The following is a 72,089-nucleotide window of genomic DNA, read 5'->3' on the forward strand; positions in this document are numbered from 1 at the left end:
CTGCCGGTAGATGTTGAGGAACATTTTTCTGACATATTCCTTCACAAGAACATGTTAGTTTCCATTAAAGAACTAGGAGAAGAAGGCACATAAATGTCAGTTAATAAGAAACGAAAAAGAGGTGCTTAGCCAAACAACTGAACAAGGATGCGGTTAAGAGTTCAATGAGGCCCCTGAGTGCATATATCATGTCAACAGGTAATTTTCGTTTTAGATTATACAAAGAAAACTTAAAAGATATGGCCGCTAATAGCTAAATCACAAATCATGGACGTCATGGTGTGTGGGCTGAGGTTGCAATAAATTCTACTTAGTCGGGCCGAGCCAGTATGCAAAATTAATCATGAACAAGGTTCTTTCACCTCATAATCATTATGAATCTCCTTTCGCCAGGGTATGCAAGATTGCATCAATCTGTTGAGTTCGATATACGTACAATAGCTACTAGCTAGCTATATATAGTTGGTCCGGGCGGATTAGTGATTATCGGTTGTAAAAAATACTGCGTGCCTGGCACGAGAGTGTCCATATCCCACTCCATATACATAAATGCGCACAAGAATATCTTTGTCATTGATGCTTCTAATAAGTTCCAAAAATGACCCAATATTAATGAAGTTCCGATCAAGAATAAGGATAGTTTCCGGCCTCAGTTACTTACCACTAGAAAAATATCTTGGCTGAGTAGAAGAATTAGAGTTGAATGAGTTTAATTATTCAGTTGGTGATGAAATGGGAGAACAAAAGACGCATTTAGAATATGTTAAGGGCACCATCCGGGTAGGCAAAGGTTGATGAAGTGGTTTTTGTCGCTTATCTGGAGGTTTTTCTGGTCGGCGAAGCAATATCTGGCTCGGCTATGGATGTCCCAAACATTCATGCCATAGGCATGTCGACGACAATAATTCAGCTGCCCAATGTTGTGCTTGTCATTCTTAAAAGTTAATCTGATCAGCACCACCAACCAGGTGGGCCATATAGGCCCAACACATCCCTAACCACCACCACCAACCAGTTGGACCACCACATATCCCCAACGGACACATACATTACGCTCACTGCACACTCTATTGAACATATTGAGTACGAGTCACACGCAATTCCAGTGATGTGACGCCGCGGTTCGTCAGTCAGAGCATGCGTTGTCTATTTATTGTTTAGTAGTAGTATGTCCTTGCGCGCCTGTTGCGCGTATGAAGTTTGGGACATTTTGATAGCGAAAGTGCGCATAGGCCAAAGGTAAAGATAAAAAGCTCCCTCCCCCTCTAGGCACATAAGCTAGGACTTTCATCCTTGGAATTTTGGAAATACAAGGAGATTCCCTTAACGTCGTCATCTAGGTTCATCGGAGGACTTTATGCGGAAAATTCAAAACTCTTGATCCTTTCAAAGATTTTCGTTGAATAATTGGTAATTCTTTGGAAATTTTGTAATAATAGCAAAACTTCATGAGAAAAACCAAAGCACTGACTACGAAATGCCAATCCATCAATAAGAGAAATTGGTGTATTTTTCGGATACTTTTAATAAGAAAAATTAATTTTTAGGCTATGAATATCATGGTATGTGTTTTGAGACAATCCAAAACCCTTTCACATTCAGCTCCGTCAAAAAACAAATAGATGTTTTGTCTTATATGTAAAGTGGTACTCCCCAAATATTTTACTACCCCTTATTAGCAATCTTGCCAAATACTAGCACCTCCGCAAATTTTAAAAGCCCATGTCCCACTTGATATGAATGCAGATTTTTTTTTTGTCCAAAACATTAAAGGAGCCCACATAAATTATGGAGCCCACAACGGATAAAAACCAACTTCCTATTTTTGAACTATGATTTTGGGCATACCAAAATCTTTCAAAGCATACTGAATGAAGACAAAAAAGGTTGTGAAATAACAAAATCAGATAACCCCTTAACCCAATTTTTTTAATGGCAAATCTGCCCTTTACGTATTAGTGTTAATAATCTTGATTAGTAAGACTAAAGTTTGCAAACTCAGAGAACTGTTCGGCTTATATGGATCAAGTATTATAAGCCGAACCAAGTAAGTAAAACTTCGGCTTAAAAGATTTTATGGTTATAAGCCGAACCATACTCTGAACTCCCAAAAGTTACCTGGAGCAAAGTGAAGTTCCCTCCGATGTTTGTACTTGTCAACCTAGACGCGGTGGCAAGTTGGTCCAGCAGGTAAGCGAGTGTAGCCGTTCCCCAAGCAAACTTGTTACAAGTTTCAAGATTCTTTACCAATTGGAGATAATTAGCATTTACCTTGTTTCCGGTAGTGTCGGGAAAGATGTCTCTACCAAGAGTATAAAGCAAGTAGGTAGTTCCGGTTTTCTTCACTTTGACGGGATCCATTATCAACAAACCTTGTGTGACTCTTTCCTTTGTGTTCTCAAACTCCCTTTTCAAGTTAGTCAACTTGATCTTCTTATTCTTCTTATTTCTGCCACCTGGTATGCAAACGGTATCGACATCTTTAACTGATCGACAAAACTCCAACTCAGTTTTCTATGAACCCCAACCAAGGAATTCCAGGTACAAATTGTATAGCTCATTCCAACTCATGTCATAAAAACCAGCATCCACACTTGCACCCCTTGCTTTAAGGCTTGTAATCTTACTAGCCTCATCAGGAGTGATTGCCATCTCTCCAAAAGGTAATTGAAATGTGTAAGTTTCTGGAAAAAACGCTCGGTAAATGCAGAGGCCGACACACTATCATATTCCTTATGTCTATAATTGATGATAGGCCATAAAACACCGCGTTGTACGTATGCAATCACCTCAGGAACCTCTTCATCAAGACTACATTCCGCTGCCCTCTGGTGTCTCAATACTCGGACTGCACGGTTGTGATCAGGAGTCTCATAAATTTTCTTCGCCCAAGAATCGGCATAACCAATCAACACATTTCCTCCATCTTCCGGAAGACCATGAGGAAAACCATCTGATCGAGGTGTAATTACGTCATCTTCATCAGGAATGTGTAAACCAGTGATCCATCGATCATCATCGTTCTTCTCTTTCTCGGGTTCTGCCACCTTCTTACCTTTCTTGTCTTTCTTGGGTTTTCCTTGGGGTTGTGTTTCTTGATGAACTTCTTGATTATCATCAACTTCTTCATCTTCAGCTATTCCTTCTTCTTGTCTTTCAATTCTTACTTGTTCATCTTCTTGTTCTAAAATTCCTCCTCTAGCTCCCGCTCCCAATTTTTTCTTACCTCCTCCTCTAGGATCGGGAGTTTTAGAAGTAGAAGGTGTTACCTCCATCTTCTTCCTCTTTGTAGCTGCATTGGTCCTGACACAAGTATGAAAGTTATAAGACTAATTCGAACAACAAAGAGATTTGCAAAGCCAAAAACTTGTAAGAAAATAAGAAGGCTCGGCTTACCCGAAATAACACATATGAGCCGAATCATGTCTTCAAATTTTTATTAGCTTACACAGAGAGTGGATCGGCTCATACCACAAAACAATTATAAGCCGATCCTATATATTCGGCTCACAACCGACACTGTCGAATAAGCCGAGTCTATGGTTATGAACTCAAACATGTATTCGGCGCAACATGATATCATATAAATAAGCCGATCCTATATACTTCTAAAATTTATGAAATTTTAACAATGATATTCGGCGCAACCCTAATACTACCGAATAAGCCGAATCTAGACTTATGAATTGAAACATTTATTCGGTGCAAAACTAATACAACCATACAAGCCGATCCTAAGCACATGCAAAAATGCCGATCCTAAGCACATGCAAAAAGTTTTTGATATGCCCAATTCTGAAATTCAAACAACAATTTTCTTTGGTCTATTATTTAATGAGTTTGACCAAAGAAAAACAGTCAAACAGATTTAGACCTTGATCATCCATGCCATGCCAGGCTGCCACTAACCAAAAATAGTGAATTGATAAAGGGACCAGGACAGTCTCATCATCTCGAACTTTTGCCGACATTGATATTGGGGACGTGGATCCCATCGTCATAAAAATTCATTAACTCGAAAAAATCAAACCAATAAATTTCCTCTTACATTACCCACCAAATTCCAGCACACGCAGAAAAACAACAACAAGAAGCTCAGCTTAACAAACAAAAAATCTGCTACCATTAATGGATTCCATTCGTCTTTGATCTCATCATCATCACTATTACCAGGTTAGTTTTATTTGATCGGTATGATTTTTGATTTTTTCCATTCAATTTGTAATTCGATCTGTAAATTTTTTTTAATTTGAGGTCTGATTCATTAATTGGGATTTCATCCACATTACAATTTGTTCAGTTAGGTATCTCAAAATCAAATGTGTTAAATCTAGGGTTGTTTCTCATGAAATTGTGTATAATTAATATCAGATCAGAGAAGTTATATAGCTTAACGAGTTCTGGATTCCCTAATAGAAGACTTGTGATTGATTAAAACCCTAGGTTTTATTTTATCAGGATTTTCAGACATTCGATCTGTAGATTTCCTGAAATCAGGAATTTAGTGTATTTCAGAATGAATTTTTTCTTATTCAGGGTTTGTTGAGAAATTTATATGATAAGGGATGACTGTTTTGGGGTCAATGTCGCATAAAAACTTTATTCTGTTATACATTATCAGGAATACAATTTGGATTTGTTTTTCATGTACTACTAATTCAAATTTGATTAGGGATTTATATTTGCTATGAAGCTTGAGAAGTTTTTTTTTTTTTTTTTTAGCTCTTAAGACTTTTGCTTCCTTAAAGAATTCTATTATGTTTAGGAATCCGCTTTAGAATTTTATTAGGATTTTTCTTTAACTAAGTCGATATACGTCTTATTCATCTACTTAGTTCGCAGGGAAAAGTTTTTGTAAGATTGTTAGTGTCTTCTTATTATCTATGGTTTACTACTTGCTGGCGTTAGGTAAGAACTATCAGTTCTTATCAATGTTAAAGTCTTTATGCGACATTGCCCCTGAAACAGTCATCCCTGATAACTATGTATGCCTTATTTTTCATCCCACTTTATATTTTCCTTGTGAATCCTTTGGGGATTTTTGTATAATTATCTGTGTGTGGTCGCTAAAGTAGCTAATTATGATAACACAGGTCCATACAGAGTGAGAGAGTGTGTTTTTGTGTGTACCTTGGTGGGGCTGGGGGCCTTAATTGTCGGGGTGAACGGAGAATTCTAATAGTTGGTGTACCATCTATGGTTGTTGGCTAGCTCAAGAACTAGTTTTTGATAGTATGTTTTCTAAAAGCTTAGCGGTAGTCAATGTTTTGATATCAGTAGATCTGTGCACTTTTTGTTGTTTCTTTACTGTTTACTGAGTGTAAACTCAAGATTCATAGCAGCTGATTATCATCAAAAGATTATAGCCGTGGTAGTTTTCTATTTGGAATGGATACAAGATACAGTTTTTCTTTTTTCTCTTAATGTGTCGTATGCATACTGCACTGTACAAGCATTGACTAATCTGCGTCAGCGATTTTTTCTTGTATACCATGGTGGGAGTTGTCAGTTTGTTTATTCACGTAGCTAACCAAAAATACCTTAATGCATATTACCAAAGGACCTGCTGTTATACTGAGTTTGGCTATACACCTGACCTGCACATAATATACAGATGCCTTTATACTGTGCATCATCAGTAATTTCAATAACTATGAAAAATGCAGGTCCACAGAGAGTGAAATAGAGAGAGAGAGGGGATGTCGTCGTCATCGTCAACAAAGAAGATGGTGAATAACGGTAGCAACGAAGGCTCTGATAGAGAAGGATCATCATCGCCGTCGTCGTCATCGTCATCCGAGCAAGAGAAGGCTGCAGAAAAGTTTGAGTATTCTGGCTGGGTATACCATCTTGGTGTTAACACAATCGGTCAAGACTACTGCCATCTTCGTTTTCTTTTCGTTAAGGGAAAATATGTGGAGATGTATAAGCGAGATCCTCATGAGAATCCCGGCATTAAACCCATTAGAAAAGGCGCCGTTGGATACACTCTTATGGTGGAGGAATTAGGTCGTAGGAAGGTCAATAATGGGGAGCTCTATGTTTTACGGCTTTCCAATCGATTAGACGAGAGCAGAAAAGGAGAAATTGCTTGTGCTACAGCTGGTGAAGCTACAAAATGGATGGAAGCATTTGATCATGCTAAGCAACGGGCTGAGTATGAGCTGGCAAAAGGAGGTAGTTGTATGCAGAGAAAGCTTAAAAACATGGAGAATAACGAGCTCAATTTTGAGGGACATCGACCAAGAATGAGAAGGTATGCGCATGGGTTAAGAAAACTTGTAAGAATCGGAAAAGGTCCTGAGGCACTTCTACGCCAGACCTCAAATCTAGGAGATGAGCATGTCAAGTCAGATGGGTTTTTTAAAGGGGATGTTGGTGATGCTGTTGAGGCCCATCAGTGGAAATGTGTTCACACGGTCAATGGTGTTAGAATTTTTGAGGATGTCGCTGATGGAAAGAAACGGAAAGAGGATGTTCTTGTTAAATCTGTTGGTGTTGTGGATGCAAACATGGATACAGTCTTTGAAATGGTTCTTAGCCTTGATCGAAGAAAGAGATATGAGTGGGATATGATGACCAGTGACCTAGAACTGGTTGATTCGTTGAATGGCCACAATGATGTTGTCTATGGGACATATGACCCGAAATACCTCACTCGGTGGCAATCCAAAAGGGATTTTGTTTTCTCAAGGCAGTGGTTCCGAGGGCAGGATGATGGAGCATATACCATTTTACAATTTCCTGCCATCCACAAAAAGAAACCTCCAAGATCTAGCTATCGGAGAACTAACATTACTCCATCAACGTGGGAAATTAAAGCGCTTGACCCTGCATCACCTTCCGATGCTCCAAGATGTCTCGTGACTCTAATGTTGGAGATAAGCTCTAGTGGTTGGCGGAAATGGAAAAAATATCAGCATTCAACATTTGAGAAGACCATTCCGTACGCATTACTGTGCCAAGTGGCAGGACTTAGAGAATACTTTGAAGCCAATCCATCTCCAACATATGCAAGTTCTACAACTACTGTCCAATCAGAATCATCTGCTTCTTCAGGTTCTTATTCTGAATTTCTAGACGGTGATGAAAGTGATCAGTTTTATGATGCCATTGCTGCTGATGAGACGTCCTCATCTGATGATGAGGATAGTGACGATGATGTAGAGGTCCTCAAGAAGAATGATGGAAAGGTAAAGCTGAAGAATGTTTCATGGGCGATTGCAAGGTTAGCTTTGAAGCGGAATACAGCTCCGAGTTCAGAGAAGGAACTTGATGCCAGCATTTCTCCTGTCAGTGTTAATGCAATTCAGGTTCATGGATCTCTGCGTGTAGGGAAAGACGATACAGATGCAGATTGTTGGACTTCTCCTGACGGCCAAGGATTTATGATAAGAGGGCAGACTTACTTGAAAGATTCTTCTAAGATAACGGGGGGGATTCCTCTTTTGAAGCTATTAGCGGTTGATTGGTTCAAGTCTGATGCTAAGATTGATAGGATTGCAGCGCATCCTAGATGTCTAGTTCAGTCAGAAGCTGCAAAGAAACTCCCGTTTATCCTTGTCATTAATCTCCAGGTTCCAGCTAAACCAAACTACAGCTTAGTCATGTACTATGCTGCTGACAGGCCGATAAAACAGGATTCTTTGCTAGGAAAATTCGTTGATGGCAGTGACACATTTCGTGATTCAAGATTTAAACTAATTCCAAGTATTAAGGAGGGATACTGGATGGTCAAGCGAGCCGTTGGGACAAAAGCTTGCTTGCTGGGGAAAGCAGTGACGTGTAGATACCTTAGACAAGATAATTTTCTTGAGATCGATGTGGATATTGGCTCGTCATCAGTTGCAAGAAGTATAATCAACTTAGTTCTTGGATATGTTACCAGCCTTGTTGTTGATCTCGCAATTTTAGTTGAGGCCAAAGAAGAAAATGAACTGCCTGAATATATTCTTGGAACAGTACGGCTAAACCGCTTGAAGCCAGAATCTGCTGTTGATTTTGAAGCTTCCTGATTCTGAAGCTGAGGAAGTTCACTCGCTCTCTCTCTCTATTTCTCTGTCATGATATGCTATTTATCTGTAGTAGTTAAGTCACTGTGTTTTACAAATTTTACAAAACTGCTGTTAGGGTTTTTCTATCAAATATATTTATAGGTATAGTGCAATCTGTTCTGTTTCATCCCACCAATTTAGATGTGTGAAATTTCGTTAAAATCTGCATAAGAAATGCTGTGGCAATCTCCATAAAGGTATATATTATTACATGTCCTGAACACTTCAATTAGATTTTACAACCGTCTGTCGTAAATTGTTTTGCAGGTGTTTATGTAAGGATACGGGTTAACTTGCAGTACATACTGGTTTCTTACTACTGGGAAAATTCCCCTTCTGAGAAACTTGCAAAATTGAACCTTTTTTTATTTTTTTATTTTTGTTGCTAAATACACATAATTTTTTATTCATTAAATTGGGGATTACAGATACAAAGTTAAATTGGAGAAAAAGCAAACAAACTAACCCAGCCCAGAATAACTTGTAAGCCCATTTATCAAATCAACGTGCAAGCCCAACAACCCCTAATTAACAAAATCATACACAACTCTGGCATTTCAACTCTTCCTAACCAGGTAGGTCTACCAATACAAAAATTCCTTTCACCTGCTTGTAACTTTGCTCCTCTTTTGGCTGCACAATCAACAGAGATTGATTTCTCTGAAATAATTTACAAATCTGATATCTGTAAGTTTCTATAAGGTCCCTTCGAGTTTCCACCCCAGTGGGCAAGTCCATTCACCACACATTGGGTAAAAAAACAATTCAGCAACACTTGGCCCAGTTTTACTATATTTTTTTATTTATTTTTTGCGAAGGGGGTGAATCAACCTAGCAACTGAGCCAGACACAGAGACATCTCCAGCAATTCTGCTGTCAAAAAACTAAGAGATTCCCTCCGACATATTGCGAATTAAAGTTCACTCCAAAAAATTTCCTGCATGTACTAAACCTACTCTTCTGACGAACAAACTTTTTTTTTTTGATAAAAAGGAAGATGTATTAATAGAAGAAGGAATGTACAAACAATTCTACCAGAGGTAGATGAAACACAAAAAAGAAAATTTTGCATAACCAATGAGTTAGAGAAACATTGCCTGCCAATTAGACCAGGAAGTATGGGAGAAGTTGAAATGAACTCTGTGACCTGCGGCTGCTGCCCAAGTTAGAACTTTAGACTTGACTTCAAAAATGAGATCGCAATTTCTTTCTTTCCGGATCGTGTGAACGATTGCTGCCAGGATCAAACTCCAGATGTAGTTGCTTGAATTAGAAAATTGCCGGGTATGCCATGTTTCTGCCAAAGCTCTCATTGAACCTGGCAAAACGAAAGACCAACTTGTATTTGGTATTAAGTTACACCAAATTTTGTATGCAATTTTACAGTGCAAGAATAAATGATCCTCCGACTCCACTCCTTCACCACAAAAAGCACAAGCATTATGAAGAGTCATACCTTTCTGTTGAAGAAAATCTATAGTATTCAATTTACCGTGAACCAAACACCGCATTAGAAAACAGATTTTTGGAGGGATAGCCTGTTGCCAGATGAAATGGGAAGGAAAGTGAGACACTCCATGTTCTACCACCAATTGAGAATACAATGATTTGACAGTAAACACACCGGAGGATGCAATTTCCACCTCCTTGTATCTGTCAGACCATCACCGGCAGGGGAACATCATCGATGACTTTTCCTGGAATCCATTTGGATAACTCTTTGCCGTAATTGTCTTCTATAATCTGATACCAGAGCTTTCTCTTTTGTACACCATATCTCTAACACCATTTAGCTAACAATGCTAAATTCATAAGTTTTAGGTTACATACTCTTAGACCACTTCTGTCTTTAGTTGCACGAACCATATCCCAGTTAACTAAATGAGAATTTTTTACTCCCTCTGTCTATTCCCATAGAAAATTTTGCGTATTCTTTTCAAGAATCTTGATGACTGAACTTGGGGCCTTATAAAGAGAAAAATAGTAGGTCGGAAGAGAGGATAAAATACACTTCAAAACAGCTAACTTACCTCCCATCGATAATGAAATATGCCTCCAAACTGAAAGTCTAGCTTCAAACTTTTCTATAATAGGGTCCCCAATTCTTATGGAGTTAGATTTCGCACCAAGCGGCATTCCCAAATACATAAAAGGTAGGCAATCTACCGAAAAACCTAATTCTTCAGCCCAAAGAGTTAAGTCTGGAACTCTTCCCACGTCAACAAGTCTGGTTTTCAAAGTATTTACCTTTAGTCTGGCTATGAACTTGAAACAATGCAATGCTGAAAATATGTTATGTAGATCTTCCTTGTTATCATCCAAAAAGAAAATTGTGTCATCCGCATAATGAAGGTGCTTGACCACACAATACTAGAAGGAGCCACAGAAATGCCGCTGAAAAGGCGTTGGTTAGCTACTCTATCCATAAATCTTGAAAAACCTTCCATGGAAATATTAAATAAAAGAGGAGAAACTGGACAGCCTTGTCTCACACCTGTTGTACTAGTGAAGTTTCCAAAAGAAGACCCATTGATAATAACCGAGAAAGTAGAAGTAGAATAACAAAACCTTAGCCAATTACACCGCTTCCTACTAAACCCCATTTTCACAAGCACAAATTCAAGATATCTCCAATTGATTCTATCAAATGCCTTCTCAAGATCAATTTTGCAAACGATACCCGGTTTTTCGGATCAAAATCTTGAATCTACCAATTCATTGGCAATAAGTGTGCCATTAATGATTTGTCTGCCTTCAATATAAGCACATTGCACAAGAGATATCAGCTTATCCATAACAAGCTTTATCCTTGAAGCTAATACTTTTGCAATAATCTTATATACAGTAGTAAGCAGACAGATAGGTCTACAATCCTTGATAGTCTCAATGTGATTTTTTTTTAGGTACAACAGTGATGGAAGTAGAGTTGTGTTTAGACTTAATAGTACCTGTGGTGCAGAATTCATTCACAGTACCCATAATATCATCCTTGATAAAATGCCAACACTTCTGAAAGAATAGAATAGGAAGCCATCAGGACCTCGTGCTTTGTCATTCCACAAGTCTCTAATAGCATGCATAACCACCTCCTCAGTAAAATCAGCTTCTAGGATATTGGCTTCTGTAGAGGTAAGTGACTCAAAATCAATCTCCTCTAAATCAGGTCGAATGACCTCTTCCTCAGAGAATAAAGTTTTGTAATGATCTACTATATGTTCTTGCAACCTACTTTTTTCAGACACCAACTCATCCCCAATGTAGAGTTGCCTGATTCTGTTGTACCTACGTCTAGCAGAGGCATTGCTAATGAAGAAAGAAGTTTTTCTGTCACCCTCCTGCAACCACTTTGTATTTGATTTAATTTTCCATGAAATCTTCTCCATTTTAGAAATCCTTTTAAAGTCCGCTTTGTATTGAAGATGTACATTCCTCTCCTCTTCGGAAAGGATATTATCTTCGGCCATGCCATCTAGAGTTTGTATTTCAGAGAGAATAGTCTTCAGTTTAGAATCAGTATGTCCAAAAACTTCTTTGTTCCAGACTTTCAGCTTTTCTTTAAGTGTTTGTAACTTCAACCAAAGCATAGTAGTAGGAGTACCTGCAAAACAAAAAGAAAACCACTAATATTCTAGTAATCTCTTCTTCTGACGAACAAAATCACAATGCTAGCCGAGTGTTTTATTCAGTTGATTCGTTTAGATCACGCTTATGCTTTGGACGTTCTGGCCTATATGGTTGTGCAACGCCATGACCAGTTACGCTTTGAAGACCAGATCGAGAATCGCTTGGACAATTGTAATAAGTATGCTGGATCATATGGTTGCTGCATTGGGGCCACTCGTAACTGGAAAGTTGGATAGTAGGGTGGATGACTTGGAAATCTTGCGTTACTTTGGTATTAAGGGACGACGACAAGGTAGAGCTCTTCGCATAACATAAGTTTGGTGGATGCTCAAAGCAAACCTAGTATGGGTTGGTTGAAGTTCAATATTGACGGATGCTCCCCAGGAAATCCAGACTTATCAGGTTGTGGGTTATTAACTTATTCGTGAGATTAGATTAGCAAAATTCCACATTCAACAAATAAATGCAGCTACAACCAAAAAGAAGAATATCATACCCATAAAATCAATATAGAGAGTTCCACTGAGATTAGATTAACAAAATGCACAGTCAATAAATAAATATAGATTTAACCGTAAAAAATAAACATCACTCAAATCAAATAAGAATGTATGAAAACAGACTAACTGTGAACAGCATCAGAATTGCTAAATGGTTCTTTGCTATCCAAGTTCAATATGCACCAACCCATAATAATTATATCCAACCGGGGCTAGCTCAGTTGGCTAGTGTCTACCAGTGCATATATATATATATATATATATGAACCCAGAGTTCTTAATTATGAAAACTAAAATTGGATATGGATAACTAGCTAATATTTAATTAACTTTTCACTTCTTAATATTTAATCGACTCCATTATATGTGTAACCACTTCTCCTAGTTCTTTCAACTAAACCAACGTGTTCCTGTGAGGGAATACTTGACGAAATTTTTGCTTAATATCCACCAGTCTTTCTGAGGTAAAAGATTTTGGGTCATAAAATATTATAGCAAGGACTAGTCCAACCCAATGACTGGTGTTCGTCCTGCTCCGTCGTATCATAATTATCATTCTTCTTTTTATATACCCATATATCTTCTTTTTATATACCCATATATCAGTACAGTACTGTATAGTGTCTACAGAAAAGTATCTGTGTGCAAGAAGTAAAAAGCCGTCCATAACTCCAATTTTCGTGTATCTTTCTGCTGGCGAAAAAGGGAGTGAAAGATGTTCACCAAAGTTTTCGTCAGCCAAATCGAAGACTAGAATCATCTTCTCTACTCTGTTCATCCGGTGAAGAGCTCCATTTGCGAAGATACCATTTTCAGAATAATGATCACGGTTGAACTTAAGATGGAATTTTCCAATGTTTCTCCAACCATTGCAATTGCCAAGAGTGTACACCATGACCTCTGCAAAACTTGGTTCTTTATCTAGCTCATGCACTAGTACAACTTTGTACTCGTTGGTTGAAGCAAGATAACCAAATCCGACCGCTATATGATTATACGGAGAATAATCAATCTCAGGTCGAGGAAGAATAGCAAACTCTTTTGTCATGGGGTTACAAATACAGAAGTTACTAGTCAAAACGGAGTAGAATATAGCAAACTCTTTTGTCAAGAGGACTCCACTGCAGCTCCTCAAAACGAAAGAACTGGCGGGCATTAATATTTTTTTTTTCTTTTCTTAATTATTACATTGTATTACTCAAAACGCAAACACCTTACAATTAGTTAACTATAAAAAGAAACATGGAGAAGAAGGTGAAATTTACTAGTGCCTTTTATGATGATATTCATGAAGACATACTTCTACAGATACTATACAAATTACCGGCTATATCTTTGATCAGATTTAGTTGTGTATCTAAGTTATGGTTTTACTTAATTAACAATCACCAACAACAATTCAACAAATATGACATGGTTGAATCTCAAAAGAAGCCGTTACTCATGTTTAATGGTTTAACTTGTGAGCACAAATCTGAAGTTTGCTATGGTGAAAATTGTTATTTCTCACTTGAAATTTGTAACCCTAGTAGGCTTGAGAAGTTGATCATTCTCTCTCGTTTTAACATAGGGGAAGATGATTTAATGGTTGAAGAAACTCTATTTGGATACGACATCTTGAGGGATGAATATAGGGTGATGTGTATCATTCAAAATAAGGATGAGTGTGAATATTACATTCTTACACTAGGTAGTACTAAACCATCTCCATGGAGACGGATTAATAACCCATGGCCAAAACGGCACCCACTAAGTTATTTTCCATTTACTAGAAGAAGAGTACCACCAATCTCTTGTAATGGAACTCTCTTTTACCATATGGTAAAAGATGAAGCAGAAGAAGAAAAATACAAACGTCTCACTTTGGTATCATTCAATCTAAATGATGAGCAGTTTCAAATGATTAAACTTCCGGGAGATGAGGAATTTGTTTCGAGTTACAATAACGGTGACTTTTCTTTGTTGGAGTACAAAGGATGTTTTTGTTATTCAAGTATGGAGAAATTTGATACTTATTGCGGTAAGATCGTGCTACATATATTGAAAGGTGACACAATTAAACACGCCTGGGTTAAGGAAACTATCAAGTTCAATCTCCCAAGAGAGTTAGATAGTCCTGCTCCTACTTCTAGTACTAGTATTTTGATTATTTCAATCCAGGTAATTCTACATTGGAGGTTTAACAGCAAAGGAAATTGTCATGTTACTATCCAGCTCTACAATGTGCATTCGAAAGAATTAATGGAAGTAAAAGTTCCTGAAAAGGATTTCAACCTTTGTTTTGACTATTATATTTTCATTACGTAGAAAATTTTCGTTCTTTAAAAACATTGGTGACGGCAACGGGTGAAAAAAACACAAGAGCTTTGGAGATATATAATAACAACTCATTTTACAGGGAACGAGAGATTTTCAAAAAAAATCCAGTTAGTTGTAGTAATCCAGCAGTAATTTCATTTTTAGACCCATCCTACTCTTCTAAAAACTAAATTATGATGAGTTTTAAATTTCATATTTTGATTGAAGATAGATATGGTTTATAAATTTTCATATATTTTGATTGAGTTTCAAATTTCATATATTCCTGAATAGCAAGTATTAAGACCCTTAACAGATGCCTCACAAATTTTGTATGCTTCTTTTCTTATTATAACAAGTAGCTCCAATTTTCTTCCAGCGAAGAATCTTATCAGTTTCTTACAAGACCAACTCTGCAGGTCAAGGTTCGCCTAACGTAGAGAATTCCTTTAGTTCTTGTGAGTCTTAGTACTGATAATTGTTAACGTCAAACACTTGCTTAAAAGGGAGGTGGTGGAAACCAGTAGGCAGTTGGTGGTGATCATATGAAATTCTTTCCAATTTGTATCTGTTTTAGTACTTAAAAAGAAAGGCACAGATGACTGCACCTGCTCGTAGAAGGGTATCTAATACTCAATATTTTTGTTTTATGGGGTGGGAAACGCTGTCGATCGAGTGCAGAAGTTATGTGATAGTTTCGTGAACAATAGACGTGCCACAGGTAACCTATCTTAGCTGCGTCTCCTTATGCAGCCATGCATGCTTGATTGCGAAAATTTAGTTACTTACGCCTACTTGGCTTTCTGCGAGTTTCTGCAATGAAGTTTTCTGAGCTGTTGGTCGGGAAGGACTTTAAAAAAGGTGCAATTCCTGGCGCTTATTGTTCCTTCAAATATAAACCTGTCAGTTAAAAATTGTTGTGCAAGTGTTTTAGTAAGGATATGGTTAAAACTCTAGAACTTCCGGTGTTACTGAGATACTAGTAATACTACCACAGGGAAACTTATATTTGCCATAGGACGGAAGAATTGAGTTAGAACTTGTTGTGCAATTTCTGGTTTGTAAGTTTCTATACGGACAAGCAGAGAAACTTTCCAGTAAGGGCGAATCTATGCACCTCACCTGGGTAAAAAACAATCCAGTATTGTCAGTACCATAGTGCGAATTAAAGCTCTCACTCTCCATGATTTTTCCTGCATATACATAGTCTACTCCTCCGATGAACAAAAACAACATGTATTGCATAGATATATTTAATCCACCCCTCTGACGATCAAACAGAAAAATGTACGCATCACAAGATTCCACTGAGATTAGATTAACAAAATGCACATTCAACGAATAAATATAGCTGAACAAAAATAAAGAACATGAAAACAGACTAACAGTCAATAGCATTAGAATTGCATAATGGTTCTTTGTTATCCCATTTCTATAAAAACAAGTTCTTCCAAAATCGACACGAAGACTACCCAGAGATCTCATTTGAATTAGGAACAACTGCTTGTTTGGCTAATCACTTCAACTGACTCCATTATTTGTGTATCCACTTTCTTAATATCCACTTCCAAAAACGTGTTCTTGTGAGGCAATACTTAACAAAATTTATCCTTAATTTCCGTCAGCCCTATTGTAGATATCTGATATACAAAGACTTATGAAAGAAACGTAAGAAGAGAGAATTCTAAACGACTCATTCGATTAGTAATTCTGGTGTACTTTGTTTCATGGATTTATAGCCTATTTATACTGCTCAATAACATTGAAAGTTGTAAAACAGGAAAAACTAAAAACATACCTAAACAAACTAAAACTCCTAAACAAAGCAAACTTCTAGAACAGACTCAACTTGAAACACACGTATTTCCTAAACAGGATAATTTCTAGAAACTTTAAAACTTGACTATCAAGCAACAGAGTATGGCTTCTAATCATAGTCTTGGTTAGACTTGATTTCCTACGGCCTCCCTCAAACCAAGACTATGCAGACTAGTCATTCCAAGTCTTTCACGTAAATTCTCAAATGCATCAGCTTTCAAAGACTTAGTAAAGATGTTTGCGACTTGCTCGGAACTTGGACAAAAGTTCACAACCACTTCTCCATTCTTAACTAACTCGCGAATATAGTGATATTTTATATCAATATGCTTGCTTCTTCCATGAAAGACAGGATTCCTTGTAAGTGAAATAGCTGAGTTATTATCACATATAATCCTTGTTGGATTCATCTGCTCATGATTTAATGAACTTAACATTCTTCTTATCCACACAGCTTGAGTGGCACAAGACGTTGTTGCTATATATTCAGCTTCTTCTGTTGACAATGCAACCACCTGTTGCTTCTTTGATGACCAAGAAAAATACCCTGATCCCATATGAAAAGCAAACCCTGAAGTGCTTTTTCTTTCTTCAGTATCACCAGCTCAATCACTATCAGTGTATCCTACCAATTCTGCATTCCTTGAAGTATTGTAGAACATTCCTAGATTAATTGTTCCTTTTATACCTTAAAATACGTTTTGCTGCTTGTAGTGGGATTGAAATGGTGTTTCCATGAACCTGCTAACAAGTCCTACTCGATATACTATATCAGGTCTTGTAGAAGTTGAGTATGTTAAACTTCCTACAAGTTGTTTGAAATATGTGGGATTAACATATTCTCTATTTCCTCCTTTTTCTAACTTCAATCCTTCTTCTACTGGAGTTCTAATTGCTTTACAGTTACTCATCCTGAAACGTTTTAGTAAAGTATTTGCATATCTTTGTTGTGTCACAAAAATTCCTTTTTCAGACTGCAAAACTTCAAGTCCAAGAAAATATGACATCAAACCCATATATGTCATCTCAAATTCTCTGATCATAGCCTCCCTGAATTCATTAATCATTTCAGTATTGTTTCCTGTGAAGATATAATCATCAACACAGAGATAAACAATAATCTGATTTCCTTGAGCATCTAACTTCACATACAAAGTATGTTCATATGGGCATTTCTCAAAACCTTTTTCAAGAAAATATGTATCAATTCTTGTATACCAAGCACGTGGTTCTTGTTTCAAACCATACAATGTCTTTTTTTAATGTTAAGAGGTTCAGGGGTATGCTGGGATTCGAGAAGAGCAGCACCTTACGATGTTCATGACCAATCGGATCCTGACGTACCAGTAGGTACCAGAGGAGCCCGCTATGATCGTTAATGTATCTGTATCGAAGAGATGCGCCAAAGTGTTCGGATCATTATGCAATGTCCTAATCAAATGCCTAGTGGGATGATCAAAGTCGACGATCGTAATCTATGTCCTCCATCACGAAGTCGAATGAAACTATCCATGGAATCCTTAATTTACCATTTCAAGACTTATACATAAGGTTTTTCCATTTCTTTCCCTTCTTTAATGTAACCAGCTGGTTGATCAACGTAAACTTCCTCTTCTAACACTCCATTTAAGAAAGCTGATTTCACATCCATCTGATAAATCTTCCACTGACTCCGTGCTGCTAAAGCAATGATCATTCTAACAGTATCTAACCTTGCAACATGTGCAAACACTTAGTCAATTCCAGGTTTTTTCTTATATCCTTTAGCTACAAGTCTTTCTTTAAGACTTTCTATCTCACCATCTGGTTTATACTTTGTCTTATATACCCACTTAACACCAATAGACTTCTTTCATGTTGGTAGAGAAGTTAATTCCCATGTGTTATTCTTTTCAATTTCTTCCATCTCAGCATCCATAGCTTGTCTCCATCCTGATTCTTTGAGGCAACTTCAAATTCTACTGGGTTACAGTCTCCAAACAGAGCAAAATTCACTAGTTCTTCATCTTCTTCATCATCTCTAGTAATAACATAATCATTCAATCGAGATGGCACAGTACGATTACGTGCTGGTCTTATATCTTGTTGTAAAGTTCTATCAACTCTTGCTTCATCTTCAACTATTTCTTCAATTCTTGCTTCATCTTCTTCAATCACTTCAACTGGTCTTCTTTCTTCTTCCTCAACTAATGGTGTTTCATTAACAATTTTTCTTGATACTTCTGGGTTTCATTCCCACTTAGCTTCTTCTTCAAAATCACATCTCTACTTATTATCAACTTTCCTGTTTCTGGATTCAATAATTTATATCCTTTGGTTGTATTGATGTAACCAATGAAATACACTTTTCACTCTTGTCATCAAGTTTCTTACATATTTGTTTAGGTATATGTGCATATGCTACGCACCCAAATACCTTAAGATATCTCACAATAGGTTTTCTTCCACTCCATGCTTCCCCAGGTGTCATATCAATCATACTTCTTGGTGGACATCTATTCAACACATACACAGCACAATCAATAGCTTCTGCCCAATAATTCTTAGGTAAATTTTTTGCCTTCCTCATTGTACGTACCATCTCCATAATAGTACGATTTTTCTTTTCTGCTACATCATTTTGATGTGGTGTGTATCTTGCAGTCATTTGATGTTGTATTCCATTTTCTTTCATAAAAGTATCAACCGCAATATATTCAATACCTCTATTTATACGTAATATTTTGATGTTATTACCACTTTGTATCTCAGCAGATGCTTTAAAGCTTTTGAATGCTAGAAAGGCATCATTCTTTTGTTTCAACAAATAAACCCATCATTTTCTAATAAAATCATCAATAAAGGTAATAAAATACCTGTTTCCACCACGAGATTCTACCTCAATTGGTCCACATAGATCATTGTGAACAAGCTCCAATAATTGCTCTGCTCTTCTTGCTTTGCCAATGGGAAATAGATCTCTGTGTTGTTTTCCAAAAATACAATCTTCACATCTTGTTTCAAGAGACTCAATAGTCGGTAACCCTGAGACCATCCCTTTTCTAGCTAGTACTTTTAAACTGTTAAAGTTTACATGTCCCAATCTTTTGTGCCACAACCAAGAGTCATCACTGAAAGAAGTAGTACAACATCTCTCTACTTGATGCTGAATTTGTAAAGGAAATAGTCTATTCTTGGTCATTGGAATTCTAGCAATCAATCTCCTTCTTTGATCTTTGATTATGCAAACTCCATTGTATACAACATAGAGAATCCTCTTTCTGAAAGCTGTCCCATACTTAATAAATTTTGTTGCGAATTTGGTACATAAAATACTTCCATTATGTATGATTGTGTACCATTCTTGAGTCTAATTCCTATCTTTCCTTTTCCCATAACTGGAACTGTTGAGTTATTCCCAAACTTAACAGTGGATCTCACAGACTCATCAAGAATTACAAATAAGTATTTCTTTCTACACATATGGTTACTGCAACCAGTGTATAAATACCATTGTTCTTGTGGATGTTCTTCTGCTGAATAACAAGCTAACAAAAGAGTTTCTTGATCTTCTTCTTGTTCTTCTGCAATATTTGCTTTATTGTCATAATTTACAGCTTTATATCCTCCAGATTTGTTGTTGTAACTTCCAGCTTTATTATTGTAGCTTCCAACATTATTGTTGTAACTTCTAGCATTGTTGTTATAGCCTCCAGTTTTATTGTTGTAGCTTCCAGAATTGTTTTTGTAATAAATATCCTTCTGTGGTTTAGGACATTCAACTTGAAAGTGACCAAGATGTTGACAATTAAAGCAGCGGACTTTAGATCTATCAACAATTTTCTTTCTTTTATTATCTTGATATATTCTTAAGCTAGCTTCAATGTTCCAGTTTTTCTGACTTTGTAAGGCTTCTTCAACTGGTTTTACAACTGTATTCTCTAATATTTTTTCCTCATAAGCTTGCAAAGAAACCAACACATCATCAATACTCAAATCAGATATTGTGTTACATTCTCCAATTGCAGTCACCTTTGACTCAAATTTTTCTGGTAAACTGCGAAATATTTTCTCTATAATAGCAGTATCTTCTATAGTATCTTCATTGTCCTTCATCTCATTAACAAGACTCAATGTTCTTGAGAAGAAATCTAATATCAACTCAGTTGAGTCCACCTGTAACATCTCATATTTTATTTTTAGGGTTTGTAATCTTACTTTCTTTACTTTGTCAGAACCTTTGTAATAGCTTGTTAAAGAGTCCCAAGCTCTATTAACTTCTTTGATATACACAACTCTGTCCATGATAGACTCATGTATTCCTTGATGAAGAGTTTACGTACCTTTAGAGTTCTTCTTTCTGTTGTCTGTCAAAGTAGTTTGCTCAGCTCAGAAAGTTGAGCTCCTGCTGTTGATTCTGCATACCCTGTATTAACAATATCTCACACCTCCTTATATGAGAATATATTCTCCATCTTTATTCTCCAATGCTCAAAATTCTTTCCTTCAAAAATTGGAACCTTGACTGAATTCAAGTTTGTAGCCATCTTCTTCTTTTTTGATTAAACCACAGACCTAAAATAACCATGCTCTGATACCAGATGTAGATATTTGATATACAAAGACTTATGAACGAAACGTAACAAGAGAGAATTCTAAACAACTAATTCGATTAATAATTCTGGTGTACTTTGTTTCATGACTTTACAGCCTATTTATACTGCTCAATAACATTGAGAATTCTAAAACGGGAAAAACTAAAAACATACCTAAACAAATTAAAACTCCTAAACAAACTAAAACTCCTAAAACAGACTCAACTTGAAACACACATATTTACTAAACAGGATAACTTCTAGAGACTTCATAACGTGACTATCAAGCAACAGAGTACGGCTTCTAATCATGGTCTTGGTTAGACTTGATTTCCTACACCTATTGAGGTAGAAGATTCTGCCTCATAAATATTGAGATAGGTACAACTAGGGATGCACATGGGACGGGACGGTACGGGTTTTCGCCTAACTCAGTACATGTACCTCCCTATGGTCGGTACCTTACCTGTGTACTTGTACCTGTACCCGTGAAGTACGGGACGGGACATGTACCTGTTTAACTCGGTACGGGACGGGACGGGACCGGTTTTTTACCTATAACGTATGTAAAAAAAAAAAAAATCTTGAAAGTTCTAAGTTTAACAACTTCCAACTATTAGGACCTGAATTCATACTTTAAAAACACTACAATAACAACACCAATACATCCATTGTAAACAATTTGTTTCATTTGTGTCAGCTTCAGCAATTTGTTTCAGATCAACACGACTTAACATGCAACCATTCCCATTTTACGCACTCAACAACACCATCAGCCTCCTTCCATATCAACCTTACCAGCTTCATGGCTCTATCTGTTGCGGCTCAATACTACCTGCAAGTCAGGTTCAATACTAGAATTAATTGCAGCTGCATAATTCCACCAGAACCCTGCAAACCTATATATTCATCTAGTCACAATTCATTTTTTTTTCAACTATCCAGCCTTGACAGCAAATCAATCTCAAACTGATGACCAACTCATTGTTCTCATAATCATGACCCTAACTGCAATGTCATTGGCTCCATCTCCTGAACCTGCACTTTCAGCTTCACACTCAAACCACAAAATCCATTGATTCTTAATCTTCTTCTCAAACCCTCAGCAACGACAACACAGATATCGCTCTAGCTTTGCAACCGCCACCAATAGACCAATATCTCCATTCACCTGCCATATCACTCCCCTGCACTTGATCTAACACCACAAGCTGAACCCTTGATTTCAACATGAGAGATCCCCTTTTCTTCATTTCTGTCACAGTGAAACCAATCACACTCATGTTATTGAAAAAATCAGAAAACCCATCACTCAAAATAACAAACAAAATCAAACATAAATTGATTCAGCTCAGATGCATCAAAACCCTAAAATCAAAAATTAGATTCATCAACAGAACAAATCAGGACATGTGTCATGCATCAATAAATTCAATATTAATCTTTACCTGTTGTTGTTTGTTATTGACCAAACAATCATCCCATATGAATTTATGAACCCTGAACGATCAGTAATCTAAAGAAATATACAAAATTAAATAGAAATTGACAAAAACTAATTAGTTTTCAAAAACCCTAACTATTATTAGGATTACAAATATCAAATCCTGAGAAGGCCACCTTTAGGGTTTATCTGGTGACGACGACTAGAAGATGGTGGCTGAGAAGTTGGTGGTAAATCTGGTGATAACGATTAGAATATGGTGGACGATGGTGGACGTATACGTATTTCTCTTCTTTGAGTGGAGAGGAGCCTGAAAGAGGGAAGAAGAAGAAGAAGAAGGAAATGAGGAGAATGGGGGAGAGAATACGATGGATAGGGTATAACCCCTACTATCAACGGCTGGAATTAATCCCTAATATCAACGGATAAAGATTCCCGGTACTACGGGACGGGACGGGAATAGCCTAGGACCGTTACTTGTACCTACTCTAGGCCCGGTACCAGTTTTTGTTATTTGTACCTGTCCCATATGACAACGGTTCCGGGACGGTACCGGTACGGTACCTTCGGTTCCGGTACGGTTTCATGGGACGGGACGGTTCCTGCGCAGCCCTAGGTACAACTGTAGCCCAAGACACCACCATTCTTCATAAATGCTAACGGTATGCTATATGAAGCAACAATAACATCTTTTGTCCAACCCAATGACTGGAGTTCGGCTTGCTCTTTCATGTCATAATTCTCATTCTTCTGTTAATGTAACCACACTAGGGCTTAACCCGTGCCGTAATGGCACGGGCAGAGATTCTTGTTTTTAATTAATCTTTATCTTCTAGTCATCTTTTTAGCATCCAGACAATATAGATCCAAGTGATTGGAATTGGATTAGCCTAGATTCCTGGAAACATTTTTACCTTGTGTCTGAGGCACCCGGAAACTAATTTGGACTGAGTGACCGATTTACCAGGTACGATTTCCACCTAACAATGGATGCTTTTTTATTCTAATATAAGTTGTTGGTAAAGATTGAACAAAAGTTAAACACCGATTAAGAATCTATATCCGGGTACCCGACTAGGCGTTGACCTTGGTTGACTTTCTTAGACCTGACTTGAACTAATTTTCAGCTACACCAAAAGATTCCACCAAGTGAGACAAACTCTATTATCAAATTAAAATGGAGATAGAGAAGCCAAAAAAGTAAAAAATTGAACCAAAAATAAAATTTGCAGCAACATGGGTAACAAGCTGTTAGAAAGACATGAGAACAAGAAGATCCAATTCAACAAGCTTTTTCATTCACAAAGAAAAGGATATTACAAGCTAAGGAGATGCTGCATCAACTTTCTAATTACTGCCTACACATGTTCAATATACAAAAGTAAAAACGAGTTTTACCTTTCACCAGCGTTGTTATTGATTGTCGACTAATGAACATTATAAGTTTTGACTGTAATTGAATAAGTACACCTGCTTCCTGGAGATACTCAACTCACCGCAATCTGATAGTTTCATTAGGGAATATGACATTAGGATTCCGTATATGAGGGTTGAGCTTCGCCAAGTCTTTCCATTTTGAACCATCGCCATGAACTCTAGAAGAGATACTCCACAATGTATCACCAGGTTGGACTGTTGCCGCTGTTGTCACTTGAGGTGCTGATGATTTTGCAACAACTTTTGACTTCATAAGTGGGTTCTTATTGCTCTTTCCCATTCCACTAGCAAGCAGCCAGCGGGATCCAGATTGTTGTTGCGACTTAGATCCCCAAGGCTTTTTCTTGCCAGGGTCGGTTTTCAAACCAGCAACATGAACTTCTGTGATTTTGAACTGAGGGATAACTTCTTCTTCAACCTCTTTGTTCTCGCCTTTCTTGACATCCTTCAAAACCTCTACTATTGTTGCAGTCTCGTCATCGTCATCTTCATTCTTCGGATTTTCTGAGACTGTGACATACAATCTGGGTTTGGGAGGTACAAACACCCTCTCCACCTGAATCAGAGCGAGCATTGGGGTTCCAACAGGTTCGTAATTGCGCAAGGGGTCTCGAAGTTGTACCATTAATCCTACGGTGAAGTTGTTACCTAATAAACCACACTTCTTACCTTTGCCCTTCTTCTTGTCTCCTCTACCCCCTCCATTAAACAGTTCTGTGGAGGAAGCATGATGAGCAGCAAGGATCTTGGAGGTTCGCTCACTGATTTGATCGTCTTCATCACGGATCATTCCAGAATCCAGCTTCATCCATTCATCAAGAGTTATTGAAAGACCCATCACCCCATCAACATCATTGTCACCATCTTTAATATCCAACAGCTGTAATCCTCCAGCTCCTTCTAAACCAAGAGAACCATCTATGTTAGCTCTCTTTCCTGCGAGTGCAGAAATTTCGCCTATTGCTTGAGGACTGATATTTGATGGTGCTTCTTCATCTGACATCCCAGATTGTATTCTCAACCCTTCTATTGAGAGTGCCTCGATCTTATCCATCGCTAATGGTGCAAGGTCTTCCAAATTTACATACTCCGAACCTGATTCTTTCATAATCGAATTACTAGACCTGTGACCAGAGGAACCACCTTTAGCTTTTCTCCTTTTCTTTCCAGGGGCATCTAGCCCTAAACTTGGTTCATGATGCATCAAAACCTGACTGTGACACGGCATCAAGAAATAAAAGAACGGATCAATTTTAAGTCAAACCCAGTTGGACAGAAAAGGAAGAGAAAACAATAGTACATATGATATATATATCCTGAAGCGAAATGACAAACCTCTCGGCTGCTTCAAGGCAGGGAGCGGCTTCCCATGATATTTGTTGCATTGTCTTCCCTGTAATATCTTCCAAGGGCATCAACTTATTAGCTTGCATTGAGAGCTTCTCGATTCCAATTGATGCCAACCCCTGTAATATATCCATTATACCAGAACCCATCTGTGCGGGAACTACAACAGGACTAGAAACCTGCATAATCAAATTTCCGACATTCTTAGTGTTTTTAAAAAGTGATGGATTCATAGACCGCAAGAATCCTCCATCTTTTGTCTGTACAAATGGGCCCAAACCTTCAGCAAGAGGAGGCAGTGCAAAATCTTCTGGAGGTAGATGAATTGGACTTCCAAATCCACCAGCACTATTAGGTGGAGAATGCTGGAAAGACTTCTCATTCAATCCCCATTCACGCATCAAAGCCTCTGTCTCCAAATCTTCCAACATTTTAGCGCTAGTTTTATTCCCATGATGTCCTGCTTCAGTAGGCTGCACAACTGGTGGCAATTCAAAATCTAAAGATGAGTCCCCAAATCCAGATTCAGTAGGAACACTGTAACCAAATTCTGCCTCTTCCCCTTTCCCCATATCAAAATCGAATAAACCACCAGATAAAGCTTCCTTTTCAAACTGCCTCAATAAACGCTCCCTGGGTGAATCAGGTTCACTTTCTGAACTTACCCCAAATGGACTATGTTCTATCCCAAGCATAGCTAAGAACTCACTAGCAACAGTATCTGAAGAAGCATCATCAAAACTAAGGGATTTTCCTGACCTACTTGTTTTATAAGTTGATTTATACTCCATGTAATTTGCTTCCTCTAGAAAATCACCTTTAGATTGGGGAGACTCGAACCCTTCTGATGTAAACATCGACAGGCTTTGAAAAGCGGAGTCCAGCTCCTCCATTATAGATTCTTTGGTTACGATGTTATTCTCCTTGGAACTGATATTATCCAGAAAATATTCTTCTTTGTCACTAGCATAATCATCACTTGGGGGAATATTACTCATATCCTTTCCTAGTGTTATCCCATCGTCTGTACTGATGTTATCATTCTCCTTACTTGATTTTACTCCAGTACCATCATCGAGATCTACAGTACCTTCTTCCAGCTTCACTTCTTCCTTCTCACACATTTCAATCCCATGCTCGATCACAGTAAACTCAGGAATTTCGCATTCGTCTCCAGAACATCCCTTCATGCACTCATACAAAGGATGTGAGTTTGGTTTAAGAAGATCATTTTGTTCAGCGAAAACCTCGGGCTCAGTCTTAGAATCCTCCAAAGCTGCAGTCACCGTCCCTTCATCAGATTCTGAACAAGGTAATGAGACTGAAGTTGAGAGGCCTTGCCTTGAACTTGGCAAAACCTCATGAAGTATCTTAACATCTTCTACGGATTGTGACGAGCGATGAGATTGCTCATTAGGTGTTGTTGGAAGACTTCCAGCACGGACAAGTACCTTTTCACCATCGCGAATACCGAACCCCTTCACACTTCTGGTAGTACTCAGTCGATTCTGCTTTGAGTTCAACGCCACAGGAGGAGGATTCCTATTCCCACGTGATTCAACATGATCATCCCCGACTATCATATACCCAAAACTAACATTTAAACTAGCACCTTTACCTTTACCAGATAATTTATAACTAGTCGTCCACTTCCCTGAGCTCTTCTCTTCCTCTAACTCCTCCAAGTTAAGCGGCAACAGCCTAGTGAGATCAATCTGATGTTTCCCTAAATCAAGAGCAGGATAACCAACCATCGATACAAACAACATTGAATGCTTCGCATCAAATTTTGCAGAATGATTCGGCCCACTGGCACTACCATTAACAAAACATCTATGCAGTAAAGTCTCTTCAAATTTAGCTACTCCAAGTACAACTTTAGAAGGAGACGTCTGTGTAGTTTCATCTCTCCTTTTCCAATGCACACAAAGGCTCGTATCATCGAAATTCAGCGACAAACCTTCGATTGCATGCACTTCAAGTGAAAAACAACAATTGAATCTTCGACTTCGGTTAGGCGCTAAAGCTTTCAATGGCTTCCAATTCCATATAGATGGTTTCTTATCCTCCTTGACAGTTCTTGACTTCAACTTTGTGTCTGGATAACGTGCTTTTCCCGCAGATTTCGATCGATTATTATCAGATGCAGGCACAGAACCTCCCTTTGAAGGGCTTTTGTTCAGATACAGTGCTTGACTTATTGCTTCTATATCATGCAACAATCTCTTATCACTACTACTACTACTATTTTTCTTCCCCCCAGATTCAGTTTTCGCCAACATCATCTATCAAAATGCAAATCCAAATCAAAATTCCACACAAAACTTAGCTTAATAACTAAAAATCATTCATGGGTTTCTGTTCATTTACGAGATTAACTCATACATTGACATTTCTAAGTAAAAATCCCCAAATCTTATACAAAAACAGAGTACCCACACAAACCCTAATAACAAAAAAAACTCAATCAATTTCACAAATAATTTCAAAATTCAAAAGGAACCCATTTCTTACCTGTAACTGAGATTCAACTTCCTGTACCAAGACTCCAAAAACCCCTTTGATTACTGCTTCAATTTCATCGTTATTACCAAGAAACAGAGAGAAGGAAAACCCAGAATCTGAAATGGATTATTTCAGAAAAGAAAAACACCAGAGAAATGGGTTTTTCTTCTTGTTGTTGTTGATTATCTTATCATCATCACCCTTTCTCTCTCGGTAAAGAAATCATAAGAAAGAAGGAAAGAAAATAATGGAGGGGTTGGGAGAAATAAATTTTTTGTCTCTCTTCTTCTAATTCTAATCTCTTGTGCTTAGTTGTCTTAGGAAGATGCCTTTGGTTGCTTGTAACGAATAATAAAAATATATATAAGTTCAAAAATGGAAATGCACCTAATCTCATTTGGTGTTGTCCATATGTACCCTTATGACGTATTATTTGTCTCCAAATCTGGAAATTAAAAAAGAAATTGAAAATTCTAATTATTTATTAAAAATTTCAAACTATGAAAATTCAAAGAGAAAAAAATAAAGTTAAAATTATGAAAGTTACTTATTATATTTAGCTATAAATCGATAGGTAATACGTCGAATAATTATTTTGTTTTCGTCGAGAGAAACGTTGAATTTATCCTCGTGAAAAAACATATTGAGATTTGGTTCTAAATAAACTGTTAAAGAAATTTCCAGCTCTGCAACAAAGTCCGATTTTAACAGTCAATTGTCAGATTTACACCGCTTTCAGGTTCATTACATCATTTCCCAAAAAGGTTCATCATTTTAAGTGTTTTGGGGTTTTTGGTGGGAAGAAAATCGACCTTCTACGACATTTTTTAGGTTCGTCAAGCCCGGTTCAAGATCATGACAACACTTTCAGGTTCGTAGAGCCCGGTTCTGGGTTGTTGCATCGTTTTCAGGATCGTCGAATCATTTACCCTCCCCAGCAAGAAGATGTAGTTCAAGGGTAAATAAGACTTTTAATTTGAAAGATAACTGCCACCTGACACATAACTGGATGGAATTTAACTTTTAAATAAAACGGGGTACTTTAACAAATTTCTAAAAGCGGGGACATTTTTTTAGTGTAACATGAAAAGTACGGTTATTTTATACAAAAAAGCCCAAGAAACAAACTGGAGGTTGTGATGACAAGGAGATTAGTCGTTGTGCCAAAACTAGACATCTCCCCAAAAGTTTTTTTTTTTTTTTTGAAAAAAAAAAGATGTTTTCAAATCTTGTGGGGGCTCATGCCCCATGCTCCATGTCCCATGATGTAAAAGATCATGTGGATAAAAAGGTTTTGTTGTTCCCTCCAATTTGAAATTTGAAAATCAAAAGTTGGATTGGATCTAAACAAATAAATAAGTTAAAAAATCTCGTACCCATTCATCCCAAATTCTTGTCCGGTGGCCCAGCCATGCAAGAAGACGCTCTTCTTTTGCGCTCCCATGTCCGGAGTATGTGCAAGAACGTCTCAACAGTTGCGGCTTCGGATTGACGCGCAGCTGCGTGCAATTATGCAAAAGCACACTTGAACAAGATGCATGAACTTTGCATTTGTGGAACTGTGAAAGTTACCATTTATTTAGGCACGGAAGATGCTGAAAAAGAATGTTATCGCGAAGACAATATCTACTTAATTCGGATTACTCTTTGTTAGTATATTTTAACTGTAATTTAACTTTTCATTTTGATGTTTTTGAAATCGATATGATATTTATCGTATCATGAATGAAATTTTACGAGATTTATCATAAAGAAAAAAAGTTAACTAAAACTTATTTTATTTTATATGGAATCTGATATCCCCACGATACACTGGTATCCATAACAATTATTAATAACCATGAAAACCACATGGAGATTGACTTTGAGTCTTTGAGCTCTGACCAGTTGCACAACAAACTAGTGGTTGTGGGGAGGGGGACATGCCTCGTGCGAGTCGTAAAGTTATCGTTATTCCCCCCAAATCTCCAATATAAAATTTGAAAAACAGAGTTGGATCTAAAATTCCACACAGGCACGGAATAAAATCCCATACTGAGTCCTTTCAAATTCTATACAATTTCGGATTTGCCAAATTCTCAATATCTGGTTTTAAATAGTTTTTTGAATTTATTTATTCATTTTGTAAATGTTTTGGTCCCCCGCCCCGAATGTGCTATTGAATTGGGAACAAGAACATTTCAACCAGCTACGCGTTCGAATTGACGTACTGTAACGTGCATTTATGTAAATGCACATTTGGAAAGAATTCGTAACACATCGCATTCACGAAAGTCGTATCAGATCAGGTGATACAAAATGTTTAAAAAGTTTTCACATTTGTTGCCCAATCAGTAGGAGATGACATTCGTCCAAACGGACTATTCAAGTTTTGATAAAATTCCAGAATGCAAAGGCACAATTACTAAATGTACAAGACATAAATAGTGTCTTATCATATCTCGACTACGAGACAACCTCTTAGATTTCATTTTCAAGACTGAATTGGAGGCCAGGACACATTTTATACCCACACCAAAAGATATATGGGGATTCCAAAATGATGGTGAAATAACTATTTTACCCTTCTCTAATAACTTCTTCTCCTCCGCTCCCTCTCTCCCACTGTTTCCCATTCCTTTAACGACTTCTGAGAAAAAAAAATTCTCACCGATTCATCGTCGTAAGTGAACTAAAAAAAACTAGGTTTTCAACTGCAAAATTGCAGTTACAGTTCCAGGGTCGTTAACCACGGTTTTTTATTGCTTAACGATTTTTGATATGCATGTTGAATTGATAAAAAATCGTTAATCATTAGGATGTAGTAGATAACGACCCTAAACCTGGTTTTCTGCCCTAGAATAGTGTCGTCTAGGGATTTCTAAATCGCTAACGACTCTATATGATACAAAATTTGTTCCCTGTTCAAAAAATAGGAAAAGTCGTCATGTCAAATGGTTGTAGTCGTTAACTATGTTGAAGGGTCGTCATGTGAAGTCGTTAACGATGTTGAATGGTCGTTTGGTTTTATAAATTTTGCTTGCTGACCCTTGATCTATGAAATGGATCGCTAGGGTCGTCAGTATATAGGAATGCCTAATTAACGATCCTAAGAGTAACATCTTCAGAGAGTAAAAAGTTTTAGAGTCGTTGGGTTCTAAACATATTAAGTTAACGACTCTATATGACCTAACTAGTTGGAGTCGTCAATTATATCACACTTGGTTGACGATTTCTCATAACCTGCAAAAGTTGCAGGTTTGAGTCGTCAAAGGTTGTGTCAAGTAATTGACGACTCCTTAGAGTCTTTCGTTTATTACCCTCTCGACTTAACGACCCTCACTCTGAGTAGTTGCATAGTGTACATGAATCGGCCACTTGGGGCATCATTCATACAATTTGAAGAGTATAGGAAGTTTACATGATTGTTTTGAGCTTCGGGTTCTTCATTTTGAGGATTGGTTCCTTCATTTTGAGCAATATGATTCCTCTACTGGAATCCTCCAAAAACTCGACTTCTTCCTCTCCACAACACAAAAACACAATTTTTCTTTTATCAAAATTTTATCCCTAAATATGATTTTAATCTAATTAAACTAATTAACAATTAATTAACTTAATTACCACTAATGATTTGGGGTAGTTTAGCCATTTAAAAAAGTTGGGGATAAGGGATAGTTCCCAATTTATATTTCATGACCTTTTTTGTCCTGTAGTTAGGGATCCCAATTATTTTTCCAGGGTCCCAATTCAGCCTTGTTCATTTTGTTTACTGAATAAGAGTCGCATTGATTGATTGAACTATCCCCAAAGGCCAAAACCACATGGATAAAATTATCGTTTGGCGTCATGATACACAAGAAGTCATTGATAAAACTTTAGGTAAACATCATATTCGTACAAGTCACGGTAGGTAATTATAAATTTTTGTTTATCTAGTGGGTTAGAACAAGAATATGATTGTATATGTCAACTACCTAATCTACTAATCTTCTTGTATCCTAATCTTTTAATTTATGGTTATACTTTCTATTGCTATGCTTACGAATATGACATGAATGAGCTTTTATAAGTTGGGCTTTTTTAAGGTTGCCGAACTAGAAACTTCAAATGAGGGGTCTAACTAGGGGTGAGAAGGAAGTCCCGTGGATTTCACTCGTATCCGTCTGCAAAATTACGGGTAAATTCAATCCGTAAGATTTATGGGTTGGACACGGGTGAAATTTTGAAATCCGCACTTTTAAAGGTTTGGTTGCGGTTGGATTTTGAAATCCGTGGATTCACTCGCACCAACATTAACCACAAGAAAAATGTTTTTCTTCCGCAATTGCAATTAGCAAGGAAGACAATGAACTTTCAGCCACACAAGTGTTGCACTGTGCAAGCAGTGAAATATTAGTGAAGACTCTTCAGATTTTATCAACACAAGTGATGCACTGTGTAAGTAGGCAAATATCAGTAACGACTCTTCATATTTTATTTTCGGGCTCTAGACGTACTGCACACATAACTATTCAACATTATTCAAACTTCAAGGGGAGCTACTTTGATATATCAAAATCCGCAAAGTAGATTACTAAAACTAGTTATTCTTCCAACTAAGAGCAATTTAAGAAAAAAAATATGCAGCGTATATTACTAAAACTAGATTTCTCCATTGATCAACGTCAAAATAGTTCCATAACATAAACTCGTACATACTTCAAGTAAAGACATTTTGTCTTCCACATTTCTACCTTTAAGGCTTCAAGTTAATACAAGGATAGGAAAATCAACAAAGTGGAGAAAAGTGTATAGCTAAATACATGCTTTTTTCTATTTTACTTTTTTTAGACTAAATATGCGGTTAATCAGCATCCGGTCCGCATCACCCGCTAATCCGCGGATGTCAAATCCGGAGGTGATTGGGCCGGACAAGGTTGAATTTTTCAAATCCACAACTTTGACGGATTGGATGCGGGTGACCCCTAATCCGCATCCGTTCATCCATTGCACACCCCTAAGTCTAACGCTTAGATTAACATGTGGATTTTAATGGACTATATATGTCAGAAACTAAAATACTGAATTGCAGATAAAAATGAGTGGTTTGAAATGTTTTGATGATTTTGAGGAGAGGTAGAGTAACGGCTAGTCTCGGCTCCCCCAGAGTACATAATACCAAATCAACGGAGACGAAAATTTTCATAGTGACCGAAAATCTACCCTCTCCTCCTGTAACATTTGTCTCGTGATCCAAAACATATCACGGTCTAAGATCACTAGTTACTCCAACCCATCTAAAAGAACTCTTAGACAAGGAAGTTCCTAATTCCTTTTGTTTGTTAGAGAAATTTATATGGACTCAACAAATTCTTAGCTTTGTTCATTTTGTTCCCACTATGGACTTAACAAACATAAAAAATGGATGGACAAACCAATAAATTTGAGGGTTTGTTAAGTGAGGCAGTAGAATAAACGCATGCTTGATGGAAAACCGGGTGGTTAAACAAACACGTTGGCGTGTGTTCTAGAAAGGATGGCGTGTGACCCAAAACCGCCAGTTTTTCTTTGACACGCGAGCGTTTGAAGTGAATCCTCGAGCGCGCGGACCAAAACCGCCAACGGTTACTTCGTAATTTCTTCATCCAACGGCTGTTATTCCTTTTGTTTCCCTATAGAGTCACCTCATCTTCAAACTTAAAACTCACACCTTCTTCATATCTACCTCAAAATTTCACAATTTCATACAATTTCAATACTTACTTTTCCTTTATTTCAAACACAACTATTCATATCAACTCAATCTGCCAGAAAAAATCTCTATAAATTTCATTTCCAACAAACATGGCATCCTCATCACGACAACAACAAACACAATAACAATCACAGCAATAAACACAATAAGATGCTCAAAAATCACAACCAAGAAACACAAGAATTCGTGTTTTCAAGTATACGATGGATGAAGACGAGTCAATTTGTAGGAATTATGTATTATTTACATTAGATCAAATCAATGGTATTTATCAAGAAAAAAATACTTTTGCGGAAAGATTTTACAAAAAATTTGTGAAGAAACACATCAATAATCGTGATGCCGAAGGGTTGTCTCATTATTATCACACAATTTCAGCATACGTTAGTGAATACGTAAATTTGATGATGCAAATATGTCGCAACAAAAAAAATGGTGAAGGTGAACCGAAAGTGGAACGAAGATGTTGGGAAGAGTGGCAAAGATCCCACAGAACGAGTTTCCAACATGAATCTTGTTTCACCATTTTGAGGGTGCTTAACAAGTTTAATCCATACTTGTTGGAAGGTAATCAAGTGCCTGCAAAATCACCACATGGTCCAATCTCGCAGGATTTTCATAATGGTGGCCCTACTTCTTCACCAGAAGGAACTGGATCTCCATATACCGGGTCTCCAAGTAGTCAGGAACAACACAATCTAGATGTTAACACCAACGTCAAGAGAAGAATAGGAGGGGATCAAAAAGTTGGAAAAGCAGCGAGAGACGCGGCTAAACAATCATTATTATAAGGAGGTTCAAACGAGTTCAACTATGCTGAGCACAAGGAATTCGATATGAAGATAGAACCAGGGACCGTGGGATTGCAATAAAGCAACTTCGAAAAAGTCGTCTTTCGCGAGAACAATACTATAGAGATCTTAAGATAAACAAGATATGATCTCCTTGAACACTTCAACAGTGAATGCACAACAACTTGTTGTATGGAATAAGCAAATGGATATGTCGGAGCAGCAATTTCCTCAACAAACTAGCCAGTATGAGAATGTAGAAGAAGACGAAGATGATGCCTCGGAAGAATTCTTGATAACTGATTTTAATTCTTGTTTAGTAGTTAAGTTTAATTTGAAAATAATAGTTGAGTTAAAATTACTTTTAATATAATTTCCTTAATTTTAATTATAAGTTTAGTCGTTTAGTTAAAAACAAACAACTTTAATTAAATAACACATTGCTTAAAATAAACAACATCTATCTGCCTCTGCCTCGCCCCGTTCATCGTATGTTGCTTCTTTTAAAGACCAAAGGTACTTAGTTAGATCTTCTCTTAATTAGTTTTCCATAGAGTCTCCAATTCTGGATTCTGTAAGTGGAAAGTATATATTCTCTTGCCAGACGTCCATGCTGCACCACAACATTCAGCCTCAAATTTTCATCTGGAAAACTAGTCCAGGTTGGGTTACGTCTGGTTTCTTCAATGACCATGTTATGCAGAATGATGCAAGTCAGCATAACTTTGTTCATTTCTTGAAGATCAAAAAAGCGTTTTGTCCCAGCTATGATGGAGAACTTCCTTTTCAGTATTCCAAAAGTGCCTTTAACATACTTTCTGCATTTCATTTGTTGGGTGTTAAAGTACTTCATATCCTTCGAAGTTGTCGGTTCAAAACCTATTCGACTATAAGCTTGAGCCATAGTTTATCATTCTGGATAGATTCCATCTGCTAGATAATAACCCTGAGTGTAGTCATGACCATTGATGATGAAATTACAGTGCAGCGCGATCCCATGCTTAAGATCTTCAAATAATGGTGACTTATACAAAACGTTGATATTTTTATTTGAACCAGGGAGTCCAAAAAAAGAATTCCAAAACCAACAATCATAAGTAGTTGAAGCTTCCAAAATTACAGTTGGTTTTGGATAATGACTCTTATATTTGCCTGCACATTCAACCGGACACGCATGCCATGTCCATTGCATGCAGTCAAGACTACCTAGCGTTCTTGAAAAACCCCTCGCGGATGTTTTTTGCAGTTATTCTTTGAACATCTTCCTGAGTAGGCTTTCTTAAAAAGGTGGGACCAAAATGCTCGACTATTGTTTTTAAAAACAATTTGAGATACCTAAAGGCGGTTGTTTTCCAATACATATATAATCATATGTGAAATCCGCTGGTACCCCATAACATAGTATATGGATGGCCGCAGGTACATGTCATGCATCATACTGATAACTAATAAAGGTTATACCTGACAAAGTTCGGAAATAATATTTTGCGTCAAGTGCGGAATCGTCGCTGAAAATCCTCATCGCAATAGACATAATCATGATTAAAATAATCATGCATCATCTTGTCGTGGTAAACATGTCGATCTCGCCATGTCCATTTTCTAGTCATAACTTCATATGGCTTTAAAGTCTTCGGTATGATCCCGGTTTGTAATTGCAACAGAAAATTTCGCCTCCTTCTATCTTGAATTGCATCTTCATCCATTTGACGCAAAAAATCCATACACATTTATTCCTCTTCTCCATACAAAATTTCATCCATCTCCATATCTTCCTCAGAAGAACCAAAACCAGAATTCATGGTTGAAAATCGAAAGCAATTGACATTAAGAAAAGATTGACCGGATGAAAGATTGTTGTGAATTTGTGAGATCATCAAACTCGAGATGAATTTATGGAGGTAGAAACTAGCCGTTCCGGTGACCATTTAAAAATAGTCGTTCGCGGTCTTGGTTCACTCGCTAGCGGTTTTACCACGCATGCCGGCGTTTCTTCTTCACACGCCAGCAGCTTCACTTCGTCATGGCGCTTGATGATCAACCGCCCGCTTCTTTTCCCATAGTGGAGAAACGTGTTTGGACATCCACTTGGCTCAACAAAAAAAAAAATATACATTGCGATAGGAATTTCCCTTAGAAACTTGTCAGCGTGATAGAAATATGCATAAAATCCTAACACATCTAAGTGATTATAACTATTGGATGGTATCCTCTCCTCAAGAGGAGGAGCTGGTGGTATGGTATTAGCTTGGAAAACCAATATGAATATTGTTATCCAAAATCCCATCCACAAAAAATATATGCCAAGTTATGGGACCCCGTCACTTCTAGATATAACTATTACTTGTTTCTATGGGATTTCTACTGGAAATCACAAACTTAACTCATGGAATTTGATCATAAATATGGAAATACCATAAATGGCGCATGGCGCCTAATTATAGGGGATTTAAACATTGATTTTTATGAAGAAGAAAAGAAAAGTGTTCACCCTTTTAATAAAACTGAAGCAGATATATTCTTTAATATTGTCAATGAATATAATCTAACTGGCTTAGGGTTTTTCGGTTATCCAAACACTTGGTGTAATCAAAGAAATAAAAATTCCTTTACGAAGAAAAGATTGGACAGAGGTCTGTCAAATGAGGATTGGACAATCCTTTATCATAATAGCAGATTAAAGGACTTGATGTTATTGTAGGTTGAAGATTCAAAAATACAAACAAGCGATATGAGAATGGATCCCTTACTAGAAAATAATATGAAACAACTAAATTAAATATGATAAGTTGTGTAAAAATAACTAAAAATTGTGCAAGAATCTGTGGAAAATCTCGTAGGATCCAAGACTGGTCTGGATTCGATTTAATCTCATTTCATATCGATCTTGTAAATGAAAGGGTGGTCATAAGTAGGGTGGTTTCATCCACTCTTGTATTTCCTATTTTCAGATAGGAATATAAAAACCTTTAAACTTAGGTTTGTGTATTAAAAGAACAACTATTTGAATTTTTCTTGTGAGAAACAATTTCAAGCTCGGCCTGATTCCGTTCACTCCAACATTTGATACCAAATATGCCTAAGAAAACTCTTCCTTAATTGGGAGCAGTATGACAAGCCAGCGCGGGATCTCCCATATTCGTCTTTGTGATGATATTTAGTTCCATACCTGAAAGTTGAGATTTGATGTTGTGGAGAACCTTCAAGTTATGTGACGGCCCCTATAAGGAAGGCATGGCTTCCAACCCTTTGCCTAAACATTATTTCTAAATAAAGGATCTAACAAGTAGTCTAGGGACTACTCTTCATACTGTCTAAAAAAATTAAAAGTCTGATATTGTGTTTTCAGATAAATAATTTTACATACGATACTATTTATAATCCATCTCAGAGAGTCATCATCTCCACTTGGCCACAACACTATTATAATCTCTCATATCGGCCGTATGATCAGTGCTCAACTGACCATGCTACCTCAGCATGTTAAAAATTTGAATTGATATTTCCTTACATGCCTTAAACAAAAAAAAAAATTCTTTTCGCACAATACTACCAAAATTAATCAAAATATAGGATTGACATATTACGTGAGAACTCACCGAAAATGTGTACAAAATTTATTTTTCACCGTGCTAAATATTGCGAATTTGGATTTTTATAGTGTGTTGGCCATTAGAATTGGCTCGGAGGGGAGACTCTCTCAACAATGCAAACTTATGCGTCACTGTTTTTCGATGTACACCCCAATTGGCATTGTTGGGTGCACCGCAAAATAGTCAATCTTAGTTCTCGGTCCACGACAGTTTGGACCGAAACATTGGTATAACTTTGTATAGGGGAGATTATAGTTGAAATCTTGATGGTTTTTCGTTCCGAACTTTATCAATATCAAACATTTTTCACTCCACTTGTTAAGATATACGGAAATGCCACCAATTTTAAAAATAAGAAACCAATATTCATTCAAAATATAAGAAAACTCAAAATCCGTATGAAGTTCACTCTGAGAGTGAGAGATAATTCATTTTACAAACGTTTAGGAATCAACTTGAGATTGAGAAGAAACTAAATCTATGTTATTTTTAAGGCTTTGATCATTTCTTTTTACTAATTTTAACGAACTACCCTCGTACTTTAGGTAAATTTTCATCACCCTCATCAACTATCTAAAGAATCTAAACTATTTCTATACTTTAGGTTAATTTTCATTGTCATCCGGAACTAAGAACACATCAAGGAGTGGGCTTGACTAAATTCTACGTGATATGAAACCTAATTATTAGGCTTAAACTTTTGCACATATATTTGTACATGAAACCAGGCTATTTTTTTGAAACGGAGATTGTATAAAATAGTAATCAAGACAACATCATTCCCAAAACAATACATTCCAAAAGAATAATCAAAAACCCTCAAGGTAACATTTGTCTATCAACCCAAAAATCCAGGAAATCAAAACCATAAACTAGGCTTTTCATTTGCCTTCAAAAAAAAAAATCTAAAAATAAGAAGTTCAGAAGACAGAAATGCATTCAAGGAATGTTTTTCAACAATGGCTTGCTCTTCTTAGCAAGAGCCTCCTTCGTGCTTTGGAGAGCCGCCCTCTTCAACTTCAGCTTCCTGGACAATTTTTCGACTTTCGCTTCCTGCTTCTTCACCATATCCGCAGAAAGACCTTCGACTGTTTCGACCAGCAACTTTCCAACCTCAGAGAAACCTTCAACTAACCAAGGAACATTGAACTCGAAGTTTACATACATGTCACAATGGAACCTCCAGCTCGAGATTACATCCTCAGAAACAGTATTATCGGTCGCGTTGCATGGTAGGCTTCTAAAAGGTCCTAAAAATGATCCCCGGCAGCGGCGCCAAAAACTTGATAGGCCTCAAAGATATTCTATTTAAATGCAAAATGGTCCCCGGCAGCGGCGCCAAAAACTTGGCAGGCCCGGAGAAGTATATAAAATGAAGCGTAATGAAACGCGGGCCTACAGTAATACCGCAAGTGCACGGTCGTCGGTTGTAGCTCGTGCAAGTACGGGTCGATCCACAGAGATCGGGTGTGTTTTGGAGTTTCTAGCTATTTTGGGTTCTAAATTTGCTAATGGGCTTTGAATACCCTTTGGAACTGTTGGGCTTAATGGGTTTGTTTTTAACAATGAAATGAACTGAGCTTGGGCTCAGTTGGTCTTTGAAGTGTAAATGGGCTTTGGCTTTAAACTTAGGCTTGGGCTCAGTGAACTGAAATTAGCCTTGAAGGCACTGGGCTTTCACAGTGAATTGGGCCTTAGCTTTTTGGAATGAGCTGAGCTTTGGGCTCAGTTGGATGGGCCTTGGGATTAAACCTGGGCTTTTAGCCTTTGGTTTCACTGAATTGAACTTGGGCTTTGTAACTTATGAGCTTTGGAGCATCAGCAGACAGGGAACAGGCAGCAGCAGTGGAGCAGAAGCACAAGGCAGTGAATGCAGCAGGAACAAGGAGAACAAGAATTGCTGCCTTGCACAGCAGCAGCACTGCAAAGAGGAATGAAAGCAGCAGAACAAGCAATGCAGCAAAGAGGAAGGAAAGCAGCAGCACTGCAAGTGCACAGTGCAGTGCATGGGAAGAAAACAGTGCAATGCAGCAGTAGGGGAAGCAGTGCACAGCACAAGGCAAAAATGGAAGCAGCAGCAGCACTGCAGGGCAGAGGCAAGTGCACAGCAGTTTGCAAGGCAGTGGTCAAAGCACTGAGTAGCAGGGTAGGGAGGAGGAAGAAAAACAGTGGCCAATGGCCAAAGATGGAAGCAAACCAGAGAACAAAAGAATGGCAAAAACAGCAAAGATTAAACAGACTAAAAACTAAACAGCAACAAAACAGTGAACAAAAACAAAACAAAATGGAACAAAGTGAAAGTGACACAAAGGCAATTAGCCTAAGGCAGGGAAGATGGTGAAACTAACATGGTGACAATGCAAGGCCAAGGGAAGTAAACAGGGCAAAACAAGGCAATGAAGAAAATTAAACAAAACAATGACTAAACAGCAAAGAACTAAACAACAACAATCAGAGAATAGTGCAAGTGAACCAAGGCCTAAGCCAAGGGCAGGGGAGATGGTGAAACTGAAATGGTGACAATGCAAGGCCAAGGGAAGAATACAGGCATACAAATAGAATGGGAAGAGAATTAGCTTGCTATGAGCACTAATTTCTCCCAATGCTCAATCAACACAATGCATTCTAAGCATACAAAAATGGAATGGCAAGATAATCAGCTTGCTATGAGCACTGATTTCTTCCATTACTCAATCAATTCAGTGCTTCAAAGGTTTCTAACCTAGCATTCCATTAAACTAACAGCAGTGAACTAAACATTAACATTACACAAACATCAACAGAACATGAAACAACTGAAATTAACCTTAACAGACATCACAAGAAACAAACATCACAACTGAAATGAAGGAACAAACATCACAAGGAACAAAACAGGATATTAAGAGTAAAACAACTGAAATTAAACCTTAACAGAACATGAACAGTGCATGAAACAGCACAAAATTGAAAAGAGAAAAAAACATTAACAGGACATGAAAGTCATGGATGCTGGCTATTCCAAGCATACCTTTCTACACCACACCCATTCTCTATTTATACCCACAGACACATTTAGGGTTTTCCCCCAATTTTCCCCCAAAACAGTAGAACTAGGGTTTGGTGAAACTCACCTAATTCCTTGAAATAACAGCTCCATCACGTCGACCCATCCTTCTATTTGTCCTCCTCTACCTCTCCATGTCTTCAATTGCTCCTCACTTTCGACCTAATTTACCAATTTTGCACGCTAGGGTTTCTGATAGAGAACGTGCAGAAATTGAGAAAATAGGTGGCTAAGGAGAAGGGAAACTGATGGTATTGGTTACTTTGATGGACGTGGTGACAGAGAGTTGGTGGCGGAGCAGGTGGTGACAGAGGTGGAGAAGGTGGTGGTGTACGGTGGTTTCTGCAGAGGAGTGGGGAAGAAGAAGAAAGAAAGAGGAGAAGAATGGGTCGAGTTTAGGGTATAGGTATAGGTTGCTAGTGTGTGAGGCGGGATATCAAATTTCGATGTTGGCGAATCTGAGTCACTGGATGCGAAGCTGGTAGGTGAATCGGACGGTGATCCCTGAAGAGTCTGGTAGCGACCGTCGGATGCTTTGATACAACAAAATCAACGGTGAAGATCGAGGTTAGGTGTTGTAGTGTTAACCGGAAGTATCGATATTTGATGAACAGGCAGAGAAGCGACCGTAGGATCTAAATATGATCTAATCTGAAGGCTTGGAATTTAGGCACTATGGTGTTTTGCAGGAGCTTCAGATTTTGATGCGCGATGAAGGAGCGACCATCGGATGATGAGATGGATCCAATCCGACGGCTGAAGATGGAGGCGGTTTTGGTTATAGAAAATGAGGTTGTGCGCACCATTCTTCGCGGCTTCCTTGCGTGATTTCTCCCGGCTTTTCACTACTTTTCTGCTCTTTTCGCTCCGCGATTCATCCAAACTTTATTTATTACCTAAAAATGCAAAATTAATTAATAAAAATATTTATTCTTGAAAACAATGAAAATACAGAATATGGGATAAAATGTAGAATTAATGCACAAAAGATGAGTTAAAATGCCAACAAAAAGGGGTAAATATATACATTATTTGGCACTCATCATTGCACATGTCGTCAATCGAAGACAAAGCTTCCTCCACACGCTTAACCAACACAAATTGACTAGTAACCTTCTTGGTCGTGGCGATATGTCTGTAGCTTTCCCATATCTTGGTGTATAGCACCGCATGTTTGGCTGGCACGCTAAATCCCCCGATCAACACATGATCTGGATAAGGAACTAGGTATGGAAGGTTGAAAGTGGCGCTCGTGTCTACATCAGCAACCGGCAAGGGATTCCTAACGACAATTGCACCTGCGGCCACTGGAGTACTCTCCATTGTCTGAGTCACAACGACGTTTTCATCTCGATCAACATCCATTCCAAGGTCGCCCAGTGCGGCTGCCACAATTGGAGATAAAGTTGTATCACCACCAGTCTCCGTCTCAGGTCCATCTTTAGAAACGGTTTCCCCCTATGACATCACGGATTAGATATTTTCCAAAGAGAAAGAAAAAAAAACATCCGGGAGACTCACTGATTCGCTTTCAGACTGGCTAGAGGAAAATTCGGCACTGCTGTCGGAAGAACTACTCTCGCCATCACTGTACTCTAAGATTTCATCCTTCTCGGGTTCCCCATCGCCACGGATAGGCTCAGCACTGCCACCCTCCGTCTCAAGAAGCGATGTTTAATGACTACTTGCAAGTTTGGTAAAGGCGTTCACGCTGCTGAGACCCTAGGTGAGATACAAAGACGGATACTCAGGAAAGAAACAAGGATATGCACGATCCAACTAAAGTCAAGAGGAAAATCACACGTACCCGCATATTGGACGAACTGAAAGTCGGTAGGGATGTCGAAACTGACTGGGAACCATCTGCACGGCTTTTACCAAAATCAGCAGAAACCGTTTTCACTCTCAAACACTAGTATTCATTCAAAATATAAGTAAACTCAGAATCTGTATGAAGTTCTCTCTGAGAGTGAGAGATAATCCATTTTACAAACGTTTAGGGATCAACTTAAGATTGAGAAGAAACTAAATCTATGTTATTTTTAAGGCTTTGATCATTTCTTTTTACTAATTTTAACGAACTACCCTCGTACTTTAGGTAAATTTTCATCACCCTCATCAACTATCTAAAGAATCTAAACTATATTTATACTTTAGGTTAATTTTCATTGTCATCCGGAACTAAGAACCCATCAAGGAGTGGGCTTGACTAAATTCTACGTAATATGAAACCTAATTATTAGGCTTAAACTTTTGCACATATATTTATACATGAAATCAGTCTATTTTTCTTAAACGGAGATGATATAAAATAGTAAAAAGGTACTTAGATTTCTACGTGGGGGCTCGAGCGTAGGTAGGCCAGGCTTTGGTTATGTTCCTTGTTATCTCGGCCATCTCGTCTAGAGTCATCACGGCAGAAATTTCCGGTCAAATACAATACCACCGATATGGTGTATGTTGTCTCCCTTGACGGCCGAAACTGGTAATTTCGGAGATACCTCGGCCTAGATAGCTGACATCGCGTGCACAATACCAATCATTATTAGAATCTTCAAAACAATCATAAATACCCTCATCGTAATTAAACTTAAAATCTAACGCTCCAAACTCATCTCCCACCGACCTAAACCTCAGTGAAAATAAAGTTTCTCGGCACACTGGGCTCATGACTCATGTCAGCCTTAGATTTGAAAGTTGGAGTGGTCCTGAATAGACAGGACAACAACGTTGATATGGCCGAGTTGGTCTAAGACGCTGGTCCGAAAGGGCGTGTGTTCAGATCCCACTGTCAACAAATCATTCTTGATTTTTTCTTAATTATTCTAGTTTTTGTAAATGAAGCCAAGAGGATTGCAAGTCCAGCAGGACCAGCACCCATACTTTGTTTACTGTTTTTACTTTGCTGTTGGTCATTTCCAGTCCTTTGAACCAGCTTCCAGAGGGTATTGAGTTCCAAGGATCTAACTCCCATTACCTTGACTTAGTTTTCAAATTTTCAATTAAATAAGGGTATTGAGAGGACGCACATTTCCACAATAGATACATGGGATCTCGGCTCCCCTTCATAATTTTTGCACCCCAAAATTTGTCCATGATTTATGTATCTCATTATTGAGGACTACTGCGAAAGCTCTCACACCCCATGATTTTTCCTGCATGTATTTATCCTACTCCAGAAAACAAAAAAGAATCGAATCTACTAAAATAAATAGAGCATAACCAAATAAAGAATGTTGAAGTTGAGATAGTTTAAAAATCTAGAAGCAAACCGTATGTAATATTTCTTCAAAAATCTAGAAAGAAGAAGATTACCAGTTCATATATGACCCAGAGATCTCATTGAATTATGAACAGCTGCGCTTATTTGGCTTCTTAATTTTAACAAACCCTAATTTTTTTTTCACCTTCCTCTCCTAGTCCTTTCAACGAAACTACTGAGTTCAGGTGTGGCAGAACTAGACGAAACTGTTGCATGTGGGAGCTCAACTTAAAATCCACCAGCTTTTTCGTTTTTGGGTCGTAAATATTGAGATAATCAGCAGTGTAACTTAAAACACAGCCGCTCTTTGTGATTCCTAATAGTTGAGCATCTGGAAGTAATGTGAACTCTTTAGTCCAACCCAAAGACACGTATTGTTCCTCATTCAGATTCATGTCATGATGATTATCGTTCTTCTTTGTATATAGCCATCCGTCATAACATGTTTTCCGGTTGTTTCGATCGTAATTTGACTGGGTAAAGAACAAACACTCACCTAAAATCCCTATTTCTTTGTCCGACACAAATAGTCATTGTCTAGTAGTGGAAACCGTTAAAAGTTTTCATCAGACAAATCGAATACCACAATCTCCCGTTCTAAAGTGTTTTTTGTTGGCGCAATGCGAAAATGTGATGGGTTTATGGAAATGATTTTGGAAGAGAGGTTGGTTAATTGAAAGTGAGGATTTGATTAGTATGAAAATGAAAACGTTACAAGAGGCTTGTGTAGCAACTTTGACTTACACTAGTTGTTTACAAAGAGGCACTTTGGCTCTTACTCTAACTCTAGCTCTCACTCAACTCTTACTCTTGTTTACTCACTTGAGTTTTTGGATGCTTTACAAAATGACCCAGACTTGCCTATTTATAGGCTTTGTACACCGACCACTAAGAATCATCTAGACACAGAAAAAAAAACTAGAACTAAGTGACCGACCAAGGGGAGAAAATTCTAGAGTCTGAATTCTCTGGATAACACGTGAGTGAAAAAAGGCCTTGAAGACTCTAGAGCCTGAATACTCTAGACTTTACTGGCTTTGCTTAGTGTAGATGATATGACTTCTTTGACCGTCCAAGTATCTAGATTATTCTATATTAAATCACAAATTAACTATTAGTTTTAACACCCCCTCTTAATTTGTGATGTTGAGACGGTCTCTAAAATGATTGAACTTATCTACCGTGACTGCTTTTGTGAATATGTCAGCATTCTGTTCTTGTGTCGGACAGAATTGGAGTTCGATTTCTTTATTTTCCACTAATTCTCTAATGAAGTGGTGCCGTAGCTCTATGTGCTTCGTCCTTCCGTGGAAGACTGGATTTCTTGTCATTGCAATTGTAGACAAGTTGTCACAGTAGATAGTTGTCGGCTGCTTTTGCCTTTGTTGTAGGTCGGTCATTATTCTTCTCAACCATATTGCTTCACATGCTGCACTTGTTGATGCTATGTACTCTGCTTCGGCTGATGATAGTGCCACTGTACTTTGTTTTTTAGAACCCCAAGAGATAACTTTTGTTCCCATACAAAAAACATAGCCTGATGTGCTCTTTCGGTCTCTAAAATGTATCCCAACACTTAATAAATTTTGAGCTAGGCCAGGAACATAAAGAACTGGTAATTTCAAGAGATGTTATTTTTGATGAATTCAAATCATGGGATTGGAATGATGAATCAAAAAACTACGAGTTGCCACTACTCATCGAAGACGAGCCAGATCAGCCACGTCAAGAAGAAAGTACTCCACCAGCAAGCCCGCGATCTCCTAGTCCAACACAACAAAGTCCAAGTTCATCGGAAGAAAGTGCCCCACCTAGAAAGGTGCGTTCCCTAAGAGATATTTACGATACATCTAATTGTGCATTTATAGCACTAGAACCTCAAAAATATGAGGAAGCGGCAAAAGAAGAAAAATGAAGACATGCCATGGATGAAGAAATGCGAGTGATCGAGAAAAATAAGGCATGGGAGCTGGTCAATCAGCCAATTGATAAATAAATAATTGGTCTTAAATGGGTCTAAAAGACAAAGTATAATGAACAAGGTTCAATTCAAAAGCATAAGGCAAGGCTAGTTGCAAAAGGATATTCCCAGCAACCAGGAATTGACTACTACGAGACATTCGCCCCAGTCGCTCGCATGGAAACAATACGAATGGTGTTAGCTTTGGCAGCTCAACTAAAAATGAAGGTAAACCAATTGGATGTAAAGTCTGTGTTCCTAAACGGAGAACTTGAAGAAGAGGTGTACGTCGAACAACCTCAAGGATATGTCCGCAAAGGAAAAGAAAAAATGGTATATCGTCTCCCCAAAGCACTATATGGTCTCAAGCAAGCACCGCGTGCATGGAACAACAAAATCGACAAGTATTTCTGAGATAATGGATTTGATAAAAGTCCAAGTGAGCCATCACTCTACATCAAAAAACAAGGTACGGATTTTCTAATCGTCTGTCTCTACGTCGATGATTTAATTTATGCCAGTACAAAACAAGAGATGGCAGAAAAATTTAAAAAGGGGATGATGAAAGAATATGAGATGACAGACTTAGGACTTATGCGATATTTTCTTGGGATTCAAGTAAAACAATCTCCAGAAGAAATATTCATCTCCCAAGAAAAATATGCAGGAGACTTACTGAAAAGGTTCAACATGATGGATTGCAAACCAATTGCAACTCCAATGGGTACCAATGAGAAATTGGTAAAAAATGATGGAGCGACAAAAGTTGATCCAACTTTATTCAGAAGTCTAGTCGGCTCACTGATCTACTTAACAAATACAAGGCCAGACATCGTCAATGCAACCAGTATTGTTTCTCGGTTTATGAGCGAGCCAAGCAAGTTACACTATGCAGCCGCAAAGAGAATTCTTCGGTATATCAAGGGAACGAAGGATTTTGGCATCAAGTATACAAGAGAAAAAGATAATGATTTAATTGGCTTCACAGATAGCGATTGTGCAGGTTCTATTGAAGACCGAAAGAGCACATCAGGCTATGTTTTTTGTATGGGAACAAAAGTTATCTCTTGGAGTTCTAAAAAACAAAGTACAGTGGCACTATCATCAGCCGAAGCAGAGTACGCATCAACAAGCACTAGTAGAAAAATATCTTTTCGTCACAGTAATTTACCGTGACCAAAAGTCTATGGTCACGGTATTCCATTTTTTGAGATTACGTGTCCAAAGGCTGCGAGGCCAAAAGTATGTCATTTGGTCACGGTGTTTCACCGGGACCACTATTTCTATTTAGTCATGTATTTTATTTCACCCGTGACAAGTTTGTGGTTTAGACACAGAATATTTAGATTCACCGTGTCCAAACTTTCTCATTGGTCTCGGAGTACATTTCACTCCGTGATCAATCTATGTAATGGTCTTGGATTGTGAAACTCACCGTGTCCAAACCAAGCATCTCCATGCGGGGATATTAAGTGTCCACAGTTTTTTAGATTAATATTGTTCCCATAAAAATCTTCAAAAAAGTAATAAAATTGAATTTTTATTAAATTATAAATCAATCAACAAATATAGCCTACTGTTCACAAAGACAGAGAATGAATAAGAAAGAAATGATGAAATCCTATTTACAATACTGATAGTAATTTTAATGACTATTACCCAATGGAAATTGGTGATAATTGAGCACACATTCACTCCCAACAGAATGTCTGGCGCTTCCATGCCAGTCTTACTGAGAGCATTCACAGGTTTCTTTATCCAAAGAGAAACTCATTGAGATCATAGGAATATATCAATGAAATACCTTTACGCGAATATACTTTGTGCGTTTAAGTTTCTTAGTGAATTTAAATCTCAGACATAGCATTGTGACATCTGTATTATCACATGTTTGGCATCTGGATTAGAAACTTGGGGTGCCTGGAATTGAATGGCATATTGCCTCTCTGCATACACTTTTCCAGAAGTTCCTGAAATGTAGCCAAATTGGTGTCATTGCTTTATCAAAGTTTTAGATTAAACAGTACAGATGATGTTAGTGGTCTGATATATCCACGACAAAATGAAGGAAACAATTTGTTTGTCATAAGTTCAGCATATAAGCTTCATGATCTGAATTTAACACAACATCTTTTCATGGTGGATAACCATTGTAAGCCTAAATCAGATAGCCAGTTGTTCAAAAGAACCGCAGTTCCAACCACCTGAGGGAGTACCAAAATTATTTTGACTATTTTATTTAAATTCTACCGAACACACCATACTTGAGTACCCAAGTTGACTATTTTATTCGTTCTCTGGTTACAGGTTGGTTGCTAAAATTCACTCAACTAAAGGGAACTACAGCCGTCAGGAGGAAGCTGATCCACACAATATATATTATGATGCAAGTATGTTGATGCAGTACATTCAACAAAGACCACCAAGACAGACACAAGTCAAAAGCTTTTCCGAAATACTGAAACAATTATACAAAAGCATTCAGAATACTGGTTTACCTTTATTGGAGGGTACTTAGAGAGCGGACTAGGGAGCATGACCATGGGCCAACTTTAAAGCATTTTATCCCAAATGACCAGATATCAACTCTGCAAAGTGTATACACAAAGAAACGTCATAAGAGTAGATAGTAGTTCTTATAGGGATATGACACAAGGGTTTTCTGTATCAGTAGTTTGTTGAACAGTACAGTAAGACATAGGAAACAACCAGTCACTTAAAATCGTATCCACTTCGTGGCTGCAAAACTTCTGAGCAATCCTGTAAAATGTGGGAATGTTTCTGAATTCAAATTGTGTACATCAATGAAGAAAGAAAAAGAAAAAAGGAAGGAAGAAATATTAGATTTTAATCGAGAAAAAACTTGTTAAAAGGAAAATAAAATAATCGAGCCAGTTATGCACGGCAAGTCAGTGGTTAATGGCCCATCTGATAACTTCAAAGATCACTATCGCCATTACCATTTCCAAATTCCATACGAGCCAGAACTCAGAGATCCAGTACTGCCAAACTTCATCCATGAAAATGGTTGGAAGGGTGTGAACCTTGTGGAGAAGCCAGAATTTAAAAGTTAATAAAACTAGATGGTATACAAAAACCACAAACATAGAAGAAAGTGTGCTACTGAGAACCGCACTCAGGAAGCAACCATTGAAGTTCAATCAGAGCCTTCACTGTAGAATCAAAAAATCAAGAAACAAAACACTAAAAGAAAACTGGAATTACAAGGTAAATCGACGGAATTACGAGGAATAAGTCAAATCAAAATAAAAAAAATGATTTAAAGGGAAATTCAGGGCTTACCACAAAAGTTATAGGCATCGAGGAGGATTTCATTAAAAATGATTTCAAATTAAACCCCCAAAAAACCATGTAATAGATCACACTACCTGCTTAGATTCTTTATCACCATCATCAAAACATAATCGAGTAACTCAGAAGGTCAATTTTATCTAAGAGGAAGAAACTGTAAAGTATAAAAACCCTAATTATCTAAGAGATTAAATTCCGAGAAGAAGTAGAAAGAATTGTCTGGTTTTCTAGACATAAAGATGACATTAGAGCAAAGAAATTGCAGTTGGGGTTCATGTAATCGTGTGGTTTCCAAAACTGTTTGGCTAGAAAGAGGGAATGAGATGAGATAAATCAGGAGGTGGAGAAGTGCCCATCGATAATGGGTAACCTTTAATGTATACGTGTCTTAGACAATGAATATTAAACACGGTCAAAATGACCCCGTGTCCAAAGAGTTGAAGAATGGCCACGATTTTACAATAGTCCGAGACCAGCACATTTTTGGTTACGTTTATAGGTTAAACCGTGACGAGGGCAACCGTGACTATAACCCATTATTGTACTAGTGAAGTGCAGCATGTGAAGCAATATGGTTGAGAAGAATAATGACCGACCTACAACAAAGGCAAAAGCAGCCGACAACTATCTACTGTGACAACTTGTCTACAATTGCAATGACAAGAAATCCAGTCTTCCACGGAAGGATGAAGCACATAGAGCTACGACACCACTTCATCAGAGAATTTGTGGAAAATAAAGAAATCGAACTCCAATTCTGTCCGACACAAGAACAGAATGCTGACATATTCACAAAAGCAGTCACGGTAGATAAGTTCAATCATTTTAGAGACCGTCTCAACATCACAAATTAAGAGGGGGTGTTAAAACTAATAGTTAATTTGTGATTTAATCTAGAATAATCTAGATACTTGGACGGTCAAAGAAGCCATATCATCTACACTAAGCAAAGCCCAGTAAAGTCTAGAGTATTCAGGCTCTAGAGTCTTCAAGGCCTTTTTTCACTCACGTGTTATCCAGAGAATTCAGTCTCTAGAATTTTCTCCCCTTGGTCGGTCACTTAGCTCTAGTTTTTCCTGTGTCTAGATGATTCTTAGTGGTCGGTGTACAAAGCCTATAAATAGGCAAGTCTGGGTCATTTTGTAAAGCATCCAAAAACTCAAGTGAGTAAACAAGAATAAGAGTAGAGTGAGAGCTAGAGTTAGAGTAAGAGCCAAAGTACCTCTTTGTAAACAACTAGTGTAAGCCAAAGTTGCTACACAAGCCTCTTGTAACGTTTTCATTTTCATACTAATCAAAGCCTCACTTTCAATTAACCAACCTCTCTTCCAAAATCATTTCCATAAACTCATCACATTTTCGCATTGCGCCAACAAATTTGGTATCGGAGCTATCTCTGCGACCAAAGCTTCGGCCACCTTGTGCCGCACTACCACGTTCATCATGCTCAAAAAATGACCCAGATCGAGGGATCTCAGTAGCCCCAGAAGAATGTTTGGCGCCATCCTTTCCATCAGCACTCTTGCTCAACTCTTTGTTCACATTATCAGGTTCAATCTTCGACTCAGGCACAAGTGTAGTCTCAAGAGGTAAAGCATCCTTCAACCCACGGCGACTCTTTTTATCCTGATCTAAACGTTCCTCACCATCCAAGTTATGAGAAGACGTTCTCTCTGTTGCTGGCTTGCCATCTCACCTCGATATCTTTCCGTATAGGAGGGGATCCAGACTCCATAGAGCCCTAGTTCCGCAATTTCGAATTCCTCTTCACATCTTTTTGGAAAACGAAAAAACCATCAAAAACTTTCAGACTGAATAATCCAACAATCGACAGCGGAGAAAACAGAGAAGTAAAGATTCTCCAGTAAACAGCTCCATTCACATAGACACCTCTGTCGCCAAAAAGTCTAGAATCAAACTCTCCACTACGTAGAGTATATACCATCGATGAAAACTTTACAGAGTTGGGTTTTCTATACAGTGTGACAACTTTGTACTCATTGGTTGAGGGAAGGTAGCCAAATCCACACGACGAATAATATTCATATGGAAAGTTTATCTTAGGTTTAGGAATTGTAACGTACTCTTTGTCATGGGTTTACGAACGGAGAATCTATGATTCCCATACTGAATACATATCAAACCATTACAAGAACCAACTAGGGTACTCTTACGCATAAATGGATTAATATTTATTATCCTACCGTCAATGGGTGTCTTATGATTCTCAATATATTCAAAATAGTGGAGCTGTTTATTACTAGAGAAAGGCAATAAAATCCAACTTACTAGAATCAGAAGCATAATGATTTAGACGATTATAGTGCATCCGGGAGAATAATTGATCTTGAATGTGGTTTCTCCATGCTTTGGATACTACCTTGCAGCCTAGAACTGATTCAGCGGGTAAACGAGTAAGAATATCTGTTATAATCTCTTCTGGGAGAAGGTGAAAACTATCCATCAGAGTCGAACCCCTTCTTGTTTTCGAACAAGAAGAAGAAGAAAGCAGGACTTGCGTATAAGAAGTTGTCATGTATTGAGAGAACCGAATATTTACAGGGCTCGTGGAAAACCAATTTCCAGTAAAACATCAACTTCTTTACTTATTTAGAGAAATATTTTTCTTTTTTTTTTGAAAAGAAAAGTTTATATTAAAGAGGAAAAGTTATTTACAACCCTGGAAAAAGTTCGGATACTTGTACTATGAGTGTAGAACAGTTTTCCAGTTAAACAATATAGACCTTACATGAATATGTCTAAAAGTATTATTTTCATGAGACCAAAGTACAATTTCCTGCTTAATAAGCAAGACTAGCTCAGTTTTTCACTTATATTATTTAGAGAAATCCTGAAATAAGAATTACCTAATTCTATAATGATGTAAATAAATAATTAATACATAAATCCCAACCCAAACCAAACTAGTCCGTTCTTATTACCCTTTTATGAGATCAGACATGCCTAGTGGATATAGCTAGCTCAATCCCACATGTCCTGGTATGTGAAATCGACAAATTACCAACAAAGTTGATATGGCCGAGTTGGTCTAAGGCGCTCGTCCGAAAAGGCGTGGGTTCAAATACCACTGTCAACAGTAAACTTTTGTTGTTTTTTTTCTAAAAATTTTCTTGTCACACTCGAACAAACAAAAAACTTCAGGTCAATGGGTTTGAAAGCAACATCCAAAATGTAAAACCCTCTGTGATTGAGATTTTTGAGACCCTCCATCCAGTGTTTAAGAACTGGGCGGTGGAGGATTAGTTTGAGTTTGGCCACTACTTTCTTCAATCAATGTCATCTTAATTTACAGGAATTCAACCAATGGATGAATTACATCCATTACTTTCTTCATAAACATCATCATTTCTCTCTTCTTTTCAGCTTTATCTTTTTGTTCTGTTGCAGATTTTCACTTCAAACGTCTCTCACATTATCGATCATGAATCGAAGAATGTCTACAACTAGCTAGCTATGATTGTCTAGCTAGAAAGATAACATAGAGTCTTATAGGTTGTTCACTTATACATTCTTGCAAATCATTACTAGATTAAATATACTATCTCCGTTTCAGGAAAATTGATACTTTTATTCCTTCATTTTTGCCTTAAAAAGGTCAAGTTGAAAAGGTAAAAATATCACTTTTCCTGGAATGGAGTAAGTATGTTACAACACGTACAGAAGAATATTCCACAACAAACGCTTAAGCCAAACCACAACATAATTAACCAAGCCTAACAAATAAGAAGAAAAGGCTAAAGCAGCCAAAAGAAGAAACCACGCACATACATAAAGCTAGTACAAGTATTTAAGTTTTTTGGCCTTATGGAGTTGGGTCTCGTCCCAATTTAGATGGCGTTTTCATTTCTCCGTCGACCCTCGGACTAACTGACATTATCCCACCAAAACTAGAGCTTCCTCCTAGTTCATACACGCGAGGACTAGTGTGAGATTTGTCCGTGAAGCTTTTCCGGTTTCTTGGGGTTGTGCTGGAGCTTGTTATCTTAGGACTGTACATGTGACGAACTTCACCACGGCTTCGCGTAAGCATCTCATCCAGAATCTCTGGATCGTCTGCACAAGGAGCTTTAGAAAGCTTTCCCTCCTGATATTAAGAAACGTTTAAATTTTCAGTATACAATAACTTCATTATTCACTCATAAATAGGTTACATGGGTAATAATCTTACGCATAAGAGGTTGAACGGTATAGCGGGTGCTTCTTCGTATTCTGCTGCATCTAAATCTTGAAGGTGTGCCCCTTTGAAAAATTTGGGGAGTATGTATTGTCTTACAGGAACCAATAGCATGATCATTAAGGGGAATAACACCCCGGCTATTGGAATCCATGTAATCCCGAAACAAATTAGTAAGTAAGTTGTCTGAAATAATGTGAAAGCCAAAATTGTTTTGAAAGGTACAGTTTCTACAAAAGTGGCATGGTACTCCTCAAGAACCCTGAAACAAGAAACAAAAAAAAAAAGGGTTATATGAAAATGAAGGTGGAAATGAAACGCAACGAACCACAAAAGATAAAAGAGTGATGGCAAGAATTTTTACATGAATCTTCTACTTGGAGCAGTGAAGGTTAGTAAGAATCTCTCCCAGAACTGGTTTCCTGGTAAGCTCTCAATGGCCATAAAGGCGAAATAACCCGAAAGTACAGAGGTTGGAATCATTTTAAGTATAGGCATAGCTGCAACACAGCCTCCCACCATTGTTGATTGAAGCAAGTTACTAACCCGTTGTTCTTTGACCTCGATGGGTAACAGATCATCAATCTCTTTTTCAACATCAAATACCGTCTCATCAACCGGGGCGTCAATATTTCCCATTGTTGATGTAGCTAACTGAATAGTTGTCTCTTTTAATTCCTTTAATCCTTGCTGAAGAAAACATTATTCGGACATTAGCATTACTGTTAATGACTTGTAATTATGAATTTTACTCCACAGTAATATCACAAAAGACTTGTCTAATTGCCATGTATCGAATAGAAATCAAAACAAAGAAATGTGTAGTTCTCTTACTCGAGCTGATGGTTCTTGGTAGATTAATGGAGTCTGCATCTGTTTATAAGCTTCTTGCATATTGCCATAGACTTCTCCCAAACTTGCATTATCCTCAATACTTTTCTTTGCCGTGTCCACTAGCTTATCGCGAAGCAACTGCAAAATCGAATAGAAGTTCATGTAAGGTAAAAGTTTTAAGTAGTTACTTGGTCAGACGTTTGGATAGCTAGCGCTAGCTTAATTACCTGGTGTTTGAGAGTGGCAAGACTCTTTGTATGCATTGGAGATTGTGGGATGACGCCATTCGACGGTGGGATACCAAGAAGACCACATAATAGAGTCTGCAAACCGGAACCATCAATTTGCGTGGGATACCAAATGGAGAATGAAAAAAAAATGCAGGAAAAAGAAGAGATTAATTAGATGTTTACCAGGAATCCTAAAAGAAGTAAATCGTAATGGAAAGAAGATGGTTTTCTCAAATTGAACTCGCTTTGCTGTGCAAGTTGAGATGCTACACTATGGTCAAAATAATAAAGCACTGCGATCATCGTTGCTGGGACAAAAGCGCCGATTATATAAAAGATAGGCACATTTAGCATGTCCTGCGAAGCCAGGGCAAAACACTTTAGAAATACATATCCTCAGTCTAAACAAAGTAAATGATACTGAAGAAATTGTATACCTTGACGACGGTCCAGTTCGCATAGGCACCAGGCGACCACGGATTTGGGCTGTAGAGCCGTCTAGGGATACCATGTGGAACATGATTGGCTGGGATATATGAAATAGCTGTCCAAACAAGAACCATCAAAGGCACACCATAGTCTGCAATGATACCTCGAATCCACCCTGTGAAAAGAAACTAATGTCAGGCTTTCCATATAGAAGATGAATGTTTCTTTGCGAACAAATTTAAGGAGCAAGCACTAAGAAACTAAAGAAAAATCAAACTCTTATACATAGCTAGCTAGATACACTTACCAGAGCCATATCTCCATGATCGTGCTTTTCGACTTTTCAATCCAGTGAGCAGCAAACCAAATGACATAAGTAACGCAAACATCCCATTTGAAAATCTCCATGACGGACTAAACTCTGGTAGGTTCGGATTTTCTCTTTTTGGTACACGAAATTCATCAACAATCCCCTACACAACAGAAAATACACATCACAAGTAAAAATCAAGTGATGTGAAATATCCATAAAAAATATTGTGATTCATTTTTCTTACTCTAATTGCTTCCTGCATAAAGAGCATCGCAATAAGCAGACCAAAAAGTTCTCCAGCGACACGAGTGAACCTATTGATGATGGAGCAAGCCCCCAAGACAGCCAGTATAAATAGCAAGGCTGCAGTCCATACACATACCCTGGCCATTCCAAGAATCATGTAAGTTCTACGCCACAGACCATTCATATTAGAATACCCAAACCCTGCATTCACCATTCATAAACAAGAGATAGGGATAGCTTACCACGCAGACCATGCAAGGAAGAGCTTTGGTCCCAATTCAGGTCTATCTTTGACAAAATTGAACATGAAAGTGTACATAAGCACTGTAGGCTCAGCTACTCCGAGAATCAGCAAAGGCTGACCTCCAATAAGTGAATGTATGATTCCACAAAGTGCAGTCGATGCTAGCGTTTGAACTGCAGTCAGAACTCCATCTGCCAGTACAGATCCAACTCACATACATAAGCTAGCCATTCTATACTTTCTCATAAGCTTAGTCAATGACGACTTATTTTTCCATCCAAAGAATTCATAGCATGCTCCAAAATAAAAGTTACCAAAAGCAATTACAAGATAGTTTGATCGGATTTACCAGTGCTTTTGTCCAATTGTTCACCGAACGAAATAACTGGTATTGCTGAAGCGAAAAATATAAATGTTGTAGGAGCCAAAATTCTGCAAACACACAGAGAGTATATGGCTAAATTATCATAATCTCGGTACCAAATTTCTCCATATAAGTAAGTAGAATTAGTACACACACCTTATACCAGCACTTAAGCCACTAGTCCAATCTTGTTTGTAGCATTTCAGCCTTCCTCTAATATCATTCTTGATTCCTTGAAAAGGAACAAAAGTCTCCTCCATGGATTTGTTTGTACAATAATGTGTTTGGGTTAAAACTAAGAAAAGTTTTATATAGCTAAAAGGGATATACAGAGAACAAACTGATTTCTAGAGAAATTACATGATATATCAGATTGTACTTGACAGAAGTTGTAATGAGACAGCAAAACCAAAGAACAAAACTCGCTCACAAGATAAGGCTAATTTACATGATTTAATCAGATCTTAGTATCACAAAATCAAGAAGATTCAATCAAAGAATGGCAAATTCTTTGGTTTACATAAAAACACAAGTAAACAATCAAAATGACGGGAAAATGAAAGAACAAAACTACTCACTCACTAAATAAGGCTAATTTACATGATTTGAGATCTTATCACAAAATCAAGAAGATTTCAATCAAAGAATGGCCGAATTCTCACAGATTGCAAAAACCGGTATTTACATCAAAAACACAAGCAAACGTTCAAAACCCAGAGTGTAAAACAACAAGAAGAAAATCAAAAGTGGGTGGGATATTTCAGTGAACACCTAATAAGCAGTTGTATTTTGCAAAAATGTGACTGAATGAGGAGAGTTAGACAGAGAGAAGGAAATGAAATCACAGAGCACAAAAAAAAAATATTGTAGGATGTTGAAATATATATAGGCTTTCTTTTGATCAAAAGGGTGATTGATATATAAAGAAGAACTGTAGCTTAGTAGCTACCTTTGATTCAAGAGTAGTACATACATAGAAATTAGAATGTGGTGGAGAGTCAACTCTTTTTCACTGTCATCTTAGCTAGAAAAAAAAATGAATATTTTTCACCGTCAGTTTAAGTAGAAGGAGGGGTACAGAAACAAGTGGGATACGTGGAAGATTACAACTATATTCGGTCATGCAGACTCACCGTGGACCGGATACTATTTTTATTTTAATAGGAAAGATAAATTTCATTCATATTTCAATTCTTGATTACATGAAGTTTCTCTTTAATAAGAATATCTCTAATCACATTGGAATTTCGGAAGTTGAATAAGACCTTGACGACGTAGAAATTGCATTCTTAGTTAAAATATCTGTTGCCCAGTATGTATTTCTGGGTACATGAATGGCTTCCCAGTTATTAAAAAAAATTTAGACACTCAAGACAATTTCTAATGATTGAGTTATTCTTCCATTTAATTACCCCTACTTTTCCTTTCAAGGCATTAATGACATTGAGGCGGTCCCCTTAAATTTGAAGATTGTTCATATTCTCCTTCCTTGCTATCTGAATTGCTTCAAGAACTGTTAATGCCTCAGCCTGCTCTGCATCTTCAGCTACTGCTGAAAAGCTCCAGGCTCCCTTAAATTCACCTGCATCATTAATCAACATTAGTGCTCCACCCATACATTTAGTTTCTTTACCGTATGAAGCATCAAAATTAATCTTCATATAACCCTCCATAGGAGATTTCCAAGGCACGGTAGTTCTCTCTGGTTTCTTGACTTCTCTGTATTCTGGTTTTTGTGCTAACATCATTCCAGTCTTGAATTGACTGCTTTGTCAACTGCACAATTTTACTAACCTGCAAAGTCATATTATCAAATACCACAACACATCCCATTTTCCATATCAGCCAGAGGGTATGAGTTATTAAAACCAACATGTTTTGAGGAATAGACAAACATCTATTAGAACCAGTACGAAACCAGTTTGTTATCCAGTCTAACAAGCTATGGCCTATAGGATTTACATTGTGTGGCAACTCCATATCAGTCCAAACCTGCTTAGCTACATCACAGTTTAAGAACAAATATTCTAAAGGTTCAACATCCTTATTACACATAGGACACTCAGTATTAGTATTTTCTTTGTGTCTTGCTAACCTATGTCTAACAGGGAGGGGTTTTTTTCACGATTCGTGAAAAAAACAACCAGGAAAAACCGCCGGACACAAAACCAAACCCAAAACGGGACCCCATGTTATCCTCACGGGCCTATCGGGACCCACCAGAAAATTCCGTGAAATAAAAAGTGAATTTGGTTTTCATGTGGTTCCCCAGTTCGGTCTGTCTAGAAGCACTGTTTAGACTTTTAGTAGAAAATTGGACTTCAGGACCCTGAGTTCTATCTTAGTCGCTCGGGAATTGGGACAGACCGTGGAATCCAACTCAAGGTCAATCTATCATTTCAGAACTAAATAAGGTGAACAGTCCCTGTCCCTGACTGCCAGTATACGGGTCAATCTGTCGTTACGGAACTCTATTGTTTTCAATTTTATTTATTGTTGGTAAATTGTGTAGTTGGATCGTAGGTTCGGTAATAGGTCGAATAGACTGACAAAACTCTTATAACATGTTTGGATGTACATTCCGAAATAACATTTCGATTTTTAGAAATTAGAAAGTAAAAATTACTTTGGATATAAAATTTCAAGACGATTTCTAAAAATGAAAAAGGTCAATTTTTTCTCCATCAAAATATTTGCTTCTGGTATCCAAACACGTTTTTATTCATCCCAACTCCCACAGTCAAACCAACTTTTTCATTTTGGAAGTGTTTTTTTATATCAATGGGATTATACCTTATTTCCAAAAAAAAAATGTACTTAAGGCCGAATAAAATGGTTTATTGGTGGTTACTATTATTGAAAGGGACTGTAACGAGTAAGCAACACTGATCGGCAAATTAAAAAAAGAGATATATGGCCGCAGACAAAAATAAACCAACTTCTTTTTTCAGTTTCTAGCAAAAATGGTATTATTGTGATAGAATAGAAGTCAACTAATCATGATTTATAAAGAGGATATCAGTCCTATTAAGTACTGATACCATTTCATCGATCCAACAGCCAGAATCGGTGGAAATTTTTTGTCTTATATGAAACGATATCAGTACTTAGTAGTAGGAAATTATTAGGGAATAATAATAATTATTGAGTTTTGCATCGTCACAGAAGAGGTGTAAGTATTATGTTTAGTTCACGGCTAAAATGCAGAGTTTGAAGATATAATTAAATATGTTATCTCTCGCAATTATTTGACAATTACAATCACGGGGTGGCAATAAAAAACATAGTAGTCACCCATCCGGCACATGCTCGCTGCTTCTTTCTTCAAAACGTCCTTTGAAAGCCTAATAGCCGTCATCTATTTCTTATTCAAGTTTGGTCCACTTAAGTTGAATTATTGCAGTGAAATGAGAGGTATAGATGATACAATGGATGGGTTAATGATTTTTATTAACAAAAATTCTTCACGAACCGTGAAAATAACCATCAGAAAAAACCGTCATACACAAGACCAAACCCAAAGCGAGATTTCATGTTGTCCTCCGCGGGACCCACTGGGACCCACAAAAAAAATTTGTGAGATAAAAAGTGAATTCGGTTTTTACGTGGTTCCCCAGCTCGGTCCGTCTAAAAGCACTGTTTTATATTAATGTAAAGGATGATATATCGAACTAATCAAAAGGATCATATTTCGGTTTAAACTAGCGGTTTTCGAGTTGGTTTTATGGTCCACCAAAACGAAACTAATACTGTCACGAAAATTCTAAATCATTAAAAGACAACGGATTAATAGATATGCCCAATTTTAGTTTAGAACTGGCCTTGGTTATTGTTCGGAAACATAATTTGAATTTGAAAAAAAAAAGTGTAAAGAACGGGGGAAGGCAATAATTCTTGAGTTGAACTAGTCAATCAACAAATTTCAAGTTATTAAAATCAGAATCGTGATTACGTAATCGGCTACAAGAATAACAAAAACATCAAAGTACAAGATAATCAAAATCCTAATACAAATGAAGATATCAATTACAAGTAAATCGCGAAGAGAAAGAGCCATAAACTGTAAAGATATCCAATTTTTGTAAATATAATAGGGAAGGATGATCGTATAATCCGGAATTGATTCCGACTATTTAATCTTATTTTCTTCTTCTTCAATAAGAGATGCTCATGTAAGAAAGGAGTAATTCTCCCAAAATCTTGTAAACCCAAACGAAACCGGATGCCCCAAAATCTTGTAAACCCAAACGAACATGGATGCCCCAAAGAAATACCGAGTTGAATAGTCGATGTTCTTGAATCGAGAATAGCAAGTCATGAACTAGCAATCAAGGTTTGAATAAATCGCCCTCAAAGCGAAGAGAAACTCGCTCAAAATAGCGAAGAAAAATCGCTCAAAATAGTGAAGAAATATGTCATCAAAAAAATTAAAAAAAACTGATTTTATTAAATCAAAACTTAAAAAGAAGAAGAAATCTTGCTCAGATCTGATCCAAAAAGGACCAAATCTGAGCAAAAGACAAATGGAGGCTAGGTTTTTTTTTCTAAGAAAGAAGATTAAAGATCCATTATAGCGTGTTAAAACAGAGAAGTTAAGTTGAACTAATAATATTCATTGGATTAAACTTATAGTAGATATTTGATTATATGCGTTAGCGGAAATGCTACTTCCAATCAACCAATTATTTGACCGCCAGCAATAAAGACTTCATCACTCGATAATAAATAATTGGGGGATCATTTATTCGTCTCAATAATCAAATCATCGATTTTTATTGTTTGATATTGAGTTTGATTACTTTGTTATCCTAGAATAAGCAATTTGCTTCTGATTTCTGCTTTTCCAGAAGTCGAAGTCATAAGCAAAACTAGTTTACTTCACAAAAAGTTAACTTTTCGACTTCTAGAAGTGGTTTTGAAATTTGACAGCCAAACTGACTTCTGACTTTTAGACTTCTATAAGTCGAAAAGCTACTTCTGGTGTACAATCCAAACGGGCAATGACAAGTTACCACAACATAATCTGGTTATTTTACACGAGCAACTATTTTATTTTACTTGGGGAATGAGTTTAAGGCCCGATCCATTTTAGTCTATCGCTCCAGAATTAGTACCAAGATGTCTAAACATCATTTTTCTTTTCCTCCATAAAACGATATAATTTGTATAAAAGAATAAAGAATTGAGGAGTTACAATGCCTTAAAAAGGTCAGAAAAGAGGATAAAATCAAAGATTAAACAACAATACGATTATCTTCGGACTAATTCTTCCCATTTTAAGACTAATATTTCAAATCTAGCTAGTATTGCTGAGAACCTTGAGGGAAGACACCAGTACAAAATATTTGCCTTAATATCTAAAATTATCTTTTGAGTGTCTTTCATATTTGTATCTGCTTCAAATATCCTTTGATTGTATTATTTCCCGACATTCCAACAAATTGCACAACGCAGGATCGATGTTCCAAATAAAATTCCCGTTCGTTGAGAAGTTTGTTCAATCCCTATCATTGAAAGCATCGATCATTGATGTCACCTCCTGGAGGTCTTCCCATGCACCCTAAAACCGTTTAATAATATATCCCATTTAGCTTGAGTTACTAACAATGTAAGAATAATTGGTTTAATTTAGAGTCTCTGATTCATGCTTGCACATACAACATTTGTTCACCAAGTAGACTCGCCCTTTCTTTTCTTAATTATCTTGAGTTAATAAAGAATCATGATGGACCAGCCAAGTAAAGAAACTAACTTTGGCCGGAACATTATTACTCCAGACAACTTTGCACGGAAGTCCAGAGAAGAGGAGGAAGGGATTAAAGAAGAGTGACAAGACATACCGTGAAGGTTTCGTCAGCTGTCCACTTTCATATTTGGTGGTTTTCGTCCTTATTTAATGTCACATGTTGCAGCTTATTCGACATCTTTCCTTTCTTATGCATTTTCAGTTTCTGACATTTCTTATCGATGTTTCCGCAACAAAAAGTTGGGAAACACTTTGACATGTCTGCTTCACTATAACCTGTTTGTCGTACACCTTGCACAATGCATCATGATGGTGCATTATTCAGTCCTGGCTCGTTGGCCAACTTGAATACTGCACCATGATGGTGCAACATCACACTTGGCCAGCCTTCAACTGGCTGATGTACCATGATGGTGCAATATTACACCTGGGAATCCTTCCACTGGCTGAAGCACAATAATGGTGTAACATTGGTTCTTGGACAGCATAACCTACGTAACGCCCCATGATGGTGCAACATTGGCTCTTGGTCAATATTCCTGTGTAATGCATCATGAAGGTGTAATATTAGCTCCAGACTTACACTCCTCTTAGCACGCAACATAAACTTAAGATGCAAGTTCATCTCATGCCATGACATGCTTTTAAACATGCGCCATGCGAAAACTACGAGTATTACATTGTATGTTGCCAAAGTTCATAATTTAATCTTGTTGAATGCTTAAACGATAATTTTTTTCTCACGACGATGTGTGACTTCTTCTGATTGGGTAACATTATTTTTGTCATAGATTCCTCATTCACACCGATCATTTAACTATGCATCCAATATTGTACATTCCCCGATGTGCTTTTTATGTGGATGTTTTGGGAAGAATTTCTTTGTTGATATGGAATCAAAATTTCCTAATTTAGAAGTCCCTTAATTTTTTTAGTTGTTTATATATGTTTTCAAAAGAATAATAGGTAATAGTTAATACCTAATTAATAATCTAAAACAACCTCATGATCTATATTGTTATTCTGTTTTCGAATTTTCATCAAGTGAAAAAATATAAAAACAAAAAAGAGAAAAAATTAATTAATTATCTTTGGGATAATCATTAAAGTTACTCTTATTACCGACGCTCAAGCATACGTGTGTGAATGTATTATTAGTATGAAAAATAAAAAATTATCGTATAATGATAATTAAGGGTAAAACGTTAATGATTTGTGAATCTTATCTCAAGATATCAACTTTCCAATAAAAATTACCAAATTCTAAGAGAAAAAAGGTTTATTATTAATGAATTCTTAACTTGTACACGGGTATATACAACTTAAGAAGACCCCTCAACTCTCACCAAATTCGATTTGCACGTGCCCTTTTTAATATAAATTATCTGGGTCATCGATGTCATTGGTGGAGAGAAGTACTTTGGTCTTCTCTCGTCCACTTAAAGCCAGATAATGTAAATCATATTTCTTCTTCTTTCCTTTCCCTTTAACAAACAAAAGTTCAAAACTTATGAACTGACGGACTAGTATCTTATAACGATGGCTAGTCTATTTTGATAGGAGGTGTCGAGCCTTGTGATCCCCTGTTAATACATTCACCATATTTTGTCGATCTGAAACTGATATGACCTTGTGAAACCCGACTTTTAATGCTAAATACAACACTTTTTGGGTTTCCAATGTCTCGACGCCCCCACTTCATTGTGAATGAAACACGATGATATGATTTCCAATCTCTGATTACCTTTATTAGAACTCTTATTTTCATAAATATATTTTCTTATTTTTATTAATTTTCCTAATAATTTTCTTTTGTCTTTTTGTCTTTTAAGTTTTAATCGTTCGTTTTATTTAATTATTTTCTTCCTCCAAATCTGATACTATTATAGGTTAGAATATTACCATAAAGTAAGAAAAAAATTGCAAACTTCAAAATTTTTAAAGCGTATTGTAGGAGTTCCTTGTACGTGGGTTGAATCAGTTACCTCAAGTTGATTCCATTTTATGTGTCTCTTCTTACAGATGATAATCCATGCCTTGTTCCACTTGGAACCACAAAACAGGAGGGGCGCCACTGCAAATCAGATTGCAGACACTATTACACGTTACTACTACATTAATTATAATGCTAATTTACTTCAGAACATCACGGATAGGCTGGGAGTCCTTCAAATCTGATACTTAATTGATAACTCAAAGCAACCGCATGAACTGTATCATCCTCTGTTTTCTGTCTCTCGACAAGAAAAAACCTTAAAAACAAAAGAAAGAGAGAAAAAAAGATTATCTTAATAAAATAATCACCTATATGGAACCCCTTCTTTTATGAAACCCGAAGAACATCAACGGATTTTCTTTCTGTTTGTTACTTATAATCGGACGGATTTTTTAGATATTAACATAATAGTTAATTGAGCATTTTTTGATGCACATTAAAGTCAATTGTCGTTACCAACACTCATACATGGGAGAATGTTTTTACTACTATAATTAAATTTTAATAATAAGGGTAAAAATGGAATTAACATTGTGTGAAAAACATGTGAATTTTATCTCAATACTACAATTCCAATAAAAATTATCAAATTCCAAGAGGAAAAGACAGTTATCGATTGATATCATATCTCATTCTCGGTGAAAACTCGATGAGAATCGTTTAATAGCAGCAGCTTAGTTTCATTTTCTTTTAATCGAAATTCTAAATTCCGAAAAACTAAAAGCAATTAGATAAGAAATACAATGAAAAAGTTAATGAACCTATGGATAAAAGAAAAGTTGAATGGATGTGTGGTATCCTCTCAATCTCGATAAATAGGAAATTAGTAGGTGAGGAGTTCAAATCAGAGAAGCAATACATGGATCATAAGATGACTTGTGTATCATAATTATGAAACACTTCATGCTGACATTTCGTGGTGGCTGAAATATGATGCTCTGCCTTTTATCTCTGATTAAACCTCATGTTCTGAAGCTTGCTGTAAGGACCCTCAAGCTCGTCAACGCTATTAGACCAGTCAAGATACGATTTAGCCGCTAATGACTCGATTATTTAATATAAATTTTAATTAATAGAAATTAATCTAATAATAATTAGATATGAATCTAGTGCCATTAGATATATTTCGAAAATTTACGTGGAATGGACTACTCGAACGTGTCAATAGGATACCAGAAGAGGAAGTAATCATCGGATACGTATGAAGGGAAAAATAGTCTTTTTCCAGTAAACTGACCTGGGCCGCCCTTATTAAAGCGAATGAGTGAAGTATATATTCTCGATGGCCTTATCTCAAACCATTTGAAAGAAAAAATCAGTTTCTCTTTTTCTTTTTCTTTCTCTTTCTTCTTTTTTCTTCTTTTCGTTTTCCTCCTCCTGTTCATCATCAATTGATGAAATTTGAGAATCAATTCATGATTTTGAGTTTGTTATCTTGGTTTTTCTACATTTGAGGTTTCGTTGTTAACAAAATCTTGTGTCTGCTTTTACTTTACTTTCCGCATTATAATTATTATTTTAGTTATAACAGATAAATGCACTTGTACATTAATTATTAAAGGGATATTTAACGATTGGTACCCAGCAAATGACCAACACCTAAATTTGGTATCCAACATTTTAAAAATTAAAGGTTAGTACCTTGACCCGTCATTGACTGTCAAGTCAAGCCATGGAGCTAACAAAGTTGTATTTAATGTAACAGAAGTAGTGTTATTACCTTGTTGACCTTATGAATTATAGCAATCACTCTAGTTATCCTAAGGGCAATTAGAGACACGACAATGTCAATGACCAGGTAATACCTAGTTGTGATGTACCATGATTCAAATTGCGACGAATGATAAGGAACGACAATGGGGTTTATTATTCAAATTGGTTGGTTCTTCACTTCACCTATGCATCTGTATTATGATTCCGACATATATGGGTTTGTGTTAATGTTGCTGATGGAAAATCAATTCAAAACTGATGTTGCTGTCGTTCAAATAGGTAAGAATAACTATGATAAATGAGTTTCTAGGGTCCTGGTATTCGTAGGAAAGTTGGGTTTTGCTGTAAACTCGAATTCTAAACGAAATCTGCACAGATTTGGGTAAGGTTTGTACTGAGAAAACAATGAAGACTCATGGTGTTTACCGTTAATTTTAGTAAATGAATGAATGAGATTCAGTAGTAGTGTACTAGAGTATGATGGATGAGTTGTATTTGAATACGAAATTGCAGGAATATTAAGCCATAAAAAGAGCCAATTATAGTATACAGGTCGAAAATACAATCTCTATTAACAAAACTCGCATACAACCTGTTTGTTAAAAGTTTCTACTGAAGTTTCATTTTAACCAATTATCTCTCGGCATCAACAGCTGCTCACACCGGTGACCGGTCCATTCATAACCTGATTGATGTCGCTCGAGTCACCAATTATTGATCATCAAATTTCATCCAGAATTACATCCAGGGTCGTGGTCTTGTTGATGTTTCCAAATAAATATATCTTCCTAGACAATACTTGGACTAGTTGAAATTGTTTGACCCCTTGGATGGTGATCACTTCCACATATTTGATGTTATCTTATAAACAAATTACGTTATGTTAATTGTGTAGGAATAGGAGACTCTGGATGGGAATATAAACAACAATCATTGGAAGCTAAAGGGAATTTTGTATAGGAATGATACAACAAAAGGAGCCCACTTCTTATGTTCTGTCTTGTTCGATAATTTAAAAAAAAAATGAAGGGAAAATTGTTATGGAAGAGTTGCAGCGGCAAGAGGGGAGGACGAAGAAGATAATGGTGGTTGGGAGGAAGTACGGTAATATTTTTTGACCAAGTTAATTTTAGCCGTTGGATTAACCTTTTAGTAACCGTTAGATGGAATCAAATATGGTCACACATTTTTCTGTAAACGCACGTGGTGACGGTGATTTAACATCGTTATGTAATTAATGTCTATTAATAATTTTAATTCTAAAGGTAATAGGCAGTTTGGTCCACGGCTTGACTCAACGGTCGATGACGGGTCAAGGTACCAACCTTTAATTTTTAAATTGTTGGGTACCAAACTTAGATGTTGGTTATTTGCTGAGTACCAACCGTTAAATAGCCCTTAATTAAACACTTGGTGGATCACATATAGTGGTTCAGTTTCGAACTTATGTTATGTACAAAGTATGCATCTTGTGGTTGTCATTTTCTTGATAGTACCCGTTTATATTAGATCACACATGGTATCTTGAATAGGTGGATGCCGAAAGGATTGTGGTGTGCTTGGTACCCTCGTCATTTCAAAAGTGAAAATAATTTTTCATGCGAACTAAATAATCTTATTTGTTTAGATTTTTAAGGTTCTTCTCATTTAAATTTGGCGTGGAACTAAGTTTAACTAGTACAACCGTTGCCACGGTGGGAGGGCCGACTGAAGAAGAATCTGAAGATAGGGTTTAATTGTCTGCGACTACTTTCGCGCCGTTTCAGAAAAGTGATACTTTCGTCTTGTTTCAAAAAAAAATGATACTTTCGCTCGGTTTCAGAAAAAGTGATACTTTTGCTCCTTTCATAAAAAGTGATACTTTCGCCCCGTTTATGAAACAGAGAGAAAGTATCACTTTTTCTAAAACGTGGCGAAAGTATCACTTTTCCTGAAACGGAATGTGAGAGTATTACTTTTCCAGAAACGAAAAATTAGTCGATCCATAAACCAAAATATGACTACATGATTTGTTATGCATTCTTTGTGGTGGTTTGCATAATAACTATGCATTCAATTTTCGAGAATTGTGCCTAAAGTGAAAATATCACTTTTCTTGAAACGGACGGAGTATATCGTTTTATTAGATGCAACATAAAATTAGTTGATGCATAAACCAAAATATGACTACATGATTTGTTATGCATCCTTTGTGGTGGTTTGCATAATGGATATACATCTAATTTTCTAAAATTGTACCTAAAATGATGTATACCTCCGAATTTTTCGTCAAAAGTCTAAATTTGAAATCCAGTGTTATTTCCAATGTTTTTGATAAACATGTTGTACTATATTTCTTGATTAACATAATTTGTGTTTACATCAAAAAATAAATAAATTTGATATTGTTGTTTGTACTCACTGCGTATATTTTTTTATAACCTTTCCAACGAGGTAGAGTTTGGTTGACATTTTCTAAAAATTCAAAGCACAAATTTTTAGATATGTAATATTAAAGTTTGGTTGCCAATTATACCCTTAAAAAAATAGGATACATAAGGAATTATAATATAGTTTGACACTTATATCTATTTGCCCTACCTCTTTAGTTTATTTACGAAAATGTCTAATACATATTGCCCTTCCTCTTTGGTTTATTTACAAAAATGTCTAAAGAAAAAAAAAATGATTTAGAGGGTCATTTTTGGTTTTTCGGCCCGGACCATTTCCAATCTTTTTATTTCAATTGATCACTTAGATTTTACAAAAAAAAAAGTGGCCATATAAAGTCCTCCCTCGCTTCGCTCGGTCGGCCCAATGATGGCCCTCGAATAAGAATTTTTAGTGACTGACAGGGAAGGGAAAACGTTGTGACTAGTAGGTGGCTTAGATAGACAAAAAAAAGATAAGTCTTATAAAATACTCCCTCCGTTGCTTTTTAATAGGCTGGTTTTGTTTTTAGAGAAATTTAAGGAAATTAAGAGAACTAATCATTGAAAGTGGTCCTCATGACACTTGTCAATAAAAGAAGTGAAGTGAAATGGTCCCCATGATACTTGTCAGCAAAAGAAGTAAAGTGAAATGGTCAACATGACACTTGTCATCAAAAGAAGTTAAGAGAAAAGTGGTCCCAAAAAATTAAAGTAACATTTGACTTTCCCAATTATGAAACCAGCCTATTTTTTTGAAACATTTATTTATAGAAATCATCATATTAAAAAGGAACGGAGGGACTATCAAGTTTGTTGTATTCATTTATGGAAAGCCCATGTATATTACTATGTTCAAAACCAATGCTTGCTTGGAGATTACATGTTATCATATTTCCTTCCGTACCCAACGAAAGTTAATTGTCTCAAACATGAACTAAGCTTTCCTTTATTGGATACATCTTTTTCCCCGTAATAATATCAAATTTTCTATAGGAAGAAAATTTGTTGTTTCTAACGATGCTCTACCTCATGTTATCTTGGTTTGTAGGATAACTTTTGATGCGATTAAAGATTTTGATGCATATAACTATGATAAATTTGTTGTATAGCGAATATCAACAATGTTAATCAAACAGATTCAGTCGTATTAAGGGCACTCTTTTTAGGGTCTACTATTATTAGGACTTTATCAGATGGTTAACTTGTTGTTGTTTTTTTTGGGTCTACTATTATTAGGCCTTTATATCTATCTGTTAGAGCACTGCTCGGTCAAACTTGCAAGCGTTTCTATCTCAAGCTTGTTTGTTAAGTTTAGTGATCAAAACAATAAGTCTTGATTTCCAGTCTACTTATAGCTATGTCTCGAACTAGGATAGATTGTGTATCTAGTTCCGCTTTAGACTTCACGACGTTCATCAATTGAAGACGAAGAACTACTAAGGAGATCTTGTGGATCTTCATCAACAAAAGGTATATGGAGACTGAAACTCATCTATCACTCGAAAAGTCTATTTCTACTGTATCTCCTATATTGTGACAAAAGTCGTATAGCTATATAGTGTTCGATTATACACATTTGATATTTCGATCTGAGTTTAACTCACTTACATATTTCTCGAAATATGTGTTGGTAAGCTTTCGCTTTAACCAAGTTCATCTTATATTCTTGACGAAAGTCAAAAGATGATCATGTGAAAATCTTCTGGTAACATCTTACATGATTTGTGTGAGACAGTCATTTGATGTAAACCTGGAATGTTTCGTATTGATTATTTCAATAACTTGAAATTTTCTTTGATGTTAATAGTTTGTGAAAACAACTATTTTCATCCTCTAAGAATGTTTCAATGATTTAAATAGAGTTTAGAACACTTAACCATAATTGGATTATAGACATAGTATGCGTACTTGCATATATTTTGATCCAAGACCGGTATAGTATGCATACCCGTATACATACTGGCGAGGTCAGGTAAAGTCCGGGAGCCTTGGTATGCTTTCCCGTGCGCATACTGGCGAACTCATTTAAAGTTCAGGATCTAATGTATGCGTACCCGTGCGTACTAAATTCAACTGATATTTTGGATGTGTGATAGTCTGCGTACCCGTTCGCATACTGTCGGACACGGTCCAAGTCCGGCTACTTAAGTATGCGTACACGTTTGCATACTTGAGTGGGTTAATTTCTAGAATCGGTTGTGACATGAACAAATACATTTATATAATAAGGAATGCAATCTTTTGCAAACCGTGGTTGTAATGTTCATGAATTGATTCGAGTGAATCAAACCGATTTTGTTTCAATTGTGTTCTTGTATACTTCTATGAGAATATAGCAATTGAACAACTCTATAACTAGTTTCATTTGAGTCATTTGAACTAGTTGTAGTTAAGATAAATAAGGTTGATATGAAAGTGTTCATATGGCTAACTTCGGTTAACTATTGTTGAGCCAACCTAGTGTACACGTTTAGGTACCGTTACCCATATCTAAATGAAGGTACATTTCATTTGTGTGTAACAATCTAAGTCCATCTAATGGTGGTTAGATATTTCCTTGGTTTCAAGCAAACTTAGCTTGGCTCTTAGATCATGTTTCATCTAATGGTGAGTATTAATTTCTTTGACCCAAAGCTATCAAACCCTGATTTGAAGACTATATAAGGGAGAACTCTAGCAACCGGGAAACATAATCCCCACACCTCATCTGTAATACTAGTTGCAACTAGAGTCGATTCTCCTTTATCCTTTGCTTTATTCCAAAATCCTGTAGGTTAACGACTTGAAGACTTCATTGGAATTGTGAATCCAGACCCAACTATTTTCTCTGTAGTTGGGTGTTCTGATCTTACTTATACTATCGTGATTGAGTATTATCTTTTCTAAGATTTGCTTGAGATTTATCTCCATAGATAAGATTAAAAGAAGTCACAAACATCTTCGTCTCATCGTTTGTGATTCCTCAATATCTTGTTTCGCTTCCATACGATTAAGATTATTGTGAGATGATTGATAATACTTGGTTGTTCTTCGGGAATACAAGTTCGTTTTATCAATTGGTTCTTGTGTACCTTGATTTATGAAAAGACGGAACAAACTCGTAAGTATTTCAGTGGGAGACATATTTATATATATCAATAGACTTTCCTGTGTGAGACAGATTTTTTTATAAAGTCTTCGACTTTGGGTCGTAGCAACTCTTAGTTGTGGGTGAGATCAGCTAAGGGAATCAAGTGCGTAGAATCATGTTGGGGTTCAGAGACTAAGGAGCGCAATTGTACCTTGATCAGTGTGAGACTGGTTAGGGCTCAGCTACCAGTCCAAAGTTCATTGGTAGTAGGCTAGTGTTTGTAGAGGCTTAATACAGTGTGGTGTTCAAAGCTGGACTAGGTCCCGTGGTTTTTATGCATTGCGTTTTCCTCGTTAACAAAATTTCTAGTGTTTGTGTTATTTCTTTTCCGCATTATATTTGTTTATATAATTGAAATATCACATGTTGTGTGTTAAGTTCAATCAGTTCTTGAATCCGGCCTTTGGGTTGTTGATTGAATTGATTGATACTTGGATATTGGTTTGTGATACCGTCCAAGTTATTTCTCTTATTCATTCGGGCTCGCAAATTCCTATTTTTTTGACTACAGATTGAATTGAAAAATTGAGATATAACTATTTGATATACTTTTCTACAGATTGAGTCTGACTGTGTAGTTGATTCTCTTTGAAGTATATTGGAGTTTGTCCATACATATTGCCGAAATGAAATATTGGGTGTGGTTGTTAGACCCCCGCTTTTTCAATTGGTATCAGAGCAGGTAAACACGTTAAAGACCTCATAATTCTGTGTTTGTAGCAATCTGATTATTATGGACGAGCCTATCTTTAATAGCGTACCAGGTCAGAAATTACCAGATGATTTTCAAAGCTTGAATTTACCTGAGAGAACTGTCACATCTAAGTCAGTATCTAAACATTCTCTGAATGTAGAAACTGTTGATTGGGAAACACGCCTAGAAGAACAATTGGATGAACTTTCTGATGAAGGTGATTCAGATATTGATAGAGATGTTGATGAGGAAGTCTCAGAGTA

General features: G+C 37.0%; 4 protein-coding genes across 5 annotated transcripts; 2 read left to right on the forward strand and 2 right to left on the reverse strand.

The window, feature by feature from the left end:
- The first annotated feature begins 4,014 nt into the window (after positions 1 to 4,014).
- LOC113294653 (protein ENHANCED DISEASE RESISTANCE 2-like) lies at positions 4,015 to 8,266 on the forward strand. 2 transcript variants are annotated; one of them, XM_026543037.1, is made up of 3 exons: positions 4,015 to 4,173; positions 5,094 to 5,232; positions 5,667 to 8,266. In XM_026543037.1, exon 3 carries the CDS (start codon positions 5,700 to 5,702, stop codon positions 8,013 to 8,015), a length of 2,316 nt encoding a protein of 771 aa, XP_026398822.1. In that variant the 5' UTR covers positions 4,015 to 4,173; positions 5,094 to 5,232; positions 5,667 to 5,699; the 3' UTR covers positions 8,016 to 8,266. The 2 variants fall into 2 exon arrangements, with proteins under 2 accessions (XP_026398822.1, XP_026398821.1); XM_026543036.1 differs by lacking the exon at positions 5,094 to 5,232 and having other exon boundaries at positions 4,017 to 4,173.
- A 5,154-nt stretch (positions 8,267 to 13,420) lies between these two features.
- On the forward strand, positions 13,421 to 14,485 carry LOC113293940 (putative F-box protein At5g62060). The gene has a single exon (XM_026542380.1). The coding sequence runs from the start codon at positions 13,421 to 13,423 to the stop codon at positions 14,483 to 14,485; it is 1,065 nt and encodes a 354-aa protein (XP_026398165.1).
- A 9,089-nt stretch (positions 14,486 to 23,574) lies between these two features.
- LOC113294655 (protein PLASTID MOVEMENT IMPAIRED 1-RELATED 1-like) lies at positions 23,575 to 27,921 on the reverse strand. Its single transcript, XM_026543040.1, has 3 exons — positions 27,611 to 27,921; positions 25,085 to 27,381; positions 23,575 to 24,963 (listed from the first exon to the last, which is right to left on the reverse strand). Exons 2-3 carry the CDS (start codon positions 27,379 to 27,381, stop codon positions 23,805 to 23,807), a joined length of 3,456 nt encoding a protein of 1,151 aa, XP_026398825.1. The 5' UTR covers positions 27,611 to 27,921; the 3' UTR covers positions 23,575 to 23,804.
- Positions 27,922 to 52,987: 25,066 nt separating this feature from the next.
- Positions 52,988 to 57,104, reverse strand: LOC113294662 (boron transporter 1-like). The gene is made up of 12 exons (XM_026543045.1): positions 56,293 to 57,104; positions 56,122 to 56,204; positions 55,771 to 55,963; positions 55,527 to 55,665; positions 55,277 to 55,442; positions 54,978 to 55,144; positions 54,724 to 54,897; positions 54,538 to 54,633; positions 54,311 to 54,448; positions 53,841 to 54,166; positions 53,471 to 53,738; positions 52,988 to 53,386 (listed from the first exon to the last, which is right to left on the reverse strand). The coding sequence occupies exons 1-12, from the start codon at positions 56,394 to 56,396 to the stop codon at positions 53,105 to 53,107; spliced, it is 2,136 nt and encodes a 711-aa protein (XP_026398830.1). The 5' UTR covers positions 56,397 to 57,104; the 3' UTR covers positions 52,988 to 53,104.
- Positions 57,105 to 72,089: the final 14,985 nt, after the last annotated feature.

The sequence above is a fragment of the Papaver somniferum genome, chromosome 7, assembly GCF_003573695.1.
Source record: "Papaver somniferum cultivar HN1 chromosome 7, ASM357369v1, whole genome shotgun sequence".
NCBI classification, from domain to species: domain Eukaryota; kingdom Viridiplantae; phylum Streptophyta; class Magnoliopsida; order Ranunculales; family Papaveraceae; genus Papaver; species Papaver somniferum.

Coding starts and splice junctions, on each gene's coding strand:
- LOC113294653 (XM_026543037.1), top strand. CDS start 5,700: ATGTCGTCGTCATCGTCAACAAAGAAGATGGTGAATAACGGTAGCAAC.
- LOC113293940 (XM_026542380.1), top strand. CDS start 13,421: ATGGAGAAGAAGGTGAAATTTACTAGTGCCTTTTATGATGATATTCAT.
- LOC113294655 (XM_026543040.1), bottom strand. CDS start 27,381: ATGATGTTGGCGAAAACTGAATCTGGGGGGAAGAAAAATAGTAGTAGT. Junction 24,964..25,084: donor TGCCTTGAAGCAGCCGAGAG/GTTTGTCATTTC, acceptor GCCGTGTCACAG/TCAGGTTTTGATGCATCATG.
- LOC113294662 (XM_026543045.1), bottom strand. CDS start 56,396: ATGGAGGAGACTTTTGTTCCTTTTCAAGGAATCAAGAATGATATTAGA. Junction 54,898..54,977: donor CGAACTGGACCGTCGTCAAG/GTATACAATTTC, acceptor CTGGCTTCGCAG/GACATGCTAAATGTGCCTAT. Junction 54,634..54,723: donor TACTTCTTTTAGGATTCCTG/GTAAACATCTAA, acceptor TCCGGTTTGCAG/ACTCTATTATGTGGTCTTCT.